General features: G+C 41.7%; 2 protein-coding genes and 2 long non-coding RNA genes across 6 annotated transcripts; 2 read left to right on the top strand and 2 right to left on the bottom strand.

Annotated features, from left to right (window-relative positions):
• Positions 1-13,846: 13,846 nt before the first annotated feature.
• postna (periostin, osteoblast specific factor a) lies at positions 13,847-36,649 on the bottom strand. Of its 2 annotated transcripts, none has more exons than XM_035535464.1 (23): positions 36,421-36,649; positions 35,790-35,888; positions 31,234-31,298; positions 29,237-29,394; positions 28,726-28,890; positions 28,289-28,435; positions 27,885-28,026; positions 26,021-26,233; positions 25,575-25,709; positions 24,821-24,969; positions 23,863-23,999; positions 23,337-23,467; positions 22,961-23,091; positions 20,808-20,910; positions 20,184-20,251; positions 19,987-20,032; positions 19,661-19,693; positions 18,272-18,430; positions 18,089-18,115; positions 15,484-15,537; positions 15,247-15,312; positions 15,098-15,139; positions 13,847-14,908 (listed from the first exon to the last, which is right to left on the bottom strand). In XM_035535464.1, the coding sequence occupies exons 1-23, from the start codon at positions 36,537-36,539 to the stop codon at positions 14,853-14,855; spliced, it is 2,445 nt and encodes an 814-aa protein (XP_035391357.1). In that variant the 5' UTR covers positions 36,540-36,649; the 3' UTR covers positions 13,847-14,852. The 2 variants fall into 2 exon arrangements, with proteins under 2 accessions (XP_035391357.1, XP_035391358.1); XM_035535465.1 differs by having other exon boundaries at positions 13,847-14,905; positions 36,421-36,648.
• A 2,714-nt stretch (positions 36,650-39,363) lies between these two features.
• Positions 39,364-52,354, bottom strand: trpc4a (transient receptor potential cation channel, subfamily C, member 4a). Its single transcript, XM_027000855.2, has 11 exons — positions 52,265-52,354; positions 50,118-50,515; positions 47,846-48,364; positions 44,487-44,823; positions 44,134-44,273; positions 43,651-43,973; positions 43,356-43,551; positions 42,961-43,155; positions 42,646-42,687; positions 41,639-41,728; positions 39,364-41,517 (listed from the first exon to the last, which is right to left on the bottom strand). Exons 2-11 carry the CDS (start codon positions 50,493-50,495, stop codon positions 40,879-40,881), a joined length of 2,859 nt encoding a protein of 952 aa, XP_026856656.2. The 5' UTR covers positions 50,496-50,515; positions 52,265-52,354; the 3' UTR covers positions 39,364-40,878.
• LOC113571744 lies at positions 51,584-61,338 on the top strand. The gene is made up of 3 exons (XR_003410022.2): positions 51,584-51,673; positions 51,985-52,069; positions 61,219-61,338. It is a non-coding gene; the product is annotated as an uncharacterized LOC113571744 (long non-coding RNA).
• LOC113571743 lies at positions 52,300-61,130 on the top strand. 2 transcript variants are annotated; one of them, XR_004777057.1, is made up of 5 exons: positions 52,300-52,498; positions 52,601-52,727; positions 60,179-60,246; positions 60,570-60,681; positions 61,073-61,130. It is a non-coding gene; the product is annotated as an uncharacterized LOC113571743 (long non-coding RNA). The 2 variants fall into 2 exon arrangements; XR_003410021.2 differs by having other exon boundaries at positions 52,303-52,727.
• Positions 61,339-72,089: the final 10,751 nt, after the last annotated feature.

The raw sequence follows: 72,089 nt of genomic DNA, 5'->3' as shown, positions 1-72,089 counted from the left end.
GTGAGCAGTCGGCAGGGGGTTGTGAAATAGGTGTGGTGTGTGTACGAATAAGTGGGTGTGTGCCTCTGGCAGGGTGCCCGACGCACCGTGATGATATCGTTTTCTGTCATCTTATAACACCAGCTTCCAGCAACTACTTTCTCTAAGCATATCTGAGTCAAATCCTCCAAAGCGTGGGTAAAAGTTTTTGTTGACATGTTGATATTTATTAAAATGACAGTATCTAAAAAAAAACCCAGAAAGAAATGTTCAAGTTCAAGTTCAAGTTTGGTTTATTTGTCACATACATAGTCATACACAGTATAACTCGCAGTGAAATGGTTTGAGAGTGCTCTGACCAAACTGAGGGGAAAAAAGCAGGGTGCATAGAGAAATATATATTTTATATATGTACAAAAATATATTAACAATATATGTACAATATATGTATATTATGATTATATACACAATGTACAATGTATATATGGATATGTATATATGTATGTACAAAATGTACAGTTCCATCTTACAATTGAACATATTTACAGTTACATGTTACATGGTGGTGGTGGTCCCCACAGTTATCAGTTGCCCTGATTCAGGGCCCGAATGGCCCTGTGGGAGAAGCTCCTCTTCAGTCTCTCTGTCTTGGTCTTCAGGGAGCGAAAGTTATTCCCTAACTTCAACAGAGAGAAGAGCCTATTGTTGGGATGGGTGGGGTCCTTCACAATCCTCCTGGCCTTGGTCTGGCACTGCTTGTAATAGATGGTCTGCAGGTCAGGAAGTTCCGTATGAGTGATACGCTCTGCTGAACGCACCACCCTTTGGATGTCCTGCTTGGTACTGTTCCCAAACCAGACTGTGATGTTCCCCGTGAGGATGCTCTCAATAGTGCAGATGTAGAAGTTCCGCAGTACCTTGGAGGGCAGTCTGAAGTCTCTTAGGCGTCTGAGGTGGTAAAGACGCTGACGAGCCTTTTTTGCCAGGGAGTTGGTATGGCGGGACCAGGACAGGTCCTGCGAGATGTGAACACCAAGGTACCTGAAACTATCTACTCTCTCCTCCGTGGTTCCACTGATCCTCACAGTGCCGCTCCTGCTTATTGCTGCAATCCACGATCAGCTCCTTTGTCTTACTGACGTTTAGGAGGAGATTATTTTCCTGGCACCAGTTTTCCAGGTGTTTAATCTCCTCCAGGTAGGCCCTCTCATTGTTGTCCGAGAACAGGCCCATGATGACGGTGTCGTCAGCAAACTTGACAATGATGGTGGAGCTGGAAGTGGCTGTGCAGTCGTAGGTGTACAGTGAGTAGAGCAGGGGGCTTAGGACACAACCCTGAGGCACTCCAGTGCTGAGGGTGAGGGTGGATGAGACACAGTTGCCCACCTGTACTAATTGTGGTCTGTCTGTTAGGAAGTTGGAGATCCAGTCGCACAGGGATGTATGCAGTCCTAGATCCTCCAACTTAGTAGTGAGTAGGGAGGGGATGATAGTCTTAAATGCTGAATTGTAGTCGACAAACAGCATTTTAACATAATTACCCCTACCTTTGTCCAGGTGGGTCAGTGTGGTGTGGAGCAGATGTGCAATTGTGGAGCGGTTGTGGCGGTATGCAAACTGCAGTGGGTCCATGGAAGCTGGCAGTTTCAAGCCTTTTGTTTTTCTTAATAAAGTGCTGCCTTATTTCTTCCCACTCGCGTCTTGCTCCTATGCCAAAACTTTCAAGAAAAACAAACAAACAAAACTTTTCATTAAAACCACTTAAAGAATGATAACAGTAAAAATATTGAAATCATTAAATAGTTAACATTATTACATTTATTTATCTATTTAAATATATACATTTAAAAGTATTTATTTTCAAATACTCTTTGGCAGATGTTTTGACCCTCTTGGACCTTGACAGCCATGCTGAAACGGTGAGCAGGATCACAGTCTGAGAAACATGCTAATGATACTGACTGTGTTAGAAAAACGCTTCAGGTGGAGAAGTTACTGCAGATGGAGGTGAGGTCATTCTTTCCAGCTACCCATGCAGGATGATTCTGAATAAATTGAAGTCACGCAGATTTGAAAATGTATCTAGAGACAACAGAGATCAACAATGCATTAAACAATGATTCATGACTTTCAAAATGACTGAAACAACAAAAATTAAATCATAAAGAGAGGACACAATGCCAAAAAGCCAATTCAGAAAGATGTTCACTTTCTCTCTACACACTAAAGCCATTGGAGTACATTCTCACTCTGATGATCCAGAATTCCTTTATTCTGTTCTCAGTCATATAGGGACATAACACTGACACTGGTGTTAAATCTTTGTGTGGCTCAAAAAAGAACATCCCTTTTATCCAAAAGGAACAGGAAAGCATATTTAATGTTGAGTTTCAAACTCTAGAGTTGGAATTTAGATCTGGATTTGTCTACCAAATGGGATAATATGCTGGGTGCCACATGCAACTAAAGGAGACAGGACTGAGCCAGGACCTGGTGTGGTTCTTGGTCTGGCAGAAAAAAGCTGGTGGGCCAGCAAGATTCAGGTTCTGCCATGATAACCTTTCATCACTCTGTCATTGCGGCACACTGTAAAGACAGACTGTTCGAAGTTCCTCTGACCCCACTGTATGAATTCAGGGATATAGGCCAGGGGAAAGTCTGAATTACTTTTTGAAATTGGGAAATGGATTGAACAGATAGAACAGCCCTTTTGCACAAAGGATTATACCATGCACATGGGTGGTGCTGACCTGCTCAACACCATGTGCATGATCAGTATGTCAAGAAATGTCGGTAACTAATTTACTGCTGCACAGTGGCTTGGTGGTTTGCATATTTGTCTCTCAGTGCTAGGGTCTCTGGTTCATGTCCTCATCTGGGTGGATCTTCCATGTTCTTCTATGTCCATGTGGGTTTCCTCCCACAGTCCAAAAACACACCTTTTAACAAACTGTGTTCAGGAAAATTTGTATGAAAAAATAACCTTGTAGATATTTGCGTTTGCATTTACATTTTGTAGCATTTAGATGACACTTACAATTATGTCTGAATACAACTTTGCAATTGAGGGTTAAGGGCCTTGTTCAGGGGCCCAACACTGGTAACTTGATACACTTCATCTATTTCAACAAACAAACTTAAAACTCCATAAGCCATACTCTGTCCTGACTATTGTGATTTACAAGCTATTTCCCCAGTGAGTATTCAAATCTAGTTTTTTTTTAAATGTACAGACATGTTGTACCCATTTAAATGGTTCGCAGGCAGTACATATAAAATCACTGGTAGAAATGTAGGTACAAATGGGTTAACATTGCATCAGTGTTAGTACTGTGACATCAAATGAATTAACTTATTCGTTATAATTTCTGAATATCCCGACTGTGGGATCAGGGCGTTTTCATAACCTAATACTTTTTTCCAATAAAGATTGCCTATTAGCAGCACAATCCAAGTCTTATCTATGTCTGGAAATCCCATATGTTCAGCATGCATTTATTTTTGTTACACTACTTCTCATTCAGATATGGGCGCTTGGACTTCAGGCTGTTGGCAGCAACTCACTGGTACATATGCCGTACATTACTGCATAACCTTTGAAGTATTATTGAAGATAATTTTACTAAGCTTTTGAAATGCTTTGTAGATTTCTCTGTTAGAAGAAAATGTGTTACACAGTGCTCAAGTGGAATATATTAAGCAGTCCAAGGCTTGGTTTTTATTTGGCACAGTAGGAGAGTAATTTAGTCCAAGACTCAGGTGAGAGGGAGACAGGGGAGATCAGAGGCAAAGGAGATCAGCGGTAGGGGAGATCAGTGGTAGGGGATATTGGAGACAGGGGAGATTAGAGGCAGGGGAGGCAGGAGGGGAGATCAGAGGTGCCTCCGCTCCTGCATGTCTGGCTGAACTGACAAGCAGCTGTATTTTTTTTATTCGGTTAATTTTTTGGCATTTAGTAATGACATGCTGAAACAGGGAGAAGCTTAAAGTATTCATAAATTTCCATAAGAACAAGAATTGCAGTAATACACTAGTGCATATGCCAAATATTACAGCATAATACAACTAATTTCTAAGTATTATTGAAGTATCAAAGCATTCTACAACAGATAAGTTCTTTAAACATTTGAAAAGCTTTTTTTTTTAGTTTGTCTTGGGGCATTCAGAATAAGATTGTTCTAATTCTAATGGATATAATTTCCAACCTAGTTGTAATGAAAACATGCAAATTTATCACAGCATTAAATTAGAACTTTATAGTAGGTGCTTGCAATGTCTTATGTTACTGCAAAGTTTAGCCTGCTGTCTAATTACATTACAGTGTCTGTATAAAGTAGCTTCCTGAAAATGCCTCACTCACTGCTATAAACTCATTGCTATAAACTGGCACCAAGTCATGCTTGTTTAGCCTTCATGATATCTCACCTAATTTTCATCTTGGTCATAACTGGTCAATGCTTCATTCTTTCTTCAATATTTTCCCAGTTTTTTTATTTTTTGCCATCACCCATTTCCAAACAGCTGTAATTGGACTGAGCACACACAAGACTCTAATACTGGTGTCTCTGTTTGGCACACTATGTAACCTGGGTTGGCTAATGCACCGAGCACCCACTGTCGTGCGGGTTTAGAGGCTGATATTTCTTTCTATAAGTGGAGCCCTTTCAGTAGAGCTGAACATGTGAGAGGGGAGAGGCTGAGAACTCCGCATCACAGACGCCTGAGCAGTGAATGAATCTATAGGAGGTATCAGGTCTAAACTCACTCGTTTTTTTCAGGTGTTGCTGTTGGTTGCCACAGCACTGGCCTTCTCTGTAGGTGATTGCATCCCTCTATTCCACAGAAAAACAGTGTGTGATGTTCATATAAAACATTTTGTATCTTATTTGACTATTTTTGCTGAGCTTGTTTAAAATTCATATCATTGCCCATAATCAATTTAGCATGAAAACTGTAGAATAATAGTTTATATTACATAATATAATAAATCATGAAAGGTTTTTCTGACTTTTTCATGAGTCCTGCATATGCTTATAATAGATGAGGGTGCAGAAATTTACACATAACTCATGGTTTAGAGAACATAGTTTATTACTTTAAAAAACAATCAGTGACGTTAGGAAACTCAATGAAATAGAACTCCTCTATATTCTCGGTGCTTCAGATGAATGTTATGACATAAACATCTGCTTTTTCTAATATAAACTGATTCCACCTTCTAGAATTTCAGAAGCACTTTGCTTGCACAGCTGATGAAGGACCTCTGTGCTGCAGTTGTGACTATCTACATATTTTACTCCATGGATCACAGATAGATAGATAGATAGATAGATAGATAGATAGATAGATAGATAGATAGATAGATAGATAGATAGATAGATAGATAGATAGATAGATAGATAGATAGATAGATAGATCCATCGATCGATCGATCCATCGATAGATCACTGGCTGACCTTGCAGAGTTAATCAGCACTTCATCTCAAAATGAATGAATTTTATTTGATCATGGTTATGAAAACATAAAAAGAGTAAAAAATCAGACTATAAAGAACATTGTTTTTTCTGATGTCAGTATGTGGAAAATGCCTACATCCACAAAGTTGTCCAAATGTAAAACAAAAGTAATATAATTTTTATAACTGAAAGAAAGCATGCCTACTTTCTAAAATTGGCATTCAGGTTTTATTACGATCGACATTCATGTCTAATAAGGAAGGTGTTGGCTGATTAATGATGTGAATAGAAAGCCAAGGTGGTCCATCAGAGCACTGGATTCTCTTAGAGTATTAGATTGGTTCTACCCTTCAGCCAAATCCAGCAAACAAGAAAATGCACATCATAACTCTGACTGAGTGATCACAGTAGGTGAGTGTACAGTAACTCACAGCTAGTGATGCTGAGACACCTCCTGTAGGATAAATGTGATCTGAAATACCATAATATTCACCCTGACTCCAGTCTACTGCAGCAGTAGAGTAATTCAACTCTAGTTGTGTACTGCTATAATAAAGGCAAGTGAATCCAGTGCATGCAGGATTATGGCTGCATAGTTTAACACATTCCACTCCTATGATGTTTTCTTCCACCTCCCATTCTCAAGAACTTCTCCAGAACCTCTCGAAAAAGACCTTTGGATGTTGTGCTTGATCATTTCTTAAGAAGTTGTGTTGGTCACAACTCCTTGTGTATTTTTTCTTTTCTTTTTTTTCTTTTCGTGTTTTATCTAAAACCAGCAATGAGAGCATAGTTATTTACTTGGCCTTGGAAGAGTTTCACCCTAGCTAAACTGGAGCCCAGTCATCTGCAAGAACATGATATTTTTTGGACACCTTAAGTAGTGTAGATTTTGGCTGCAGTGTAATAGACCTCTAGGCATGACAGCAGTGCTTAAACATGTGAGGTGCAGAAAAACTTCACAAACGGAGCCTGTAATAACTAATGTTACTATAGTCTGACTCCAGTTGATTTTGTACATTCTAAGCTTTCTGGATATCTTATAAAACATGTTTTAGGATTTAGGATAGTTTTATACAAGAACATGAACATTAAGTAGGGGTTTTACTAGAACATACATGTGTCCTATTTTGAGAAAGACATGTAATGTGTTTGAATGCCTTATGCTTTACAGTAATGAGATGTTAGCATAATATTCAATGTATGAAAATAATTCAATGTATGTCTTGTGAGCCATTTTTGTAAAGAATTTCTTTACTCTTGCATGTGTGTGTGTGTGTGTGTGTGTGTGTGTGTGTGTGTGTGTAAATTCCTAGATTGTGAAGTGTAAAAAAAGCCTTAGGTGTGCCTTTCCATTTCCTTGATGCTTTATCCATCCATCCATCCATCCATCCATCCATCCATCCATCCATCCATCCATCCATCCAACTATCCATTCTTTAATGCCTTCACATTTACTTGTTTTGACTTGGATCTTGCAGGCCAGCAGCAGTTGAGATGACACACAGCTACCTAAGCATCACTTCAATATCTTTACTTACATGTAACTGTTGTCATTGGGTCTGTCCCTGCCATATCCCTTTGCTATCTTTGGGTACCAGCCTGGGCTTGAACAAGACATAGGTAGGCATGTAGCCCTCAAAAACACCCCCCCACACACACACACACACATGCTCACACATGCACACACACACACACACACACACACACACACACTAACTGACTAGATTAGCTAGGAGGTAAAAGATGGCCAGCCATATACAAATCCAGTCTTATTTCACATTGTAAAGCTTTGCTTCGCTTCAGAACAACAGCTGAAGCTTTAACCTAACATCTGGACACTTTGATTGACTTCCGTTAAACAGTTGGCCTGGTCATCCTGGTTCTTAAAAACCAAGGATTACATTTTACTGTCCCATTTTCACAGCAGTATGGAATGTAGAGAAATTCGTAATCCAACGTTGCTGTAGGGAAACTAATTGCACACCTTCAGACCAACAAATGAAAGAAAAGGAGCAATAATTAATCAGAGGAGTGATTATTCTCTCCGAATGTTGTGACAGGGAGTGAGGTCATAGCAGCAATAGAAACATTATAATAGCTCATCCAACAGTCACTTCCCACAGCACGAAAACAACAAGGAAAACTAAGATACTGTTTTTAGCTATTTTCTTTCGGTTGCTTCTGATAGCAAGTTTTATGACATTGGATATCTGTCATGTATTTCTCTTAATGAATATGTTTTCTGTTATGTGTCTGCACTGGCTTGATATTTGGCCCCACAGTTGAAATGTTATGTGTATGTTTCTCCACCACTGTAGTGAGGTTCATTACTACTGAGGCTCTCCTCATGACATGAAAATGCAAAAGAAAACCTTTAAAGCATCCAGTTATGCAGGATCCAGCATATTTGGATCTCTCTTCCTGTACCTCTGTACCTCTCCAAATATGTGTTAATCTCTCTCTGTCTTTCTTCACAGACACAAGTGCAATGTTTGAAGTACAAAATACCCTGTTGTGATGCTGAAAAACAAATAATTCAAGTCATCTAAAATGATCACAGTAACACTGAGGAGTCTGGAGTCCCTTACAGGGAGAAATGCATGGAACAGTCATGATTAGTGCATCAGAAATATGAAAAAGGAACTTGAAGTGTTTTAGTCATGTGACTGGAAGCTCTGTGTTAAGCAGCATTCTGTGATGACTGGCACCACTGGTCCTGTGGTCCCTGCCTCTGGTGGACGTCCAGACAAAGTCTACCGCCAGCAGGTCTTCTGTCCACTGGGTAAACTCAAATGAAACAGCCCTCAGTTAAAGCTAGAGATCTGGAGAGTCTCAGCAGAACGTCGAGGGTTTTTCCGTCATCACACGGAATTTGTGCACACACTCTGGCTCATTTATCTTCTTCAGGGAGCCTGAGCTGCTCATTACAGTGCTAATGCAGACAGTGACAGCTGGGAAAAAAGTTTGTGTGCCATTTGTGTGGCTGAGAAGCAGGATTCATTCTGACTCGTGTCCAGAAGTCCTCAGAAATGCTAAGAGCTGGAAAAGCCAAGGGAAATTATATCCACGGGATGCATGCTGGGAAATCCCAGTGGAGCTTCTCATTTGTTTTCTAATTAATGATGTCATTTTTATCAGAGCAAATCAGTTTTCCAGGATTTCCTTCTACCTTGACAGCAGCATTAAAAATGTGTTGTCATTACATTTTCTTTGTGTTTTTGAATTGGATTTATTTTTGCTACCAGGGTTTAAATGATTGCCCCAAGGGACTCTGTTCAAGCAGAAAGGTTTTTCAGTATTAAACCTATTAATGAAACTGAAAGCCTTTTTATTATTTAAGTCAGTGTTTACACTAAGCTCCTGGACTGGTCTACATGGAAACCGTAGCACTCCACAAGAAATTGATCCCAGAATTCATGTGTTCTCTCTGTTCATTTATTTATTTACTAACTTAAACAGATTGCATTAACAAGACCACTAGTCTTACATTTATGCTGTTAAATTGTTGGATATAATCCTTTAATCAAATCAAGTTTTTTTTTGTCACACACAGAGTGACAATCATACACAGTACAACAAAGTAGTGAAATGCTTGTATGTCTGTTACCAGGTAAAAACAAAATATACAAAATATACAATAGAAAGAATAAGATCTACAAAGGGAAGTATATAAAAATATAAAAAGTAGAGATATATAAAAAAGAAAATTAAAAAATAAGTATATGTGTTGCATAAAGTGCAGATATGTGCAAATGAACAAGAGGTAGATGGAGGGAAGTTGGTAATATTATAAATACTGATAAATACAGTGCACATAGGGGCTGTATGGGTGTTGTATTTTTTTTTCTATTTAACTATTTTTTTTCTAAATAGTTTGTAACGTGGGTGAGGTGGATAGCGAACACACGTGCGAAGTACCAGCGCCTTGGACTTGAGAACGAGCAAAATCCAAAACAGGGGAAGACAGTGAAAATGATAAACAGGACAATGTAAATAAATGACTAGTTTAATAACAAACACCAGAAACATACAAAAAAAGGATACAAGGCCAATTCAGGGTGATTATAGATCAGGAAAAAAACCATACGAGAGTACTGAGAGAACAACGAGCGGACAGGAGAACAGAAACAACGAACACGAACTGCGAGGGCGATACAGACAAAGAAGGCAACATCAACTAAAACACCAATAGAAATCATGTAAGACTAAACAAGAAGTACATCTAAGCAACAAGAGAACGACAATAGTAAACGGAGAGAGTAACTTAACTTGGAACACAGAGAGCGAGTACAGCGTAACCAGAAGCGAGGCAGAACATCGATGATACATAGACCTAGAAATGGAAATGACCCACCAAACTGAGATGCAGTAACACGGTTTAAATACACAAAGCTAACAGCGCCATTACGAAGTCCCACAAGCCGGTGTGAGGGATTGAGCAACATGTGATCTATACATTCAGATAATGCTGGCGCTAGCTTGTCATCTCATGCAAATATTTACAGCTTTGTCTGCTACGTTTGGCTGGAAAGAAACGCCTTTTTGGATTGTTTACATTTATTTGTGTTGCTATGCCTCCAGTGCGTTTCGTCTGACACTCAGCGGACAAGCTCACTCCCCCATCACTGCCTCCATATAAGCACAGTCGTGTTCTCTCATATTGAGCATGGTGTAATATGTACGTTTATTTCTTTTTAGCTCCACATTTTACACTAAGGAGGGAGTGACTATGTATATCTACAGGTCTTGACAAAACCCTTCTTAATCCAGTGCTGTCCTGAAGGTAACCTTACACAAGGTTTGAGGGAATATATCTGCGTCTGTGTCCTATTCCTACCGTGATCCTCTCCATGGAACCCCCCATGGACTGGTGACTCATTTGTTCTTGAATCCGTTACAATAACCGTCCCCACATGGAAGTGCATGTTGGTATCCGTCTCACGCATGACCCTTGTCTGTCCTCTAAGACTCAGCCGGTGGAGCCTGCCTCACTACTGGGCCCACCCTCCATGCCTGCATTTCATGCTCACACTGCACGCCCGCAAGGTTCAGAGCAACATGTGCATATGTTACAAGGCTTTGTGCGTTTTGGAGATTCAGACTATCCAGACTCAATGGCCTTTGGGCACTGATGAAAGTCAGGCGACTGAAACATATGTAGTGTTGTTACTCTTATTGTGTGCGTTTTTCTCTTTAGCACAATGTTTGATCTGTAATAAATTCTTTCGATATCTCAGCTTTGCAAGAATATTAACTCTTTGTGGTCTGTGTGGCCCATTTTCTTTTTGTGTGCTGGTAATTGCATTTTTGTCATGTGCTTGACAGAAATTATTTTCTTTAAAGCCTTAGAAAAATTAGCTAAAAAGCACCACCACTTTCCACCCTTGAAATGTAAATAATATACATTTCTCTTTTCTTTTTTTTTTTTTACTTTTATCATAAACTATGTACTGCACATATTAGATTGGTTATAGTATTGCTAGTATTTCCTAAAAGCTTTATTACTGTCATTACTGTCCCTCCCGGGTTCCGTGTTTTCCTTGCATGTGTTTTTTTAGTTCCGTTCCATAGTTTTGTTTTCTCCGCCCCTCGTTTGATTTTCAACACCTGTCCATTGTTTAGTTGATTGTATTTAATCTCTGCCTTGGGGCCTTCGTTTTGGCTGTTCGTTTGAATGTGTTAAGCTTCATTGAGTTTATGTGTTTGGTTGTTTTGCTGTTTTTGCAAAGCCCGTAAGTTTGTACTCTGTGCCTTTGTGTTATTTTAGCCTCCGTGTTCCCTAGTCTTTGTTATAGCCTGCTTCCCGCTTGACTTCTTGTTCGTTTTACTTTGTTTTTCCTAGTTTCCGTGTATCCTAGTCCTTGTCTTGTTACTCATGTATCCCCGTGCTCTCCGTGTTGGCTCTTTGATCCTGGACTGCCTTAACGACTCTGATTTTGGATTTGCCCGTAGTAAATCTCGCTCCTCTCCGCACGTGTCCGCCTCCTTACCGCTCACCGTTACAATTACACACAGATGACTGATTGATGCTTATTTTCAACCTTTTCTCTATACTGATGACATTTTGTTGACATTGACCGAACCAAGTTCTGTAATCTATCAATTCAGTTCACTGTTTTTTTGCTCATAAAAGCGCGTTTAACATGCTCCGTGCCGCTTACTTACGTTTGCTGATCTGCATATTGCAACTAACTAATATCTCAGAACGTTAAGAAGAAACATCGATTTTTTTCATTTCTTTTGACTTTTCACAGTATGTAATAATCTTGGAGGATATTAATCATTTAATAAATCATTCTGTCTTTCATTCTGAACTCTGAGAACAGCTTAGTCAGTTTAGGGTTGAAATGAATGACCAATGCCCTTAACTTGAGCCCTTGGGACCAACAGCTCTGACAGGGGTTTACGTTATTCAACTTTGAAACGCTCAAGAGAAAGGGAAGAAAAGGACAGCCTGTTTGCTTGATTTAACATCAACAACTGCAGGTGGTAAGAACTGCAAAGCTCCGCTTCCTTTGCCCCGATTGCTTCATTTCCATTACTGCTAAACAAATATTCAAAGACATGTCGTAGCCTCCAGCTAACTCCTTCAGCACATCCGTTCTCCAAGCAAAGGTGTTTGCTTTTGATTGTGAATGTTCTCCTAAAAATGTAAGTAAAATCAATCACCATGCCGTCACAGGGACAGGAGTGACGGGACCTGTCTTGCAGCTATGAGTTTCACTTTTCAGTAAATCAGAGAAAGTCCTTTTGTTCAGTGTTACTGTGCACTAAAGAAGACTGGCCTATTTTAAGACTGCATGAAAGGAAAAGATCATATATGTAATTATCACTGTGAAATTCTATAAAATGGAAAGTGAATGGAAATCACGTGAATGTTTACTAATTTCAATTATTGTAATAACAATTGCATAACAATCAGTGATAATGTTACTGAGCCTCAACCTGTCTCAGCTGCCATGGCTACTCCCACCACCCCTTGAAGAGTCCTGCTGTAGCCCACCACACCTCCACCCCAGCCAACTACTTCTCCATCGCCCTTGATGGACTTTCTTTCGCGGGATGGGTTTCGGTCATGTGCACACCATCAGGACAAGGCTAGGCTTTCTACAAAACCGGACTAGATATTAATTGCTTATTTTTAAATTTTATTATTGTCTCTCTATTTTTCTGTTAAAATTGTTACTATTGTGGAGACCGTTGTCAACCAGAGGACGCTGGCCCCCCCCCTTTGAGTCCTGGTTCCTCTCAAGGTTTCTTCCTCATGCTCTAGGGAGTTTTTCCTTGCCATTATCGCCATTGACTTGGCTTGGACATGGACATTTGTAAAGCTGCTTTGTGACAACATATGTTGTAAAAAGCTCTATATAAATACATTTGATTGGATTTGATTTGAATAATGATACTAAATCTGTGTAATAATATGCATATAAAGACTACTGATAAATGATAAGTAAGATATTTCAATAGATCCATTGTATCATCAGATCCATTGTAGTGTCTGGTTAGATATTGCGCAACTAAAAACTCACTTCCTCACTTTCCTGGATGGAAAGCTCCCCCTTTTTGTAGCTGATTACAGCAGCTTTTTCTAATAACGAGTTTCTCAAGTAGAACCAGAGGAAGATAATCAGCTTCTCAGTTGGTTCTCCAACTGCATAGAAGCATAGGATCTCCTTAAGTAAGAGCCAAACATGCAGTAAGGCAGAGGTTTCTCTGGAAAAGTGAACATCTTAAAAGCCCTTAAAGCCGTGTGGGTCTGTACAGCTAGACGCTAGATTACCCAGTCCGTGCTTGTAATATTCTGCAATTAAATAAGTCCTACATGCTTTTAAGTGTTATCTCATTGAGTGTGAGGTTAAGTGCTCTTGAAGGGTTGATGCAGACAGCACTGAGAAGCAGAGCACATGCTAGAATGAAGCCCTTGCCAAAGGAAACCCACTAACACTAAGAAAGGATGATGCGATGCTTTGGCTCTCGGTTTGATTGGTTAAACTGGACATTCTTTTGGGTCTCTGAGGCAGAAACGTCTGTAGCTGATTACAGAACACAACAATTAAAAGCACCCAGATGTACCATATAATGCTAGCCCTGATCTCTTTCTCCACACTGCGGCTCTTACAAGTGTGTTTGAGATCTGTCTTGTAGCCCTTTAATCATGTCTTTATGGTATTGAATTGGGGGGTTGTCACATTGAAGGATTACTAGAAGACCCCCCACTTTAAAACTCAATGGAATAGAGCACAGCAGGTGTTAGCCTGTATGGACTAATTTCTCCACACCATCCAAATACATGCCATTGGCAAGAGGGAGCATTAAAGGTTTTTTCCTTGATAAACAATAGAAAAAAACATGGTCCCATATGTTCTGCCTGTGCGTGTCCACATACTGGTCACAAAAGCAGCACTTGCTTTGACTAGGCCATGCTGGGACGCTTTTAATCTTGCCATCACTCCATTTGACAGATAAAAAGTTCTGTGCAGGACAAACAAATTGGCAAAGAACAACAAGAACAAATGGCATGACAAACGCAGAAGTCAAAACTTGTATGTGAATAACTCATAATGAACAAAGACCTTGTGTACTATAATACACACAACGGATATGAATGAACAAAATGGAACTATAAATATCAAAGATTATGAAATAATGCTCTTATTTCAATTTATATTCATGCGGCTGTCAAATGAGAAGGATGTTACTGAGAATTAACAGTCGCAAAGATGACACTGAAATAATTCTATCGTTTTATGGAACATAGAAAAAAGAAATACGAGACTGAATTTACTTTGATCAAAGTGAAAGCGGCATAAGAAAGTATAGAATGGGTGTAACATCTTACAGCCATACATTTGAACGTGCTGTGGATGTTGACATTCAGATAAGAATAGAGCAAGCTCTGCTGATCCTCAAATGTTAAAAAATAATCATTCATATGCCTTAATGCAAAACACCACAAACGAACAGACATGCACAGGTGAGACCTCGAGCCTCTCATGACAGCTCGGTGGCAAATGTATAAAAATACTATTCCTTTATCCCTCAATACCACCACCATTTCAGTCCCCCAATGATGCATCTTGCATTGGTGTCAGTTCCCTTGATGTTGTAAACATGTCATGCAGCGTTTAATAACATTATTTACAATGTCTTCCCATCACATGCCAAGAGGAGTGACAGTAATGGCACGTGCTCTTCAGGTGCTCTGATCCCCATTCTTGCTTTTTTTTGACTGCAAGAACTTGAAGGTGTTTCCTGGGGTCATTTTCAGCCACACCTCAGAGAATAAGAGAACGGATCTAGGCTGAGCTCCAGCTCAGGACCTGTATGACCCTAGGTCCGCGCTCTTAGTCTGAGAGGTAGGCCTTAGAGCAGGAATCCGGACTGAATGGATGCCAAGCACCTGTTGGGGATCACTGGCTGGGCTTGTGACGTCTCAACACCCTCACTCGTCTCTTCATTCCTGCTGCTTAGAATAAGGCAGAGATATAGTCCACGAATGCGAGACTACACCACTCATATATCCAACTAAACTGGTTTAAAGCGCTGTTAACGTTAAGGAGCTGAAGTGTCTCTGTATAGTTTAACAGATGGTCTTTGATAGTTTAACCATTGGTTAATTTTGCTTTACCCCCCCCCCCCCCCCAACTGTTCTTACCTGGTGATCTCCTGACAGCTGCTCGTCTCTTAGCCCCACCCTCTGAAAAAAATTAAATTAAATTAAAAAAACAGAATTTAACATGAATTTTCTTGCAAAACCATCTACATATGTACCAGTGATGGATGGATAGATATGAAAGGTCTAACGTTTGATAAGCTTGCTGATCTTCTCCGATTCTGCATCGATGAGCATGATCTTTGAGAAATCTGGTCCTGTAGCACAGGTTTAGAATAAGCAAGGAGGAAACCTCACTGAACATAGCACATTGTTTTACATGATATGTGGCGTCTGGATGACTTCAATCTAGCCACTGCATATTGGTTGGATTCACTTTTATCTGATTCTATTCACATTCAATTGATTTGATTGAATTTCCTTCTCACCTTCTATGACCCGAGGCTCTGGTTTAATCACTCTGGTGGTGAATCCTGCCTCACCTAACAAAAACGGGACACAATAACCAGTCATTTATTGCCCAGAACACCCCCACATTACCTCAGTATGGGAGTCTTCACTCTGAAAAGCCCCGCTGGACTATGGGTGATGTTTCAGTTCAAATGCTTCAGTGAACCAAAGATGCTTACCTAAGTTCTATGTGATATAACTGGCTAAAAAACAAACAAACAAACAAAAAAACTTGGCTAAAGGCTAAATCAGATATCATTAAAACTAAATCCAGATGAACATAAAGGAGCAAAATGGTTTGTAGTTAATGAGAACCATAAGAACAAGTCATAAGCAAAGTAAAGACGGATTGTCACAAAACACAATAGGACATTATTTAAATGTGCTTAAATGCAAATGATTTGTCCCTGAGTGAAATGCAGGAAAGCACACACATCATCTGTCTAAAATACTTTCAGCACAAAAGTGGCAGTGCATTAAAAATGGTGTCGTTTCAAACACCCACTGACTTCAGTGCCCTCTGTGTTTCTGCTGCAAGCTCTGCAAATGATCTGAAAGTCTCAGAAAACAGATTCCGTTTTCTAACCTTTCTGGCACTTCAGTAATGGTGAAAAAATGTCACAGGCATGTAAAGGTTATGTGTAATGGGTTCATCCCTGGTAGATAGATTCATCTCTTCTTTTTAAAATACCTCTTTGCAAAGTGCCTGGAACATCACTAGGTGTTTCTGTTCTTTAATGTAATGTTTTTTTTAGAGACAGTGAATCCACCAGTATGCAAATCCATGTACCCATATTAAATATGTCCAAATAGCCAACTAACTGCCTTTTAAAATGTGTTGCAGATATCATCTCATTATTGGTGTGGTACTGTTACTCACCAAATAATGTAATTTGTTAAATGTATCAACAGCGTCAGTATTCGTTAGGCACCAGTACGTTGGATTTGGAAGATGTAAAATGCACATTCATTTGTTTAAGGTCTGAAAAGAAGGCTTAGGAATGCCAACTGAGTCAATGTATTTCTATTGCCTGGATTTAATTTCCCAGAAGGCTTAGGAATGCCAGCTGAGCCGAAGTATTTCTTTTGCCTGGATTTAATTTCCCAGACTTCATATTCAGTCATTAAAAGCAGCATCTTGAAGTTGACATGCGGCAAAGTAGAGGAGCGTGGTGTTTGTTGTGGAGGGGTGGGGGAAGGGAATCCTGAGAAGAAAAACACGTGCTCTATTCCATATCAAGTTCTGTCCCTTAATCGTGCCCAATCATTTTTCGTGCTCGGTCCCTTAATTGCATTCAATCTCTTATCGGACTCGGTCACTTAATCACGCTCGTTCCCTTATCATGCTCATTCCCTTAAATGTGCTTGATCCCTTAGTGTGCTCGGCCCCTTAGTGTGCTCGGCCCCGTAGTGTGCTCAGCCTTTTAGTGTGCTTGGCGCCTTAGCATGTTTGTCCCCTTAGCGTGCTCGGCCCCTTAGCGTACTCGGCTCCTTATCATGTTTGGCCTCTAAGCATACTTGGCCCCTTAGCGTGCTTGGCCCCTTAGCTTGCTCAGCTCCTTACCATGCTCGGCCCCTTAGTGTGCTTGGCCCCTCAGCGTGCTAGGCCCCTTAGCGTGCTCGGCTCCTTATCGTGTTCGGCCCCTTAGTATGCTCGGCCCCTCAGCGTTCTAGGCCCCTCAGTGTGCTTGGTTCTTTATCATGTTCGTCCCCTTAGTGTGCTCGGCCCCTTAGCGTGTTCGACCCCTCAGCATGCTCGGCTCCTTATCGTGTTCGGCCCCTTAGCGTGCTTGGCCCCTTAGCGTGCTTGGCCCCTTAGCTTGCTCAGTTCCTTACCGTGCTCGGCCCCTTAGTGTGCTTGGCCCCTCAGCGTGCTAGGCCCCTTGGCGTGCTCGGCCCCTTATCGTGTTCGGCCCCTTAGCATGCTCGGCCCCTCAGCGTTCTAGGCCCCTCAGTGTGCTTGGTTCTTTATCATGTTCGTCCCCTTAGTGTGCTCGGCCCCTTAGCGTGCTCGACCCCTCAGCATGCTCGGCTCCTTATCGTGTTCGGCCCCTTAGCGTGCTTGGCCCCTCAGCGTTCTAGGCCCCTCAGTGTGCTTGGTTCTTTATCATGTTCGTCCCCTTAGCGTGCTCGGCCCCTTAGCGTGCTCGACCCCTCAGCGTGCTCGGATCCTTATTGTGCTTGGCCCCTTAGCGTGCAACCTCTTCTACATCCAGACAGGTCATTTTCACAAATATCATGACATCAGAGTGCCAGGGCGGCAGCCTAGGATCTGTGTTTGCCTCTGCAACTCGCTGATGTATACAAGTGTGTATCATGATTTAGTGGTATGCCTGTATTTTTTCAGACTTGCACACTGTTCAAAATGAACAAAGGATTTGTAATGCATTTTTCATCCTTCCTGGGAAGAATACTGGATATCTGTTTCCATGTTTATTATGTGTAAATGACCTGAAATAGTCTATTACCTTTGCTGCCTTTGTTTATTTACAAAGTAATGTTGTAATTTAGTAATGTTATTGACAAGCAGATCGTTGTTATTTAACAGTGTGCTGAAGGAGACAAAAATTGGGAATCACAAACCTTCACCATCAAGGAAAGCCTGCCCACCTGAAGAGGTAAAAACAACAACAAAAAAAAAAACCCAATTAAGCTTTTAAACTTGAAAGTGTATTAAGGGATCAAAGATTCAAAATTTTGGAGTGAATAATGATGCCAAAACAGATATTTCAAGCTTGCAATGGGCCATCTTTTTGAGCAACTCACCCCCAATGACTGTCGGTTCCCCTTTGATTATTCTTGTTACCTTGGTGATTTTTGGTTTTCCCTCGATGACCACATGTTTCACTTTGGGGTTAGACTCGACCTTCATGACTGATGAGTCAACCCCAATTACTGTGATGTTGGTAATTGTGATCTCAGGAACTAGAAAAAAAAAAAGACAGACATTTTAAGAGATATTTAATATCACTTTATTAGTAATTCCATAAATGATATATATACAAAATAGGACGTGAAAAATCTTCATGGATTTTCTCTTTCTCTCTCATTATTCCCAATATTTCCTTTTTCTGAAAGGAGCTGAATATATATTTGCACTTCATAACTTTACTTCAAAAATGTTATTAATCTAATGAATATTTTTATCTATTCATTTAAATCTGATAGCTATTTTTATCCAAAGTTCTAATCTAATGACAACTGCAAGTGGTTTTTGGCTGTACTGCAGAGAAGATTCAAAGATCTTTTAGGAACCAAATATTCACACTAAATATTCTCAACTGGTGCGAAAATCAGACAAAAACAGGTCAAAGTGCACCTGCTTGGCTGATGACACCCAGTCTAATCCAATCCCACACGTGTGGGGTTATCACTGATTCAAACAGTACCAAATCTTATGTTGGCAATAAAGACAACTTGCAACCATCTTTTGTTACTGCAGTGCTTGCGGTTACAGTGCTTTCAACCAAATGCATACTGAAACATGGAATAAAAATTCAACATTTTAGCTTTTCATCTAAATAGTTTCTGAGCCTAGTCCCCTTCAGAGTTTACCTTTGCGAGTAAAGAATCTTTATTAATAGCCAGGCTTCTGACAAGGCCTTACTTTTTTTTTTTCTTCTTTTTTTAACTCAACACACATTTGGCATAGTCACCGCAACTCAATATTAATCACTGTGCCACTTGACCCTGCTGAACTCACATAAGAGTTCAATACCACAGCAGGAAGGCTTAGTGCTGCATTCAGGAGGGCAGGTCCCCTCTCGCTGCCGCCAAGCTGCTATGCTGCACTCCTGCCAGCCAGGACTCTCTCTCCTGCCCGACCAGGCATTCTCTGTTTACCTCTTTCACTGCGACCGATCAACCCAACCCTCCCACGCAGACAAAGCTCATATGCCTGACACTCACAGAAGCCGTAGGAACTGTGCAAATACATGTACGTGAGAAAACAGCCATCAAAAGAAAGGCGCAACTGGGCCACCGGGTTTAGAATCAACACAAATCGTAAAGAAACGCTTGAGAAGGTTTCGTGCAGGTGACGCCGGGGTCAAATGGGAGTGGGTTGAGCAGTATTTCATTTTACAACAGTATATGACTGCTCTGTACATGGGAATATGTGCTCTCCACTTACAAGAATAAAATGCAGTGTTTTACCTGATTCAACAACATGAGTGGTGATTATTTTATCTGCAAAAAAAAAGTGAGAAAAAAGGTGTTATGGTTAATACCAAAGTGTGGAAAATGACTGCAAATCAACATTTGTGCAGGATGCTAGAATGTGTTGTGAGTCATTCATTCTTCATGGATGGCTTGGCCAGGGCATGTTGTTCTTATAGGTTATGAAGCATGAATGAGATGCAAGCCCCTTTTTGCAGCAATAAACTGTCCTGACCTTCATGACAGGGGTATTAAAATGAGCACGAGAGAGACACTGTGCATGCAGTGGACAGGCCTTGCTGGGACAGAGCAGGGAGACTCACTAATGAAGGTGAAGGGGACCTCTTTGTAGTTGAATCCAGAGACAAACTGAGAGAGCAAACAAAGGGGTAGAGCAACTGAACAGAAAACATGACCGAAATATGAAACGAGTGCTTGGCTGTAATGCGGCGTTTACCTCACGACTGCGATAATTGCGTGGAGTGCTGTAGTGGGTTCCATGTACACTGGTTGAACGTACCTTGATCTGCATGTACTTGATAAACTTCTGTAGCAGATATAGCAGGTCCTCACGTCCCACAGGCAGATCTGTCAGCGGGAGAAAAGCTCTTTGTTTTTCAAGAATTTCATTAGCGTTTTCTTTCATGCTTGCAGTTGGCAGATCCAGATACGGCTCCGGCCACTATGAATCGAGCAGGGCGAGGACATGAGCAACAAATGCGTGTGCAGCCCGACAGCTGCAGCTTCAAAACATAGTGCACAAAAAATCAAAACACAGGCTTGAAATAATTCACTTTGGCCATAGGACCTCTTGGAAGAAGAAGGCTCATGTGGGGTCTTCTTTTTAATGTCTACTGGCTGATTCTGTGCATGAGTCACATGTGCAGCTATGTGGTGATGACCACCTATATTGTCTGAGATGCTTCGCATATAATGTACTCAGATATAAGGTACACAATGATCCTCTTTGAGGTGAGCAGGCAGAGGCAGAAGTGACCATCTATCCATGCAATGGTAGTACATTCACGCACCACCAGGGTAAAACATTCATTTATATTTACATTTATGACATTTTGCAGGTGTACTTATCCAGAGTGTCTTATAAAAGTGCTTTAATTGTCTTCTGAAAGTATCTTTAACTCACCTCCAGGGTAGAGCAGGGTCTTTATTACATGAATAACCCCGTTAGATGCCATGAGGTCTTTATTGGGAACATTCACAGAGTTAACAAGGATGGAGTTGTTGACCTAGATTAAGAAAAAAATATATTGACAATTGCAATAATAGCCATGTTGATAATAACCTTTCAAGAGAACATTCATTAAAAATTGATTTTACCAAAAAAGGAGCCATTATATCTGATGGGGAAGTTCTTCATTAGAATTTAGATACAATGACATTAAAAACTTAAAAAGAACATCAAGGAAGAACACTCTCCATTATGTGTTATGTGTAAAATGGAAAGTATTAGTTTAGTCACTTGTATTGTTAAGATGTTTCTTTGTGTACAGCATGTTTGGGAAACTTGGCCCTAATGAATTAGTGCTAAAAAAACACTGGCTGACTGGTTATAATTCAAATGTCAGTGTATTCCTTCCTTGCTGAGGCCAGATTCCCTCTAAGCAATATGGAAAATATTCTTTTTCTGCTATCAGTCTGTAGAGGTATGGCTCAGATCCCCCAGTTACAAAGAGGAAATTCCAGAGGGATTAAATAAGCCATTGTTCCTGGTTTTGACATGTGAAGGGCAGAGGACCTCTGGGAGCTGAGCCATACAAGAACTTTGAACGACGAGTGCTAATCTGCAGGAAGCAAGATTCTTATCACTGTGGACTGATTCCATATGAACATGCACACACCCATGCTGCACGTCCAGGTGCATGCACGCACACACACACACACACACACACACACACAGGCGCCCCCCCCCCCACACACACACACACTCACACACACACACACACACACACACACTCACCCACACACACACACACACACACACACACACACACACACACACACACACACACTCTCCCACACACACACACTCTCCCACAGTCTCCCCCCCACACACACACAGGCTTTGAAGTTAGAGATAAGTAATACCATTATTGGGGAGATTAAATTATTGTGTGCTGGAGAATGTGGGGGGAGATAAAAATAATGAGCAGAGCATTCAAAGAAAAGGAGATCCCTTATGTTGTGCTACAGAAGGCACTGCTTACTTTTCATAATGAGAGTCTGGAATTGGCATAATACAAAGAGTGGAAGTTCTTTTGTTGTTGTTGTCATGGCCAGCTGTAGGAGGAGGCAGAGGAAACAGCACAGGAAGTGTGGCATAGAGCCGCTGATAAGGGGATGCCTGGCCCGTTTCACCTCAAACTTACTCCACTTAGTCACTCTTCAGAAAATGAAATTATGTGAACTAATCAACATCTGTGACTGTCAAATGTGAAACTGAGCATCTGTAATTGGCTAATTTCTGGTGAACGAAAATGCCATGAGAGTTAACGATCTAATTACAGATGGGAATTTGGAAAAATGCTTCTATAGTGTAATGACCTAATATGGGATTTTGCTAGGGAGTGTGCCTGTTTATACAATATAAACACTCCAAACCCATCAACTTTGGTTTAAAAGTAGCAGTTAAAGCATGTGAAATAATAATGTACAATGTTCAGTGTGTGTGTGTGTGTGTTTGTGTGTGTGTGTGTGTTCTCTTTTGTACATCATAGGAAATTATAGGAAATAATGTATGAAATCATAGGACATTAGGACATTAGGACATTAGCACATTAGGACATTAGGACATTAGGATATTAGGACATTAGGACATTAGGACATTAGGACATTAAGACATTAGGACATTAGGACATTAGGACATTAGGATATTAGGACATTAGCACATTAGGACATTAGGACATTAGGATATTAGGACATTAGCACATTAGGACATTAGGACATTAGGATATTAGGATATTAGGACATTAGCACATTAGGACATTAGGACATTAGGACATTAGGATATTAGGACATTAGCACATTAGGATGGGAAAACTTTCTTAGTTGCCATGAAGTGCTTGTGGGTTTTCACATGAAATAAAAAAGTGTTCACTGAAAGGCATAAATGTTATTCACATTAATTTTATGGTTAATTTTATGTTTAGCCCTAATCCTATATAATTTTATAGGTGTGTGTGTGTGTGTGTGTGTGTGTGTGTGTGTGTGTGTGTGTGTGTGTGTGTGTGTGTGTGTGTGTGACAATGTGAAGCCTGATTAAAATATGAATTCACATACAGACAGCATCTGAAGATTGCTGCCTTGCATGGTCTCCAGTAGGTTGGTCACACTGCCCTCCAGTCCACCGCTGATAAAGATGCCATTACTGAAATGGTAGAGCAGGATGATCCTCAGAGCATTGATGTCACCTAAACATAAAGGACAAGAGCTGAATCATGAAACATTTGGATAAACAAACAAACAGACAAACAGACAAGGGGGGGGGGGGTGCATTTGTGTGGTGGGTGCACCAACAATTCTAAGCAATCTCTGCTGCCAATGGACATTCTCATTAGATATCAGATTGCTTCAGCTTGGGATCTGGGGGGGGGGCATAACAGAAGAGACTATGAGAAGGAATGAAGAGGGAAACTGTGAAAGGAAGTAGGTTTACTTGTGAGAGTCTTCATGTCCTGCTCAGTGACTCCATCAAAGGCATCATCCATCGGGGCAAAGATTGTGTATGCGCCCTCCTGCTTCAACAACTCTGTTAGCCCTGCGATCTCCATCAGAGACAGGAACACGCTGGAACATTCCGGCAAAACCGGCACTTTAAGTTATTTTTTTTATCAACATTGAGTTTTCTTACTTTCTTAAGGCAAAAAGATTAGGCAAAATTACTATAGAACCAATGCATACTTTTCAGATTTAACATGTGAAATTGACGGGGATCACACATCTGCTACCATTGTTCAAATTCCATAAAAATCACGTAGAAGGAATATCAAAACAGCACTTTGAAATTGTCCAAGGTAAAAAACAAAGAACAGCAGATGTTTCGAGTCATTTCTCATTCAGCTTTTGTGCATTGTGCTGAACTGTATGCCATATCGCATGGCCCCGGGTTTGCAGTATAAACACTGAGGTTATGAGTGATCGTTTGGTGAACACAGAGCAGCAATAACTGGTGATAAACTCACGTGAAGCTGCCGTTCTTCTGCAGCAGCTCATACATGCTGTTGCTGGGCGTGCTGATCAGTGACTTCATCAGATGAAGGGCTCCATTGCTTCCCTCTTTACTACCTCTGACCATGCAGGCATTCTCAATACACACAGTCTGATACACACCCACACACACACACACACACACACACACACACACACACACACACACACACACACACACACGCACACACACATACACACACACACACGCACACACACACACACATACACACACACACACACACACACACACACCACACACACACACACACACACACACACACACACGCGCACACACACACACATACAGACACATACACACCCACACACACACACACACATACAGACACATACACACCCACACACACACACACACACACACACACACACACACACATACACACACACACACACACACATACAGACACATACACACCCACACACACACACACACACACACACATGCACACACACACACACACACACACACACACACACATACACACACACACACACATACACACACATACACACCCACACACACACACACACACACACACACACGCACGTGTTTGGGAGTACAATAATGGAGCACACGTTTAGTGCTTCGTACATGGCTAACGAGGTGATAGCTGAGGTATAGCAGGTTATGAAGCACTGAGAGGTGTGTTGGATGAATTTCAGAAGCCTGGGAGGGAGTGATAATCACAGAGGAAGGAAAAGACAGCTGGACACAATCAATTCATGCAGAGACCAGAGTTCATATAAACAAGATTAAACCCAAGTACCAATAAATCAATCAGTGAAGCATTTAAAAGCATTTGTTTGCAGCTTTAATTAAACTGTTTTCCTGCCACTTTATCTTTTGTATAAACACACATTCACATGCACCGACACAAACACACATGTAGACACACACTCAAACTTACTTACCGTTCGGTAGACAAAGACCCTAAGGAATTTACCCCCCAGGGTTTCCAGCAACTGGCCATTGTAAAGGTCACTCAGGGTGACCTTGAGTTTCAGGATGTGATTTTTTAGAATGATCTTCAGCAGATGCTGGTCCATTGACATCACCTTATCTACACATCAAACAAAGGTGACTACCTCAGAACATTGACCTGAGGGCAATCAAAAGACTAGGCATTCCTTATTATGGCTATGTGATCTGTTTAAGTAACTATAAAACCCAGTCTTCATAACTGAAAGCAATGGAAACAAATGAATAAAGCCAACCCTTATTTTTATTTTAAATTGCATTGTGTTATGCATATCTTTTCATTAAACATGCAGCTCCGTCACTACGGCATGGTGTTAAACACGCAGAACTGTCACTATGGTGTGGTGTTAAACGTGCAGAACTGTCACTATGGTGTGGTGTTAAACACGCAGAACTGTCACTATGGTGTGGTGTTAAACGTGCAGAACTGTCACTATGGCGTGGTGTTAAACGTGCAGAACTGTCACTATGGTGTGGTGTTAAACGTGCAGAACTGTCACTATGGCGTGGTGTTAAACGTGCAGAACTGTCACTATGGCGTGGTGTTAAACGTGCAGAACTGTCACTATGGCGTGGTGTTAAACGTGCAGAACTGTCACTATGGCGTGGTGTTAAACGTGCAGAACTGTCACTACGGCGTGGTGTTAAATGTGCAGAACTGTCACTATGGTGTGGTGTTAAACGCACCAGTGAAGACAGTGTTGAGGGGGGCAAGAAGTGTGTATTGAGCACCAGGGCCCATGGCTGCCGCCAGGCCCAGCTTAGTCACCTGATGACCAAAGGTGCTCTGAGACTCACCGACCAGCTCTGTAACCTGCTTAACTTCAGGAAAGAGAGAGAGAGAAAGACATGTTAAGACCATATAAAGATTCAGCTATCAAACCCTCCTTAAGTAAAAGCCTGAATATCTAAGTGTTGGATTAAATCTTTGTTTAGAAGACAAAAAAAAATGTTAGGTGGTGGTAGTCTGCTTCAAAATTCAGCAGAAACATTCCTGTTTGAACACATTTGAAACATTCCTGTTTGTACACATTTGGGTAGTTTTACACGTGTCCAAATGCATGCTGTGTAAGATGGTGTGTGGGCAGTATACGCTTTAGGGTAGAACATAGAAAAACAAGTACATTGCTCACCTGAGTCAGGCATAAGCACTTGGTCGATGAGGTGGATAACTCCATTGCTTGTGACAATATCCTTCTTCAGCACCATCTTAATGCCGTTGACAGTGAGACTGTCACCATCACAGCCAATCTCAATAGAGCTGCCCTCCAATGTCTCGTACCGTGAGCCAGCCAAGATGGCTTCTGAGCACTGCACTGAACTTAGGAGATGGTACTTCAGAAAGGCTGAGATTAGTAAGAGGGACAATTAGAGTGAGAGAGAGAGACAGAGAGAGAAAGAAAGGTTGTTATTGTTGTTGTTGTTTTGCAAAGTTAAAAATGTAAACATTTTCAGTGCTTAGCAATATTATATTTTATACAGTCATGCCAATAAATCCATCTTGACTTGACGAGCAAGGGAGAGAGAATACCAGCTCCAAGCATGTGCTCTATCCGTTCACTTTCCTTAAGGCTTTGGGTCATATTTCATTTACACAGTTTGTCTGTGTCCACTTGGACCATCCCCATAGATTTACAGGTAAACACACTGTGCCTGATGTAATGCTCCTTACACCCACCAGTCTTTCCTGTGTAGAGGCCATCTGGAGACACAAGTGGACATTCTCAGAAACCACCGTAATCAACACATTATCACTTTCCCATGGGCTCTGTCAGCTCTGTTAATTCTCAATATCTGTTTATGCACTCCCTCTGTGTGTGTGTGTGTGTGTGTGTGTGTGTATGTATGTGTGAGAGTGTGTGTGTGTGTGTGTTTGTGTGTATGTGTGTGTGTGTGTGTGTATGTATGTGTGAGAGTGTGTGTGTGTTTGTGTGTGTGTGTGTGTGTGTGTGTGTGTGTGTGTGTGTGTGTGTGTGTGTGTATGTATATGCATGTGTGGGAGTGTGTGTGTGTGTGTATGTGTGTGTGTCAGTACGTATCTGAGTGAGGCCGCAATGATATGGTCATCTGGTGATCTATTTCTCTATACGGTTTTACCCTGCTATCTCTTATCTTAGCTGGACTGAACAAACCCGGTAAAGTAAATAGATCTGGCTGCTCAGCCAACCCTCCTGCCTATAAAGGTTTGTGAACCCAAAACACTGGAGCAGTAAAGAGGTTTGGCATGTGGCCTGGAGCAGCTGCCCGAGTGCCTGAGTTCCTCTGTTCACCCCTAATGAGCAGATCCCTGATGCAAAATGCTTTTTCCAGCATGCCACTTTCCTGCTGTGACTCAGACAGGGGCTACAAAGGAAGCTATGACCTTTAAATATGAACATCTCTGGTCTGAGCCAAAGAAACCTCAACCATAAAGTTAAAAAAAGCCTTGATTAACACCGAACTGAAATTAGTTCAACACAATCTATCATCTAAAAAGCCAAAGCTTCTACTGTTTCAGGTCTGGAAAGGTATTTCATGTTCAATTAAGATGCTTTTTGGTAGATGAACTATCAAACTTAAAACCCGCAGATGACAAAAACGTATCAGGATCTGATACAGCATTGTTCAAGCATTTCCTTTCAGGAACAGAGTATGGGACCGGACTGCCTTGTCTCTGGACACTCCGTTGACTGTGGTCAGTTCTGCTGTTTGCACAGTGTCTGAGAACCCTAGCACAGCTTCCAGTGTTCTCTGGTCATGCCATTTACTTAGAAATAGGAGAAACGAACTTAGAGGGGTTAAGCCAAGGACGGCCAAAGAGTGTCTCAGCTTGCTATACATACCTCAACAGTGATAAAGATTCTGAATCCAGCAGTGTTGCTTTATGCTACAGGCAACCTTAATTTAAGGGTGTTACCATACAAGGAGTGCACAGACTGATGTATTATTGATCACTCCCATTTGCTAACATCTGCGGGGATATTTGCCATCATTCTATGCCTTTGGCTAAGCTCTTACCCTGGACGAGAGTCTTGTCTTGTAGGATTCGTTTAAGCCCCTCCTTGTGCTTCTCAAAGGCCTTGTTGGTTGGAGCAAAAAGAGTGTATTGGCCTGGCTGGCCCAGTTTTCCTAATAAGCTTGACTCCTTTTTGACAGCACGCTGGATAGAGAGCAAAGAGATTGGGATTGGATTGGATATTGGAGATTGGATATTATCCTTTTAAAAAATTCATCATGATCACAATATCAGACATTTCGAAGTATACTTTTCAAATTACAAAGGATCCTCAAAGGACATTTTTCTCCACATACTGACATCATTCACCACTTTATTTCCTGTTAACATGACCTGAAGTCTCTTATCCGAGTGAATGTTGCCCAGCGTTGGACGCAGTCACTCCGTAATGGTTCACGACACGTACGTTCAGTGAGCTGAGCTCCTCATTGGTCCCAATCACATCCCTGATGGTGTTCTTCACTGGGGCGATGACACGGTCAATGACATGCACCACCCCGTTGGTGGCCACCTGGTTGCCATGGATGATCCTGGCACAGTTGACTGTAATGATCTGCAGTGTACAGAGCAGCAGACACAGTCAGCAAAAACACAGTGGCAGTGTGCAGTATTTTCCAAAGTCTTCCTTTCACTCACTTTGATCTAGGAATGAGATTTTCATTTTCTCCAGGTTACATATACAGAGATACTGTATCCTGGTGCAATTCCAGGGAGGAAATGCAATAATTCTACTGGGATACTTCAGCAGGTCGTGTTTGCTTTACGAGACTCAAATATGCCAAGGATGGGCCAAACAGACATACATTGCCATCTGAATTTCATGAAGTTTATTTCAATACATACTCCATTAGAGTAGTGGTTGATGTACAGGCCCAGTTTGCTGTGCATGGACTCCAGGGTCATATCATTCTTTAGGTCTTTAGTGAGGAAACGCTTGCTGACCATGTGGCAATGCAAGGCATCATACAGGAGGGTGTTTTCATTGTTCAGGAGTTCAGTTCTTTTAGTCTGTAGAAACACACAAAATTATGCAATAATGTCCTGTGAATATGAGTGTATTAATAATGTAAATAATGTTCTAAAGTATATTTTGTTAGGAGCTTTTAAAGTTATGTTTTGATTTTCAGAACTTCAGAACTTGCTTTTAAAGTCACAATTCCTTTGCCATTTCAACACACACTATGCTCTTAAACAATACCAGCAGATGTGGTCTGTGATGTAAACAGATTACATACAGAGTGTAGCCTCAAACACTAGTGAGCTGGTGGTATGCCAGTAATGCGTATGACACTGCACATTGAAGTCCATATTCCACAGGAACACAGGAAAACTTTCTGAATTCAGTAGGACGTACAGCATCCAGCTGTTCCCAAGCCTCATCACTGGGAGCAAACATGGTGTAGGAGCCGGCACCCTGGGTCTGCTCCGTCAGCTTGGACATGTCGACATACTGCTTTGTGATGTCAGCTTTCACCACTCCCAGAGTGCCATAGATGGTGTCAATGGGAACCGCTGCAAGGCAAGGCAGAAGTTGTACTGTACACACGAACAAAGGAGATGACAATACATTCCCATGCTCATTTCAGCTCTATGATAGTAATACACAGCTTTACTTGTGCAGCCAATAAAGCTCACATTTCTTCAGCCTCACTAAAAAAAAAAGAAAAAAAAAAAAGCTTTAATTGAGTTTAACAGTGCTCTGTGCATTTGTTGAGTTTAACAGTGCTCTGTGCATTTGTTGAGTTTAACAGTGCTCTGTGCATTTGTTGAGTTTAACAGTGCTCTGTGCATTTGTGGTGTTTCAGTAATGAGTTCAAATAGTAATTCAAATTTATTTAATCTAGTACAATGTTACTCAATCCAGTATGATCAAATAGTATAAAGAGGAAAGAGAACATTAAGAAACATTAGCAAAGAGGAAGTAAATTGATAATTCTTCTTAATTAATTATTAATTATTAGTAATAGAGCAGGGAGCAGTTATCATTATTGTATACCACCCTGAAATCACTGGGGCGTCACCAGATGTTCACAACTTATCAGTTGATAAGATATGCATTGCTGGGGCTCCATGACAGCAAATTAAACTGACCATCTGTTATTTTGCTCTTTTTAATAGATGATAGATTAGTCTTGTTTTGCAGTCTTGTCTGGGAAAAATATACATCTTTACCTGAGAACAGAATATTCATATTCAATCAGGGAAGTTGGCTTCTTATTATTCAACTGTGTTCTGTGTGAAAATCTGTTCCGGTAACACCAGTCTACACTTGCCATATTCAATTATCTGGTCATAAGCCTGGCACTTAATTGAATAATCTTCTTTTTTTTTGGGGGGGGGGGGGGGGGGGCATTATTTCTCTTTTGGTACTTGTCTATTATAACTCTGATATTGTGTATTGTCATTGTTTCATTATTTCATTCTCATCAAAATTAATTTTTTTAAAAGCAACATTTAGCTGCTAACATTTTAAATATTATGTTTTTCAGTTCAGTGTAAAAACATTCTATTTATATTGTGCAGATATATAGGTTCTTTCACTAAGAAAACCTTATTTTGTAAATTTAAACTGACAGTTGCTCCTACAGTGAGGATTTGATCTGGGATCTCAAATCTCTGTCCAAGTTAAATTGCAGCATAATAGTGTGTAACAGTGAATATAATAGTGAGTCTGGACTATGTCTTTTTGACATAGTAAATGCTTTTTTTTTTTTACTTTATATTTTAATTTTATTTCAGAATTGTTAATTCATTGGTTTTATCCACATGCTAAATCTTCACCATCCCTGTTTCTGCCATGGCTACAAGCAAGCTGAATGCCTTAGAAGAAAAGAAAAACTCTAAGTGCTATTGCTATGTTTCAAAGTGGTTACTTTTCTCTCTTAATCTAGTGCTCTGCATTAACTATCCTTTTTTAAAAGCTCCTGTTCTAATTTAAAGTTTTTCCTGCTCTTGTGACAGCCAGAATTTGTTTTCTCCATCTAGTAAGCTGGAATAGCTTACATCCCCATTTGAACAGATGGCTAATGAATAACTTTACATTTGATCACAGCTTGACCTCAGTTAAGATAAACCTCTGAGCCACTGGCCCAGTGTGACCTATTCATTCTACAAAAGCCAATAACACTTTGCAAATTCACCACCCACCCCATTCAAACAAGCAGGGCTGTTAAAACACAAACAGGAGATACCCGGGGGTTGTCTTTACAGAATAATTGCAGTTTAAAGATACCTAAATGAACAGCTGACAATGTTCCTGAATCTCTTTAATGAGTTGGCATGAAAATATCACTCCATAATGGAGTTTCAGCTGCCATCAACAGAGTTTGGTCATTACCAGCCAGTACCAACCTGCAGGACAGCCACGCATTCCTTCCAGCTGCATGTAACCAGGGCAACACTCATATAAAACCAGCCTACAAAAAATGAACCGCAAAGAGTCAGTAAGATTTAGCTTGCCTATGTCCTTACATAGCATCATACATCCAGACTACTGCAATGCACCACCAACACTGATCACACAGCAACAATAATGCTGACTCTTTAAGTATTTTAGGTCCTGAGCTTTAGCTGACCTGCCCAATATTTATTTATCCTTGTGAACAGAGAGAAACATTACAGTTTGTAATGTTTAAACTACATCCTGCAGTTTAGATCATCTTGTTGGCTGACATTTAACAAGAATTGCAGACCATTTTAAACAAATCCATTGACTAATGTGAAAAAGCTTTGATTTATATGTGCACTGCACAGATGTTTCATGTGAATGGTGTTATTAGAAAACATAAAATAGTAAATTGTTTGATCAAGTGTTATTTTCTTTTCTCTTTTTTGGCAACTTAACCTTGGGAGTTTCTCTAAATAAGATCATCATAATTTATTTACTCCAGAATAATGATTCAGATATCATCATATATTAAGACACTTTTCAAACAATACACAATGGCATTAAGCTACAGTTTAAAATGTGGTATAAATATATACAGCATGTATGATCAAAAACAAAAAGAGAATCAGATACTATATATATATATATATATATATATATATATATATATATATATATATATATATACACCGATAGTGTAAGTTTCTAGCCAATGGTAAACCTTCCAATATGCAAAATTTCAGTTTGAGTAAAAACATTCTTGGGCGATAAAATAATTCTCACGGGATTCACCTAAGAGGACCTTCTTTCTAAACACCATTTATTCTCAATACATTTCCAGCATGGTCAGATGGCACAAGATCAAGGGAGAGAGAGAGAGAGAGAGAGAGAGAGAGAGAGAGAGAGAGCGAAAGCAATAAAATATTCAGAAATGGTCAGAAGATTTTAGGAATGTCATTTCCACTACCCGTGCACTTCACAGATGTTTTCAGTCCTCAACACACCTGCTTCATGTCAACATGGCCGACTTATAAGCCACTCATGACCTGAACTCTCTGGCAATGCTGTACTGAGGCAGCAGTGAGCTGTGCTGATGAAAGGTTGCTTTTACATCCATATTCTGACCTTGACTGTTTTAATACTAACCAACCCCACCACCATCACAAAAGAAACACTCACAGCAGCATTTGTTATAAAGGAATAGCTGTGTATTCCCATTTCCACCTGGATGACTACATTTACCTGACGGTTTTTTCCAATGCAACTTACAATGACTGAATACAACTTGAGCAACTGAGGATTAAGGGCCTTGCTCAGGAGCCCAACAGTGGCAACTTGGCAGTGGTGGGGCTCAAACCAGCAACCTTCTAATTACAAGCTTAACTACTCAGCTTCCACTGCCCTAGTGGTAATTGTTTAATCAATTAAATCTAATTGTTTGAGCTCCAGATTTTGTTTTACAGACAGGTGTTAGCATGCGTGTCTGTGGCCTTTGGGGTAAGTACTATGGAGCCTTTCACTCCAGCTTCTCAGCATGCATTAGTTTAATGGCAAGTGTTCAAAGCTTAACAGCTGTTCAGAAAGCTTCTATAGAAGTCCCGGGAGGCCCCAGCAGAGCCGAAACCCGCTGCAAGCCAAGGCAAATGCAGAAGAAAGTGCGTCCTGGGGGCATTCCAGTGGTTCTCATGACAACTGATCTAACATGACAATTTGACTTAATGATTCGCACACTTGAGAATTTTCTAAATAAGTGTCGTCCATTGGTATACTGAAGAGTGCCTCATACCTAACCATTCACCACAGATGCCATTGATGTCACGAGCCTCCTGCATGGCATAATGGGTGGTGCAACTTCAGTAGAGGAAATGGCTGAACGGAGACATGATGTTTGGCATGGTTCCCTAGCAGAATTGTTTTGCAGATGGCAACATGTGCTATCAATATGACCAGGCAGTGGGAATGTCCCGTGTTACATGCATACACAAACATACATGAATGTGAAAGCAAATGGAAAAGTGGCATCTTTATGCAAGCTTAAAGATGGCTCTGGAGAATGGTTGTTGTCAGGCATATCTGGTATAAATTATGTAGGCAAACAAGAAGAGGCCTGATTAGAAATACCAAACACAGTTTGAGTTCTCTACAATGCTTTAGTGGAAAAAAAAAAACTGGGTGCAGATCTTATTCTTGGGATTTGGCTTCTTGCTATATGTTGTCAAAGCAAACAACAAATGACACAAATGCAAAACAAATGTGAATGCACAGGAAGGTGACCAATGAGAAAAAGGAAATTATATATCATTTGCATCTGGGACCTTTTGCCACTGTGGCATTCATACTCCTGACCAAAAAAAGCATACAGGATTTGACGTGGATGTGTGTGTGTTTGTGAACCACACACACAGCAGTTCTCAACCTCATGAGAGTGATGTTATGGGTTGGACACAGTTCTCAGCAGCTGGCCTCCTACCCACATTAATCAAGCTGGTTTAGTGGCTGGTCCCCACCTCCTGGAAGCAGTGGTCAGGTCTGTGGTTTAGCAAGTCATCAGTTCATCCTAACAGTTTGATGTGAGACATGCAGACACCTGATATGCAAATCTCCACTACACATCTCTCTGTGTGTCTCTCTCTCTGTGTGTCTCTCTCTTGCTCAGTGTCTGCCATTCTTGTTTTGTACTTAATTCGTCTATTTCACATCTATCTTTTGCTCAGTTTCACCTCTACACAACACATTCCCAGAATTGCAGACATCCTGGCTGTTCCACTTTCCTCCCCTGCACGTCTGAGCGATGGGAGAGAGAGAGAGAGAGAGAGAGAGAGAGAGAGAGAGAGAGAGAGAGAGAGAGAGAGAGAGAGAGAGAGAGAGAGAGAGAGAGAGAGAGAGACAGAGAGAGAGAGAGAGAGAGAGAGAGAGAGAGAGACAGAGAGAGAGAGAGAGAGACAGAGAGAGAGAGAGAGAGACAGAGAGAGAGAGACAGAGAGAGAGAGAGAGAGAGAGACAGAGAGAGAGACAGAGAGAGAGACAGAGAGAGAGAGAGAGAGAGAGAGACAGAGAGAGAGACAGAGAGAGAGACAGAGAGAGAGATAGAGAGAGAGAGAGAGAGAGAAAGGTGAAGGGTGACACAACCTTTCATGCACGCATCCTGTACGTAAGTGAGCTAACGGAGCGGAGCAGATTGGGACATGGGGCCAGGAGCGGTGGACCACGGTAGAGCACCGCAGCACAACTCTCGTGTGGCCTGCTTTTTGCGTCGCCACAGCAACCTCCCCGTAGGAACTTATGCACAACAACTTCCACATGTTCTGCACTCTGCTAGTAAGGCGGGTCCCAAGACAATCCCGCCATTATGGAGGCAGGCTCTGTGCCAGCCAGAACATTTAGGCTACGAGGTGAAGAGAACAAACTGGAATGTTGCTCAACAGTTGATTTATTTTTAGGACTCAATTAACTTTTTTGATTCTTTTTTGACACATGCACCCACGCACAAAACCAGGCATGTCCTGATGCAGCAGCATAGGTCAAATACGATTAACAAAGTCTGACATCATCCTGAGTGTGACACTATAAATATATCAGCTCACGGTCCTACTAACATTACTTAGGGGATAAGGAGAGCCAGCGTGTAGACAGATGATTGCAGTCCCTTATTAACAATGCTCAAGGGAAATGAGAACATCATTACTTCTAGCCATTTATCACATTGAAAGTGAGAATGTGTGTGTGTGTGTGTGTGTGTGTGTGTGTGTGTGTGTGTTTATGTTTGCTTAATTCATGCTTCATGATAAGGCCTGCTGAAACATACACGCTAAAATTGCTTCAAGCTGTGGTTAGTTTGGACATGACAGAGGCTCCATGTTTGAACAAGAGCCGACGTGATGTAAGGAGTGAAAGACGTGGCCTCTGCGCCCTCTGGACAGTAACAGACTCCTGCACGAGTCATCCTAAGCCTGAAAGCACTCCCTCCTGTCCCTCCTGGATCTCCGGAGCGTAAATGAAGTCTTCAAACTTTTGCAGACATAAAGAAGAGGCAAATACTACAAGCAAAGAGAGGGTCCAGTAAACATAGAATACTTGGAGAAGGCCAGGGACCAGTAAACGTGCTATACTAGGAGCAGGCCAGGGACCAGTAAACATGGTATACTGGGACCAGGCCAGGGACCAGTTAATATGGTAACATGTAACCGAACCCTCATAAGTGAGCCTTCTGCCTTGTGGCATATTGTTGCTCTAGGTCTTCACTTAACGTTTAGAGATCATGGCCAACTTGATGCACACACAAATACAAGCATGCACGTACACTCTGACATATTAAAAAAAAAATTCCCATTTATCATCAAGCACTCTGTCACTCCAAGTGAGTGTTCATATACATCTCCACACTGAGCCCTACCTCCTATCCATGATCTACACACACATACACACTCACTTACACACAAACTGGCATACTGGGCCACACAGTACTCCCGAACTTCAGAGATGCCCAGCCCAAAGCAGGCCAGCGGGATGAGACACTTACGCCTTTTTGCCACAGATGGATCCCATGTACCAGTTCCTGCATGTGCTGAAGTATTTCTTCTTGGTGCCTATGATCTCCTGAATGGCACACATGTTGATCCTGCCCAGAGGGTGCAAGGAACAGTTGAAGAAGAAAAGAACGAAGAAGAACAAGGATGTATTTAGGGACTTAACCCAACACTGATAAATGCTCACAAACACAAGGAGTAAATCTGGCTTTAAAGACATTCCAATTAGGAGTGTAACAGACCCGCTTGGCAAACTGCCTTGCAGAGAAAATGCAATAAAATACAAAAATACAATAAAAAGTCACCAGTTCAATCAGTGACTACCCCAGTTATCTTCGTGTGCATTTTATTGTTCCATTGTTCTATTCCATTGTTAGATTTTTTAAGCATTCAATGACAAGTTGCATAATAGTTTATAGATGTCAACAAAACAACTCAGAAAATCACATCAGGGTCCATCACTTACAAACACACTGTCAATTAAGTAAAAATTGGATAAAGATACAAAACCACCTTTCTATGAAACTGTAAATATGGCAGTTCTCAATTTTGTTCCTCACCCATTTCTAAATCACACCTTTTTTGTTCCTACATGGAAAAACAACCAAACAAACGTCCCCTTACCCCTGCTTCTTGGCCCGGATGCGGCTGTGAGACACGATTTTGTCGTAGGCAGACGCGTCCACCTGGCTCAGGTGGGACAGGGCCAGCAGAAGCAGAGAGGCTGCAAACAAGATCTTCATCCTTCCTGGCGAGGTGCAAAGCCCCCTTGTGAATGAGGAAATGGGACGCAGGTTTCAGGGAGCCAGTTTTATACCCCCCCACTCCCACCTCCTCTCTCCAGTCTTCTCCTAATCCCTCACACATACAGTACAGTAATGAGAACACAAACCTCCTGCTCTCCATCTAACCACTCCCTCCCTGGGAGCCCTGCGCGCCTAAGTCAGCACCGAATCGGCCAAGCATGCGAATGGGGAGCTATTCACAAATCCGGTGACAAATGTTTTTACTTGTTATAACAGTGAAGCGAAATGTACGTGATTGAAATGTACATTTCAATCACGTACATTTTTACCAGCTCGGTGTTTGACTTAACAGGTATGGTGCTGAATTCGCTTTTTATATGTAGCTTATGAACGTACGTGTAAGTCTGACTTTAAAAAGAATGGCACCGTCCACACAGACATCCACAGTCACTAACCTCAGAGATCCCGGCTCTCAGAGGCAGAGCTGGAAGCCTCGGTCCTCACACCCATTCCTCTCATACTGTAGAAACATGCAGAAGATGTACCCTTACTGTAACGACACCTCGGCAGCCCCTGAAGTCTCCTGATCTCTGGACTTTGGACCAGCTCTAGTACAGCACATGCATGTGTGTGTGTGTGTGTGTGTGTGTACTTTACAGTGAGCAGCAAGATTGGGCCACCAGGATTTCTTTTGAAAAGTGAAAGGCAGATGGAAGCATTTTAAGTCTCCTGGAATGGGAGAACTACACAAACATGAGAGAATAGGAGAGGGGAGTACACACCTCACGCCCAGGATGCTTGGACAAGCGTGGTAATGTTGCTCTTAACCCCGTGTGTATCACTACCTCTAGTGGCGGAGAAGTAGCAGTACACTGTCATTAACCGAGGGAAATTACAGCTCTAAGATACAGCCACACTCAACGCCTCACTGAGTCTGCAGTGAAGAGCCACTCTTCCAAGTCTTATCCCTATCATAATGAAGAAAAATGCAGCTCTCGTGTGAACCTAAGGCTAATTTCTATGCAAAATGAGAGAGAATGAAATGACATTTCCCCCTGGTGTTTAATTTGTAGTCATTGTATCATTCTTTATCTTGATTAGAAGGCATGCCATACATAGAAGACCATATGGGCTACATGTAAGCTTTGGACTAAGTTTATGTTATTTTGCAGAGTTTTCATCCTGCTCAACAAATCAAAAGAAAAACAGCTGATGACAGAGATTTGCACAGTTAAGATTCAACAGTCCTGTGGCTTGCTTTGAGCAACATCTGGTAAACAGCTAAACATTTACACAAGATAAGAAGTTGTGAACCAGATATCCTGTATACTCATTCATTCCTCACCAACTCATTTGTCCCTTTGCTTAATATTCCTGTTACACATGCATGCAAGTGTGTGTCAGCTGGTGCATGCGCGCACACACACACACACACACACACACACACACACACACACACACACACACACACACACACACACACACACACATTTACAGTTTCTAAGGGAGTGTGCATACAGCTGAAGGATACAGTAGAGAGTATGGCCTCCAATTATGCCCACTAAACCTCCTGTTTTGCTTCTCCCTCCTATATGCTGGCCCTGTTTCGCTTGAAGCTGTAAATGTGTGTGTGTGTTTGTGTGTGTGTGTGTGTGTGTATTCAGTACACTGCATTTAAATTAAAATATGCCAAATGAAAGATCATCTGAATTATATTTTTATCTTTTTTTTTTTTTTTAGAGTAATCCCATCCATTTAAGTTTGAGGACATGTATCAGTGATCTCACACATGACCTATATATATATATATATATATATATATATATATATATATATATATATATATATATATACAGAGAGAGAGAGAGAGTTCAAAGGGACACTTCTATAAAAGAAAGTGCCTCAGTTCCTACATCTGCTGGGAAGTAGGAAGCACCACAGAAGTGAGAGGTTAAAAAGTAAATGAACTGAAGCGAGCAGCATCGTGTCTGAGGATGATTAGAGCTTCTTGCCACCTCAGGCTCTGGATTTGGGCTGAAATATAGTAATGCTTTATTAAGTATTGCATAATGTAGAAATAATTCCATGGATTCAGTTGCCTTTTGGATTGTTCTAAGAAATGTCAGTGAAACATTTGAGGTTAGTTTTGAAACTTGTACTATAAAAAACTTATGCAGTATCTGCAGTTTTCACTGAAAATATCCTCATGGTTGCTAAAATTTCCTAGCTTTTGGTTTTAAGTACCTCATTGGCCAAAGAAATCCACCAAAATGAAAGAGTCTTTTCTATAGGTGCTCTTACAATCACCAGTTTCTGATATGTGATAATATCTTGCGTATTGTAGACACACACCCAAGACACACACAAGACAAACACGCACACACACACACACACGAATATGATTTGCTATGGAAATCGTGACTAAACGTACATACATAAACAGCAATTAATCATTATGACAATTTGTTCAGAAATTGTGTAAGACTCCAGCAGTCTGTGCAGATACCAGTCTCTAATGTTTCAACACCACATATACAAGATTTAAGGGGTACATTTGGTTTTAGCAAATCTGATAACTTCAACAACTTTTTCGATATTGATGATCTATGTTATTCGTAATACACCAAAGTGTGACACAGTCACCATCCTTATAATGCACCTTCACTGCATAGCAGTGAAAGTTATTGTCTTATTGACATATTTGGGAACAAAATCCACAAACAGATCATCATGTTGAAGAGCACACAGGAGATCATCCCGGGACACCCAGCATTCCACAGTACACCCATCACACCAGCATTACAAGAAAGATAATCACATAAGCCTTCAGAGTGGTTTATTTCATTATCTCACATTAGCATATTGTACTGGACCTTTAAATGAACATAGGACGACCTCATTGTTGAATGCTCCCTGCATGCGTAAACCTACTACACAGGGTAGCTGCCTCTCCTAATCCCAGTCTGGAAAGCTGCAAGGATGGAAATGTGTAGTATTTGGTCAGTTGTTGCTGCTTAACAAATGTTACAACTGTAAATAAATGAACTGTGCAGAATATGACATAACTGATTAATTACCATTTTTCAATACAATACTGATATAAGAGTAACATGATATGGCATACAGTATATATGCTGCACAAGTACTGTTCATTATAATAAATTTGAATCTATATCCAATATTCTAATGATAAATATGAAATCATTTCTTAATTAAGGTTAGTACCCACTGTGTTGTGCTTACATCCCAGTGTAACTGAGGGCAGGCGGCAGAGCACATCTGTTCATGACTCAGACCCATGAATTCATACAGCTCTTCGAAACCAGAAGCTGTATATTTGTGAGTCCACTGGAAAGCTGTGTCATGCCTAACTGTAAGGTATAAGTTGAGAAGCTTTAAATATTTGCATAGTAAGAGTAACCCCAGTGTGAGAGGAGGCATGATGGTATGAAGTCGGCCTCCACTTGTACATCAGAGTGAGGCAGAGTGCAATTTCTTTGACAAAAGGGGGCTCAGCTATTGCTCTGTCATAGGTGAGTATATGTGAGGAGGCTTCAGGATGACGGGACAACCTCACTTAATCATCCTGAAACTCACCAGGGCACTTTATTTCCCCCATGCCCTCAGCCTGGCATGCCTGCCTCTGCAACCACTCATGCCTATGTGTATTTGGCAATGTCCTCTGGGAGCATGTGGAGGAACAGTCGTGTTCAGAAGAAGACAAGTCCTCAAAACATCTCCATAAAAAAAATGTTTTTAAAAAGCAGGTAGCTGGTCTTTATCCTTCTTTTTTTTCTTTTTTCCAAGTCCACACTGCTTTAAATTACAGCGCACTGTATTTTGTATATTTTGTTGTTGTCATCAACTGAACCAGCTTGGAGATCCCAGCAACAAAACCACAGTTGAAACAAGTGACATTTTGAGGGCTTCCTAGCAGACTGGTGATGGACAGAAGTTACCAGCGATGAAGGTGAGTCCTCTCCTCACTGTGTGACCCACACTGGGCTCTACTGCACTCCCAAAGTAACAGTCATGCCTGATCTTCCTGCATAGAACAGTCTCCTGCAGTAGGACAGACAAAGCGATATGAGTGCCCTGCAACTCACGGGCTAGTGAGCTGTATCTGGATATGAGCGAGAAAAGAGGATTTTCTGGTTTTATTCTTCTTGCTCTTGGTCGACACATTTAAATAGGCTGTAAAATCCCTTTCAAATGCTTCATTCTCACTGGTTCTTCATTCTCTCTGCCACTGCTCGTCTAGGCTAGTTCCCGAAGAAGCAACAGCTGTTTTGGCCTAAGTGGTGTCTGACTGTCACTCCGTAGCCATCATACGCTACTACAATCTGCTTATGATCTCCTCGTCACTTTCACTGCTCTTGTCTTTTGTGTCTTCGTCACATGTACATGGCGCGTGTGCCAACGGTTTGCTTTCTTCCACCTCCTCCTTCAGCTCTTCGATTTCGTTCTCATCACCACCGAGCACGCAGGTTTTATTGCCCCTGCCTAGAGCCAACACACCAGAGGGCTTTTCGCTCTCACTCTCTTCCCCCGGACCTTCGGGCTCCCCATCCTCCTCACACACTGAGTAGATCCTGCCAGTGTTGCCAGTGTTGGATGTCCCTCTGTGGCGGACTTGGTTGTACAGTCCAGAGAAGTCTCTTGCGGTCCTATTGCTAGATTTCATTTCTGAAGCCACGGGGACAGACCCGTTAGCCAGGCAGTGCTCCGGGCCCTTGGCGTTTGTTTTAGAGTTTGTCTTCAGATTTTGCTGGAGCATAGAGGCGGTGACACTGAGAAGTTTAAGTTTGCCCTTCAGCTGACCTCCAGGGGGAGCGGATGAACACTTGAGAGGGCGGTCAGTGTAGGCAAGGCTCGACGTTCCTGCGTTTGCTTTAGAACCTTGTAGTCCTGGTTTGATCCCTTTCATCATCCCAAGAACTTCGTACCGAAAACTGGAAATGTCCTGCTTTAGCTCCTGAAGAACAAATATGTAAATAAGGTGTCAAATATGTAACTAAGGATAATATTAGGCATATGGACAACAGCATACGATTGTGGATTTACCACGTCGTTATCAGAGAAAAAGAGCCAGTCACCTTGAAGTTCTCTTCTGTTAGGCCCTCCTCTGTCTTGGCGTCTCTGATCATCGCAGCCACGTAGCGCTTGACCAGATTTCGCAGCACTTCCTACAGTAACAGCAAGGAAATTAGAGAATAAACGCCTGGAAGGCTCCCAACACCATACACACTATACACAGAGAATACACAAGCTGGCCTGAGATGCCCTGTTATGTCTATGATGCCTGTGATGCCTGTCATGTCTGTAATGTTTGTGATGTCTGTGATGCCTGTCATGTCTGTGATGTCTGTGATGCCTATCATGTCTGTGATATTTGTGATGCCTGTCATGTCTGTGATATTTGTGATACCTGTCATGTCTGTGATGTTTGTGATGCCTGTCATGCCTGTGATGTTTGTGATGCCTGTCATGTCTGTGATTCTTGTGATGTCTGATGCTTGTGATACCTGTCATGTCTGTGATGTTTGTGATGTCTGTGATGCCTGTCATGTCTGTGATGCTTGTGATGTCTGTGATGTTTGTGATGTCTGTGATGCCTGTCATGTCTGCGATGTTTGTGATGCCTGTCATGTCTGTGATGTTTGTGATGCCTGTCATTTCTGTGATATTTGTGATGTTTGTAATGCCTGTCATGTCCGTCATGTCTGTGATGTTTGTGATGCTTGTCATGTCTGTGATATTTGTGATGTCTGTGATGCCTGTCCTGTCTGTGATGTTTGTGATGTCTGTGATACCTGTCATGTCTGTGATGTTTGTGATGCCTGTGTTGCCTGTCATGTCTGTGATGTTTGTGATGTTTGTGATGTCTGTGATGCCTCTGATGTCCGTGATGTCTGTGATGCTGCATTAAAAGAGTCTGTTGTGCTACGTTTAGCAAAAGAAGTTGTGAAAGGACATATGGTGATTTATGACACAGGAGATCAGAAGGTGAAGCATTACGAGTAGTAATTCTTCTGAGGGTTTGATATACTGCACAGTGGAAGACGCGTATAAAGGCTGATTGCTTCTTAAGAGACGTAATTACCTGATACTGGTGACTGATGCGCACATTCTCTGCTGCTCTCCTCTGTGGGAGGAGGAAAATTACTTGACTATTGACTTAACAACAAATTCACAGCCTCTAGTTTGTTGTGGTCTAGGGCAGTGAGGCTCCCAGCACAGATATCAGCATAGGAGATTTAAAGGAACAGGCAGAGTAAGACACTATATATTGGTGTGTCCCACTGTAAAGGACTCCTGCGTTATCTCAGATTATATGATGTGGTCAAGGTATCTTGTGATTCATAAAACACGAGGCATAAATGCTGGAAATGACAACAGATATCAGATAAGGGCTTACACTAAGTGACCCAAAAGTCTCAGTTCTCTTTGATCTCGTACTCTTGAAGATGTGCGCCTTGATCCATCTGATCAGGTACCACGCCGACTTTGGGCTGGGAATCAGATTGAACGGAGGAGGCAAAGTCCCTCCCTCCTCGAAGTAGCTCATCCACAGCTTGGTTCGTGCAAACTTCCACTCAATGTCAGCGTGATCCTGCAAGGTGGCAGCGGGGAGAAATATTCTTAGAATAAAACCAAGCAAGTCAGATGACACGCAAAAAATAAACCAGCAGTCGGCAGGCACATAGGAGAAGCATTAAGGATGCATTTTTTTCAGCATGTGAAAGGCAAAAACGTCTTTGTGAGAAGCCTAAAAGATATGAGTCCAGGTAAAAAGACAACAGCAACACTCACTGCAATGTGCTGATAGGAGTTGTTCATCATGGCGATCAACATGTTGAGAAGCACTACTAGGGAAATAATGTTGTACGTCCCAAACATGGTGGCTCCCACAAACTCAGTGAACTGGTGGTCTGGGTCTACATTGGTCACGTGCAGACTGATGAGCCCGAAGATGGACCAAAACAAGGACTGCAGCGTTTCGAATAACCTGAAAAGACAAGAGGTTGTGATGTGTGTGGTTCCCCCCAACCAGAGTCCAACCCAAACTGGACCCTCGTCCGGTTTAGAAATCTGCACGTTCACTCACGTGGAGAAGGCGTTGTTCTGATGCAGGCAGCGGATGCCCTTACAGTTGCCTGTCTTTTCGGAAGCATCTGTCTCGTAGTAGAAGTAGAGCTGGTTGAGGCCGTTGGCGAAGGCCAGCAGGACCAGGCAGTAGATGAAGAGGAACTTTAGGATGTCCAAGAGCATACGGCCCAGTGAGATCTGCAGCGGGCCCAGGTGTGAGTTGGCTGTGAACAGCGAGATGAGGCGCAGCGAGCTGAAGATGTTGGCAATGGCGAACAGAGCCTCTGCCACCAGGGTGGGGTGCCACATCTCCCACTCGTTCCGTGGTTTATCGCCACTGTACTGGTGAGAGAAATGTCACAAGATGCAGATTTGTGATTATTCTGAGCACAAAAGAAGTCTAATCAGCAGGAAATTGGCTTTTCTCAACTCTTTACAAATAGATGGCAAAAAGCGTTTGTGATTCGCTTTGTTTTCACAGTAGGCTATTGCTGTAGCATACCTTTGTGTAAGCTACAATCTTCAGAGAGATAGTGGCTAGGTACAGAGAGTTCATGACAAAATCCATGAGGTTCCACCAGTCGTGGATGTAGTCCTGAAAGCCTCCATCCCACATCTGTTTGATCTCCGCCCAGATGAAGCCTGCAAACAGTAAAAAAAAATTTTAAAATCCTCAAATGCTCCCTCAGTTTGCAGCTCAAAGACATTACATGCAACTCATGTTCCTAACACCTCATCTGTGCTCATTGCCACTCGTACTACCAGATTTGCCCTCCAAACCGCTCTACTCCAGCGAGTCCGCTTTCTGTTTGGTTCCCTGGGCCGGCTTTGGCCGGCACTCCTGGCTGGAGTTACCTAGAACCCAAGGGAGGATCATCCATTCCACGGTGGTGGGTGGCGGACCCTGCCGGTGCGAGTCGGTGGTGACGATATGCTGAGAGGCCAGGAGGAGGAGAAAGAGGAAGGTCAGGTAGGAGGCCGTGTGGCAGATGAACTTGATGAAGGGCTTGCGGATGAAGAGGCCGTAGTGGCTCTTGGGGGCGATCAGGTAGAAGAGGGAGAAGAGGGGGAAGAGGAGACCAATAAAGATGCACGTGATGAGCTTGCCGGCCCAGTGGCGCCGCCTCCAGCCTGGGAACTCGTCGTACCAGCGTGAAGCCAGGAGCTGTTGACAGTTCGGCTGCGCTACAAACTAACCGATCATAGACAAGGACAAAATGAAAGAGTTTAATAAGAGAAATCATTTTCACTTAATAAACATGTTAAGTTAAATTAATAGGCCTGAGCAGGTGTATTAACACAATGGAAAATGAAAGCAACCACTTGTTTTTAAAGATATAGGACACTTTTTCATGTCTACGCGGTGCCTTTAACATCAGGTAAATAATCTAGGAGACTGATCCCTCTTTCACTCTTATTCCCTTGCCATGGATACAGTAAAACAATATCAGTGTTTTTCTTCTATCATCTTCTGATAAAAAATGTTACTAATTTAAGTTAGTTGTAAAAGCAGACTGACTATCCAAGGAAATCCAAGTCACAAAGAAAACAAACGACAAAGAGGCCTTTTAACAGTACAGTGCAAAAAACACACAAGGCTTCCTGACTCCAGCTTCAGATTGCATAAGAACCCCCCCCCCCCCCCCCCAAGTTGCTGTATCAGAGTGTTCCACATTTATCACAGTCATCTGCACAGCACATGTGGAAGTTCCACTTTGTCCCGAGACACCGTTAGGTTCACACACTCAACAAACGATGTCGAATTTATCGCTGTGTATGAAATGGCTATATAGGTGTAATCAGGGGAGTGACGTTCCCTGCGAGAGCCAGGGGACATTTCCAACCATCTCCCAGTTAAGGTACCTTAATCTTTGCTCAGCTGATGTCATTAAGTAAATGTGTCCATGGAGAAGGAAAGAGGAAGATCTGCATGCAAAAAGAAAAGGCAAAGACCCAAAAAGAACCCACAGTGCAGCATTGACTGCCAAATACACACACTGTGCATTCTCTGACACGTGCCTCCCATCACAGGCAGCAAAAGGCTCCACACACAAAATACAATGGAATAGTGGCTTAGAATCCTGAATGATGATGTAACCAAAGGACTATACTAAAGCAAAATTGTTCACACCTTTAAACATTTTTTTAAAATGAATTTTCTGCTCCCTGATTTACTGGATAATTTGAGGAAATCTGTACTTCACATGTACAGATGTGCACATGCACACACCCATATACATAAACCGCATAGTAAAACTGAGGACACTGTTGTACTCACTAAGCAAGCTCCAGAACACTATCCTGCATCTACAGTAATAAGTCAAGTGGACAAACAGACAATAAATCTTTCTGCCACCTGCACCCAGAATCTAAATAAACACACACACACACACACACACATACACACACACACACACACACACACACACACACACACACACACACACACACACACACACACACACAATGTGTTTTTGATGGAGCTGGCTGTGGGGCTCTATCAAGTGTTCGCTAGGACGGCCTTGATTCCCAGGAATGATCCATATAGATAAACAAACATACCATCCACTTAGTGCTGTGGTCACCTCTGTAAGGCCATGTGGATAAACAGAGCAATGAAATCGTGCACCATGTAGTTATGACACATCCACTCTTTACAGGAACATAAAGACAATCAAAATGATTCCGGATGAAAGGCACATCCAATACTATCTATTGCTGTGTATAAACTGTGCTGGAGGATGACATCATGCATAAAGTATCCCTTCACAAATCCAGACGTATCACAAAAAGAAAAAAAAAAACATTGACCTTTCTTTTCAATTTATTTTAGTTTAGTTACATAAATTTAACCAACTGCACTGCCAGTGAAAACTTTGTTGTCAGTGAGAATGTTTGGGGATTATCAAATATGTGCCATTACAAATCAAGCTGCATATGTAAACATAAATAAACAGTGGATGCTACCATCATGAGGAACTACCCAGCCAAGCCTAAAAGCAACTGTGGAAATGCCTCTCATAAGTGCTGAATGTCAATGGGGCTCACAGTGGCTTATCAAGTCTTATCAAAGAAGTTAGACTTGCTGGTCGACCCTATCACCCCATCCTGCAGAATGACAGAGCTGTTCCAGAATCAGAACTGAATTTTTGTTACCATGGGAACAAAGATTAATGAAGTTGCCTATTGAAGACCCCCTGAAATAACCAGAAATATTTACTTATCCATTCCGGTGCCGAGTGGAATCTGGCAGCCCCTTGGAGCGCTACACTGGCGTGGAGACACGTTAAGACAGGGTTTATCATCCGCAGGGCCACAATTTCTCCGTGTGTGTGTGTGTGTGTGTGTGTGTGTTGGTGAAAGGTGGCAAGACAGAGGGGTGATTTGATGCTCATTGGCCAAACTCATTCAGGAAGATTTGATTTCACACGCACGAAGATGCCAATAAATTAAACTCCTGCATGGAGAAATCCATTTGCACTGCTGGAGGAAAAGACACCTGCAGCTCAAGTCCATCCAGTTCACATTATACAGATTTGAACTGAATTTTTTTTTTTTTAAATCACTGTGAGCTCTACACCGTAATATTGTTGATTTTTCTGTGTATAAATCCTGCTTTGAATTGTGTTTGATGTAACATACAGTTTGTACAGGTATAAGTGGCTGATCCGGTATTATGAAGGGTTGTTATTTTGAACAGGTAGATATGATAAGTTAAGCAAGTGCCATAGCTGTATATTCAAGACATATATGAATGTTCTGAAACATACGTTTCTGTTATGACTACCAAAAGATGGTAATTAAACTGGAAAATCTGATGAATATTGCACAAATGCATCTCCATTGCATCTGATGCACAGAAGGGGGAGACATAGATCTACATGTAATTAAGTATTGAATTTGGTGTTTTTCAGTCAGATCATTAGACAGACTGCGTGCATCATTCCTATATGAGCCTCACAATGGTTAGAAAATAAATTATGAAATTTATTATAAGTCTGAAATGCCATAAAACAAGGCAGTACCATCTGAAAATCAAGAACTGAAGTAATTTGGCTGCTTGGACAGAAAAACGTATGCAGAAGGTAATTTTGCCCAAGACTAATGACCACAAGCCTGGAAGCGCAGCTTAAAATGCAGCACATCTACGTGCACCCTCTGTCTGTCAGGTTCACCCCCGAACTGTTGCCCCAAACTGCGACAGCCAGGCTCACCTCTTTCTGGTGGTACTTAATAGCCAGCCTGAGCCTGGCAAGGTCACTGTTCCCCTCGTCCTCCAGCGGAATGTTGTCGTCCCTGTAGTTGAGGATGGTCTCCAGCTCACGGGAGCTGCGTGTCTGGTCCAGAAGGTCCTTGGCAAACTGCTTGCACTGCTGCGACAGCTCCTCGTACTCCGCCTTGAACTCATTCTCCACCTTGCTGAGCTCCTGCAGCTCCCAGCTGAGGCGGAAGGCGGTGAGGAAGGGGTCCTCACTGGACAGCGCCACCAGCGACGGGCTGGCCAGCGCCCGGTAGATGTTGAGGCGGGAGCGCGAGTGCCTGAGGCTGTCTACGTCCGAGCCGGACACGCACTCCACGCAGTTACAGCGCACCTCATGCGGCTGAGGCATGGATACGCCCTTCTGCACCAACAGTTTGATGATTTCGTAGTTGTTGGTGTGGGCCGCAAGGATGATAGGTGTGATGTCAGGGGTGAAGTCGGAAAACTGCTTGTCCAGCAGGATGGGTGGAACCTGCAAGAAGAAATAGAAAAATACCCTTTCAGGGGAAGAAAGAATATTGGCTCTATTTATTACAGGTGTGAGCCCATGTCAACAGTACATCGCGTGTCAGAGGTATTTTGCCATTTACCCAGCCAAGCATCTTTATTTAGACAACAAGTCTACCTAAATGTGTCAATCTAGCCTTTGCCAAATTTAGTACAGGGATTGGAAATCCGGAAGCCAAATACATAAACAGATAGACGTTTCTGTCTTTTGCTCCACCAGATTCGGACATGCTCTCTGCTGCCTGACTATAAATGCACTAATACATGCTAAAGTTTTGTTGATATGCCCTTCCGGATTTTTCGAGAGGTGAAATATGTAGTTCCACTCAACTATAAATAAATCAAGCAAACAATACATTCTCCTCCAACCACTGAGAGATGGAGTACATGCATTTTCCTGCTAACAGCTATTTAATATGACAAATGTATTCTACTTTGCAGTGACATCTGCTGGCAGAATTATCAATTTAGCAAACATTCCCCAACCCCTTGCACATAATTTATTAAATGAGCTATCTGAAAAAGTTTCAAAATCATATTTTCCGCATATTTCACAGTGTTTTTTGTGTGTGCTGTGCAAGCTGCCGTAGTAAGATACAGTGCAACATTCACTCTCTTAGGTTTCCATACAACAAGACATCACAACAGCAGAAATGTGAATTATGAAAGAGTAGAACTGGATAAATGTCATCCCAGAAGTCTGGGAGAAAAAAAAAATCATACCATCTGAAAATTCACCTCTCTCTGATTTTAGAATAGAGGAAACCTAGAGGACCTATAAGCAGCTTTTCTGCTGGATGGAAAAGAGGTACTGTTGCAGGGACTGAAGCCTTCAACCTGTACAGAGTCTTTCTGATGCTCTAAAGACAACAGTTTAAGTCTTAGAAGTCACTGTGGCTTTTACTATAGGAGTCATTTGGGGGTTAAGGTGGAACATTGTGTGCCTGTGTTCACATGTGCTTGAGACAGAGACAATGGGTCTTTCACTTCTGTAAGTCGCTCTGCATAAGAGCGTCTGCCGGATGCCATAATTGGAAATGGAAATGAAAAGAAGGAACTGTAAGTCCCACAAGTGTTACAGGCAAGTTCACCTTTCCTCCTCTGGGAGCAGGTGACTGTAGAAATGCAAGAACAGAAGCTGCACCTTGTACCTTTTCTATGCATGCACCCCATTAACTTGCACAATAACAAGATCTTAAATCAAGACTTCATAATAGAGTGTGCATAACAGTTCATCCCACACACGGTTTTTTCGCATATTCTGGAGTACATAGGAATAAATGAAACATTCTGCAGTGGAGGTGGGACTGAGACTTAAGATAAGGCTGCTCTGCAGGAGACAACAGAGCCACAACTCAGCCCGCAACCCACTCTGGAGCTCACAGAACCAATGCTTCAGTTAATTGTTGAGTAACACTTTACTGCTCATAGCCGCTGTGACAGTACAACTATGACATTAGACACAACTCAGTATGACATACTGAGTAACAATGCCAAACAATTTGATATTTTTTGCTAACTCTGCTTACTTACCCTGTGTGCATTATACTCCATTTTCCATGATGTAAAGACAGAGTATCAGTGCACTGTTATGCATTGTTACTCTGGTAACTTACACTGGTAATTAATAGTGTAATTACACTGTAAGGAATGGTAAAGTGTCCCCCGTTGTGCTTTGAGGGGACCGTCTCTGGGTCCCGGAGGCGGTTCTGTCCTACCTGCATGCCCCCGCTGGGTTTTTTATGGTTCAGCAGCAGCTCCACAGCACCCACCACCTCCTTGCGGATGGCGTGGAGGAGCGCGTCTCCCACGTAGACGTTGAAGCGGAGGAGGAGCTCGATGATCTCCAGGTTCTCGTTCTCGATGGCGATGAGCAGGGCCGTACGGCCCAGTGGGTCGATGCAGTTGATGTTGATCTTGAAGTAGATCTCGGCCTCCTCCAAGGCCTGCTTCACACTGGCATAGTCGCCCTTCTCGACTGCGCACAGGTAGGCCTTCTCCTGGGGCGAGAGCTCGGACTCGGCCCGTACGATCCGCAGAGGGATGCGGTCCCGGTATGAGGAGCTGTCTGTTCGGCGGTAGTACAGCTGGGACATCGCTGCTAGGCCATCTTACACTGGGTGGAGCGGGGGGCGGGTCAGTGGGTCGCACGCGACAACAGCACGCATGCACAACTAATACGCTAAGGACAGAGGTCAGGAGGAGAAAGGTGGAAGGGTGTCTAAACGGGTTTTGCTTAATGGACATGTCTGACTCTACTACAGAAGAAATGGCTTTTGGTGTTATCACTGCTGTTAATGCTACACCCTACATTCTGTAAGGGCTACTCTCACAATTCACTATTCACAAATAACTATTCCTGAAAATTATTTTTTATTCATGCAAGTGGTTTTGTTAAGTGCCCAATGTGAAAAGGTGTGGGATTTGGGTAGAGGCAGAGTTATTCTGATAATAGGCTAATAGAATAATAATAATGTTAATTCATTATAGTGATAATTAGCAGTATAATGAATTAACAGTGTAATAGATAAATACAGTTTTTAACCTGAATATGTGCTCTAACATACTAGAACATACTGTCTTAAAACAGGAGATTATTATTCTAGACTACAGTAACATGATGGAGGCTTCAAATGTTTGTGCAGTTTACATTTTTAGAACCTATATTTATAGAACCTGAAGATTCATGGCTAAGGTATAAACAAATAATCCATGCCAAAGCAAGGCCACTTTTTTTGTGAAAAAATCTTCCAGTGTACCACACAGAACCTGAGGCAAAATGCCAATGAAATGTGAGCATTGTATCTACTATAAGTTAAAGTGCCTACACATGATCTCCCCAATATCAACTGCCAAAACAATGCAAGTTTAAACTTTTAGTGAATGAAAACTTAGCCAGTCCTTAGGTATTGATTTATAAAACACGTTGTTTATTTAACATGTTTAACATGTTTATTTAAACGACCTACTAAAAGGGTTTCCATAATGATTAACCACTCTCAAAGGAACAAGTACCCCCAAATCAATCAAAGCAGACCGAACCAGTATTACTAATATGCCTTGTCATCTCAGGAAGTGTACGAACCTTAGGAAATTCCCAAACGCCTTTAGGGCGATGCAGAGAAAAAAAAAAAAGGCAGTGCATGGTTTAGCACATCGAAGTGCGCTCTGAAGCCGTAGGCATACGACGCCCGTGCCATTTGGAATGTGGGCCCGTGCCTCTCAGGGTGTTGACTGACACCCCATTTCCACAAGCTACACGGCACTGCTGCCGGTAATAACAACTGTTTTCCAAAATAAGGGATATGCCGCCTGTATGTTTGTGGCATGATGCCTACAACCAATCTTGGTATAATGCTGTTCTGTTTCTGTTATGTGCTGCTAGAAACTGGCAACATTCAGGATATTACGACTTTGGTCTTGTATGTCTTCTTGAGACTAAGTGAGAAAAATAACCTTAACGGTTATGCATGGTTTTATATAGTTTTTCCCTGGTGCCTACTCTTTGTACTGATTTATCAGCATTAGTCGTGAGTGACAAATATATGACTCATTTTTGTTTCTTTTTCTTTTTCGTTTCTCTAGCTGAAGCAACATATCTGTGTGTCTCTGGCGGCTCCGATGAGACAATCCGTTACGCACTGCGATGTACCGAATGGAAGATTTGAAGGTTTGTGATATTTTCGGCGGTAGTATGGCTCCGTAGTTCACGTGAACCGATTTGCGTTTTAACGCAAAATGCGCAAAGAAATGTTCATGGTTCAGTACTTCACTGGCTGACAAATGACTGCTTCATTTTGTGTAACGCTTCAACAGTAACGCACTGGCACATGTGAACGCACTGAACTCGCGCAGCGAAGCTCACCTTTAGGTTTCGGGTGTTCTGCATATCGCAGAGTAGCTCGTGACTTCAATGCGATTTCCTTTGAAGCGCACAACAGGTGCTCGTAAGTGCGACGAAAACCTACGTGTCTGCTAAAGGGAAGAAAGCGAGAAAACGGTGTACTCCAGCCGCCACCACGGGAAACAGCGCGGTCATGCAACAGTAATCAAAGTACACTATCAAAACATTTTCAGCTTCAGTGCTCCTCCAGTATCCGTAAGTGCAATGAAGTTATCTGTTCGTATGTTCCAGTGGCTGGGGAAAGAGGACACGAAGCTAAACAGTTTTTTTTTTGTGCAAACTGTCCTTAAATATCAGCTCGGGTGTCCCCTTCTCCTTGCGGGTCTCTGCGTGTAACTCCAGTTCAGCGCGCGCGTTCTCATTTTGCAAGGGATTGAAGAGCTCCACTCGCTGAAAAGACTTGGAGTGTGGCAGACAGCAAACGGTTTGGATGTTTATTCGCTCGCTAGCTGCATCTCTCTCTCTCTCTCTCTCTCTCTCTCTCTCTCTCTCTCTCTCTCTCTCTCTCTCTCTGTGTGTGTGTGTGTCTCTGTTTTTCCCTCCCTAACGTCTTCTTCTCTCTTGCCTTCTTGACGCGACACTAGATATCAGCATCAACACTAGCGCCCGAGTATAAAAGCATTCTGCTCTCGCCTGAACCCTATAAACAGGTGGTAACAGGTGACCAGCAAGTGGAGGGTTCAAGCCGCTTCGTTAAGGGACACCCCTAAGTTCACTTTACGATAGCGTCGCCATAAGGAGTGCGCTCACAGTGTACAGTCTTGTCCAAAGCGGCCTTTGATCAAACGCATAAAGCATAAATTGTGCTCCCCGTTGCCGCACTCGGCGGTAACGACGGCGAGCCCGTGACCTGGTTTTGTCTTATTCGCAACGGAGACTCCCACAAAAACTATTTTATCTCCCCGGAGCACCAGGGTCTAAAACATAGCGGGGCTGGAGAATCGAAGCACTTGCGCCAGAACTGCATGTCAGTGTGCGCTTAGAGCTCTCCTAGCAGGCTAGTATAGTTGTGATGTTTCAGACTCACTGTTGCATAACCCATCGTAACAGAAATGCGGCGCATGTGTCATTGTATAGACTAACGATTCAACGTGAGGAAAATATTATTTTTCTACAGGAGCGGCTATGAGACGGTAAACGGTGTGTCGTATGCGCTACTGAACTAGGATGCCGGGGGCCTCCGGCGCCACAGAATAGAACCCTTGAGAGCCGGATAATCCTCACATCCACGTGGTACTAAGAACAACATGCATTATTCATTGCAAAGCCATTTATAGCATCGCTAACAATGATCAGATGTAACATAGTCAATACAAATAAAGGTCAGAAATCTGACTAAACAGTGTCAAGGGAGCAGCAAGTATTGTGAATTCTCCATAGACTTGGGAGCTCTGTGAGCATTCAGTAAGTGCAATAACTTCTTTGCCAAGTGCATAGTGAAGTAGCCAAACAAGTGACACAGGCAATCCTATTAAAGGGCTGTGGATGTTGTTTAGGTTGAGCCATTATAGTCTTTGTCTGACATGAAGCAGCATCCTCAGATTATCCCCCCTGTGTCGAGGAGGAATTTTACTGAATAAGTACAACTTTACTGACTCCATTTGAGATCTCGCAGACTCAGTGTGCTGGAGGTGCCTGCCGTAGGGTGATCAGGACAGAGGGGAAGCAAACTCCAGCAGCTGTTTATGTTTACATCTGAACCCCATGTGGCTGCAGGGAACCCTCAGCAAGAACCACAGATGTGCTGGTGCCACACGCAAACAAAAAAACAAAGAACGAAGAAGAATACATGCATAAACACACACACACACACACACACACACACACACACACACACACACACACACACACGACTGTACACATACATGCACATGCACACAATATCAGAAAAATGATATATGATAAGTGTAAGCCAGTTGAAACATTGCCCAATGCTTTTGTCCAAGTAGTGACACTAAATTATTATAAAATGGACCAATCTCATAGAATGTCACTATTGATTTGTTGGATGGGACGCAATGAATCACATTTTTCCGTCTTCCTCTTCCCTGGCAAGGGGGAGATTTGTGCATGCGTAAAGTGAAATAAGCGCAGCGGAGAGGTTCCCTAAGGCCACCACGTCTACTGCCGCTGTTTAAATCCCCATTACGATCAGCCACACAGAGACCCAGGCAATTAAAATTGATCGGCTCTTATCAGTATGAAACGCAGACGGCCTGCTACTGCACACTGCAGTGGAAAGCATTCAGGGCACAAATTAATATTTGTAAAAGGAAACCAATAGGAGAGACCAGCGGCTGAAGTAGTGGAATTCAGTGTCTCAGTGTTGTTATCAAAGAACTGTGTGTGCCATTGAGACCAGTGGTATATCTAATGCAACACAGTTCTTTTCTTTCAGCTCTCTGCTCTAGCTCCTTGTACTCGACATATAACAGTGACTGTATGTAGCTAAAAAAGTAGACCAAAAAAAAGGAAGCCCACATGAGATCAGCACTGTCAAAGAAACGTCTAGACACAAGGAGAAGGAGAAAAGAAAGATCAGCACAGAAAAGGAGTGACAGCTCACAGGGCCTCAGTCATTACCCCACTCTTACTACTAGTGGGTTTTCATTGATACACATGGGGAGGGAAGGTGATCCCGTCTGATCCAATCCCACAGAAGAGCTTCTGCAGCACAGTCTATGATAGGTGTCAGAACACACAGTGCATCACAGCTTGCTGTGTATGACCGATCAGTGGCCATACTGACCCATATCCACTGCCAAAAGCCTGGGAGCCTGAGAACTGGACCATGAAGTCTCATCTTCTGAATCACATTTTCTTTTACATCGCGGGTGGGTGTGTGAGTGCCGCTTACCAGGATGCACTATGGGAAGAAGGCCAGCCGGCAGTGTGACGCTCTGGGCAGTGTTCTGCTGGGAATCCTTGGGTCCATGTGAATGTTACATTGACACATAGCTGCTACCTAAACAATATTGCAGATCAAATACACCCCTTCATGGTAACAGTATTCCCTAATGGCAGTGGCCTCTTCAATCAGGATAATGTCACACTGCAGAAATTGTTCTGAAATGGTTTGAGGAAGATGACAAAGAGTACCAGATATTGACTTGGCCTCCAAATTTCCCAGATCTCAATCCAGTCAAGCATGTGTGGGATGTGCTAGAAAAACAAGTCCCATCCATGCAGGTCCCACCCATAACTTGCAGGATCTGCTGCTAATGTCTAAGATATTAGAAGGACTTATATACAAAACAGTCATACTTAATATGAAAAAAAGACTGAAAATGCCCCATTCGCTAATCTGTATTAATATACGAAATGCAAAATTATTTGGAGGATTACAGTAGTACTAGTTCACTACATCTCTGTCAAGTTTTTAATAATGGCTGCTGGCTTATTTCACATCTTTCCTCTGGATGACGCTGGTGGTGCCTTGGTTTAATCCTGCTTTTGTCATTGCTATAGCAGAATCCCTGGGTTCGGGGCAGCATGGCTCCATTTTTTCCCTTCAGCTCCCCTCAGAGTTTCTGCTTCATGCTGTTTCAGGCGGCCACTCCTTGCTCATTACTGCTTTCGTAGTAGACCTGCATGCATGCTGAGCCGCTTTGTGACACACATTGGATTTAACAGAACTATGTTGAATAACAAGTTTTCATTTATATGATTTTTCTTAATTGTTATGATAGATGAGCATGTTTTCCTTATAAGTGTTGAGGTTCAGTTCTATGGCAAACATTCAGTGTTTGGATGAAAACCCATAATCAGAAATAGCCACTTTCCTGATGTTTGTTAGCTGTAATCTTAGATAAATAGACCTATGCCTTTTCACTAAACAGCCCCCACAGAGCTAACTCATGTCACTGATGTACAAACTAAACATGTTCTCACTCATTTCCTGAATTTCCATTTTCTTAGGTCATACTGGATGGGTTTATTCGAGGGACGATGAATGTACATTAGGTCTAGATTTGATTAGCGCAAGAGTCAGATTTCTTTCTGGCAGAGTCCTGCCTCTTTCTCTACACTCTCACCAGGCTTCATTTATAAACCAGTGTAGCGTTGGTAATGTTTTGTCATTAGCATTTGGAGAAAGCAATACATTGCAAGCTAACATCACTATTTTCTTTCACAGTGTGCAAGCCTTGTGCCAACATCTTTATAAAATTGCCTTCTAACTAATTAAAAGATATAGAAATTAGTTATATAGGTATGTAGTTATATAAACATCAGTTTACAGATATCAATAGTCATGTGCATGCCCAACTCCATATAATAGTTGCTATATAATTACAAACTAATTACCAAACTGATTTGTTTGAGCAAATCTTTATGATTGGTGATGTAAGTGAAGGTGGAGGTTAATGTGAGAAATTTTAATTTTTGCTTGCAATGTAATGCAATGACTGTGCTGCTTGCAGGAAAAACACATGGATAAGAATACAATAAAACCAAGAGTGAACTTCGTCAAATAGCCTCAGAAACAGCAAACTATTTTGTTCTACTAGTGTAGTGCTTTTGACAACAGACTTTAGTGTCTGTTGCAAAGAAAAGAATTCTGAGGAAACATGGGAAAGAGATCTCAGTGAAGTTTTGGGCTCAAAACACAGTAATAAAATTATTTATAGAAGTAGGACCATTTTAGATCTTTACGGAAGCGATTAATAGGTGTTGAAGGTTCAAATGGTCTAAAAGAGCATTATTGATTATTTTATATAGTATAGAGCATATTAAAATATGAATTTACTGCAGATGATGATAATGCTGGATGCGGGTTCATGGAGAGGTCAAGGCCATGCAGGAGTTTATGAGGCTTCAGTGCGCTACTGCAGTTTTCCTCTTCTCTTTGCATATAATTTTTCTTTATTTCCTTTACATAATAGTCAATGTATATTAATGATTAATGGTTAATGATTAATGATGCTCATCAATAGTATGGCTTTATCAATATAGTATGTTTTTTTTTTAATATACCGAAGATACATAGTAGTTCTTTATTTCACCTTTAATTTAACCCGGCAAGTCAGCATACTCTTATTTACAATGGTAGCCTGGCAATTAGCAAAAGGCACTCGAGGAATAAGAAATACAAAGAGGGATAAAGTAATCAATGGCAAAGCAACATTTGGAGAAAGCAAAAATGATAATAATAAAAAAAGACCAAAATTTAACACCAAACAGTGCTCACCAAAATTGAACACAAATGCGATAGACATGATGGGCCTGAAATAAGTTAAGAAAAGCATATAGAGGTATCAATAAAAATGTGTTTTGTATAATTCTTAAACTTAGAAAATTAGATAAAAGATTCTGGTTTTAATGTTTTTTTGTAGCGTGTTACTTGCAGTTACCATTACTTGCAGTGTCAGACTGAAATGTATTTGTTTTAGGGATGCTCAGTTGGATGAAGATCTGGTGTTGTGTTTTGCAGATACCCACTGTGTCAGGGTTGGTAAATAGGGTGGTGTCCGTCCTAGAAGAGTCTTATATATTGATGTAAACAAGTGGATATTGTGATGAGTGTGTAAAGAGGGTCAGTTGAGCAGAGAGGAGAGTAGTTCTTTTTTTCGTATTTGTTCAAACTCTCCTGTTCTAAAAACTGGGTTCAAACAGTCGATTTCCACTTCATGCTGCCAGCTCCACCTGTCAGGCATGCCAGCTATGACAGTGGCAAACCATCTGTAAGAGTGTAGCAGGCACTGACTCAGGCTGTCAGCTGAGCAACCAGGGGCTGGAATTCAGAACCGGCGGAATGGAGGAAACGAGAGAACGTCTGAGAAAATGTGGAACAGGGAAAGGGAGAAGAAAAAATAACCTGCCTGAGATGTCTAGCAACGCCTTCCGTTGCCTAGACTACGGGTCCCTGGAGACGGCGAGACGAGCACCCTGTGAATAATTGTGTAAATCACCGACTAGAGGGGTGGAATCAGCATGTCAGGTGTCACCCACCTGTGTAACTTCTTACCCGAGAGGTTCCCTTTCCCTTGTGATCCAAGACCAGTTTCCGTTACCCAAATCCAAATCTCAGCCATCTTAGGCAAGATGGTTAACAGATCTCCGTTCAGCGTGGGGGCATGCTTTGTGTCATTGCTATGGTTAGTGTGCCAAATGCCACCCACAGGAAGTGGTAGCTCATGCTTTCCAGCTCCAAGAAACCCCCAAATGTTGCCAATCCCGGGGGCTGCACCTCACCTCTGAGCTCCAGACTTGCTCAAGGCAGACCATACGTGCCAGAGTGAAACGTGAGTGTCGTAATTAGCAAGCAAGCCGTAGCAGGTGACAGAGAGAATGCAGCAGCACAGTGTGAGGGGCATGCGCTTCTCGCCGATTGCTGGATACACCCTGTGAGGACCGACTTTTGGCCAAGGTTTCATTTTTGGAAGGGGATGAAAAGAAAGGTTTCAGGTTGCCCAGGTCTTTGATGGTTTTAAAGATTAGCATCAGCAAGTTTGCCGATGAGAGCTTTCCAACAAGCTTGGCAGTATCAGTGTTTTGGCACCTGCTGTAATAGTATTTACTGATGGAGGATTTCATAGTTAACTGTACAGTTTGAGATGATTTTTGCATATACACAAAAAACAGGAGATACTCAGTTTAATCTACGCTTCTCAGAAGGATTTTTTATTGCTTTTTGAAATCCTCTTTATTATATATTATTTCTAAGTTTTGCAATAGTATTCCCAGCAGATCTTTATCTGCGAACATTGAGCAGAGGCTCACAACTCTGTCGTGGTCAGTCTTCACGTATATACATAAGTTTGCTAGTATTGCGTCACAGGCTATTCAGCCAAAGCCCAGCCAACACTGCCAGACCAAAAAAAAGATCCTTCCTGTCTCCATCATGCACCTTACCACAGTTCCTACAGTCGGAGCTTTCTCGCAGTGAATAACCGCCTTTAGCAATCGATCCAGCACTAGAGTAACAAGGTAAGGTGGCTGATGCAATTCAAAAGACACTGGAACATGTCGATGTCGCGCACAGGGCTGGTATGAAAGGATCAATATCCACATCCAACAGAGGCACCAGTGTCCTCTGCCTTAAGATGATCTCAGGGTGGTTTACCTGTATTTATTCCTCAGAAAATGCACATAATATTAGAATTCTAAGATTCTGCTCCTATTATCTGTTCTCATCAAATTAAAATTATCAACAATAACATTAAGTGGTAAGGCAAGTAAATGTTCAGATAAATTTACTGTCTGTTGAGTGCAACATAGACAACACTGAGGGAAAAAGAAACAATGCATAAAGAAAAAACAGAGACCCAAGAGGCAATTTAATTTCAATCAATCCATTAGCAGAAAATAATTAATATATTTTATCCATGTATACCCTCCCCCCAAATAAATCAGTTTAGATAAATTAGCAGCAATGATCTTCTGCCCAAGTAATTTGTTAAGCAAGGCTAGCCATTAATTCAGTATATAGACTATACCAGTAGTTCATGAGTAAATGATTCAGTAGTTTGTCAGTATAGACAGTGAGTGGTTAGCAGATTGCACCAGGGCCCTGCCAAGCACAGCACATTAAAAGGAGTGAAGCATCCCACTAATCTCATATTAGCCAGACACATCCAGGATTCACTCACTACAAGCCATACGTGTAGCATTTGTAATATTGATAAAACAGATAATAATCCAAAAGTGCTTTTCACCTGATGCCCAACCCCAAAATAACTTCCTGATCTTTTTGGGGGTGTGCCTCATGAAAAAAAAAAATCACAAGCAAACGATGGAATCAAGAGAATGACGAGTGGAACAGACTGAGCATGCAAAACACAGCACAGGCGGGCGGTTCCTCTGTCGCAGACGAGTGGCGTGTGAAGTGTCTGAAAAGAGCTGATGTCGTGTCCATTTTCTCTTCTAAACCCTCAGAGAGCGAGTGGGTGGTGAACAGCAGACACTACATACTCCTGTGTGGTCTGGAGATGCCCATAAGAGACGTGAGACTACAGCAAACACGGCCCACTTCAAGTGCTTCTCAGGGAGAGCCCTGCAACAATAACCAAAGTCATTCTGGGGCTTTACGTGACTGGGGCTGGTGTTGCCATGGACATGTTTGCCATAGAAACAAAGGATTGTGCAGATTTACATTTATGAATACATTTCTAATGATCTTAATAAGCATTATTGCCTATAAGCTGACAAATGAAATACTCAAGCGCAATTTGAAAATGTAAAAATAACAGCTCCTAATAACATGTAAGCCAAGAAAACCTCAGCTCAGCCACTGTCGAGTGGAGCTGAAATATTGTGTTTTATTTAGGGGTCAGGAGTGAGCTCCCATCTTGTCTCCAATTGATTGGGCCCCCTTGATAAGTCCAAGACGGAGACTAAATCAACAAATCAGAAGGATTGGTTCCAACTCAGGGACTGAGGTAATTGGGCTACTCGTGCCTATAGGCAAAGTGGAATTCGAAATGGGCAAAAATCAAACAACTCATTTCAGACCTGGCGGTAATAAGAGAAGAGGATGTCTTTTTAGGCTTGCAGTGTATCACAAGCTATTTCCACCAATTTGTGCCTCAGGAAAAAAAAAGAAAGAAAGAAAGCAGAGAAAAACATTATTTTGAGACGTGTCTGTCCAAATCCTAAACCACTGTGCGTTATTATTCAGCAAAGGTTTTCATTTCAGCAAAGCCAGAATCACAGTTTCTATTTAAATGTTCTTTTCTTCATCTGTTTATTTCTTTTAGTAAGCTTGCAGCATGATTAATAACCTTTGCAAATAAAGGATAGGATAACGCTATCCTGGTTTTTTGTTCTCAGGGCTGCCCGTCACGGTTAGCCGGTCATCCAGAGAGGACACAGCCACCTTAAACAGGGAGCGTCCTACACCCCTACCTCGTTCCCAGTCACCGGAGTTTTAATCAAGTACACCTGTTCATACTTATCTTTGTTATTTAAACCTACAGGTCTCTGGAGAAGGCGCTGCACATTAGCAGTCTAAGCCAGACGGAATGCTCATCCCGTGCATCGCTTCCCAAGATCCTCAGATTTAGGATACTTGTTTTGTTGTGGATTTGTTTAAGATCATGGAGAATAAAGAGCTCTTTAGCTCGACCTTATCTCTCACTTCCTCTGTGCCGTCGCTAGCGTCACACTGCCTAACAATGTAATGCTTCCAGCTACTGTGTTATCACATTTCATCAAAAAATCAAGTTCCTGGTTATAAAATCTAATAAGCTCAACTGAAAAGCAGTCACACAGAGAAGTGTTTCTGGAACAGTTTAAAGATTTTTGTCTCGCAGCAACCAAATAGCTCTGACTGGGAAGTTCTTAGTTAGGAACTACTACAAAGTGGCTGCGTAAAGTCTACCCACACACACAGCAAATATGTTTAAACATATATTTTTAAATGCATTTCACATTTTTAACATGTATGTGTACATAAAGAAGTTTCCTCTTTGCCACTTCTGCAAATAAGCTATTTGAACTAAGTGCAGATATTTCTTTAGTGATCATTACTTGATAGCTTTACTTTATTTTATGGCTTTAATGGTAAAGGTTGTCAGTTAACTGTGATCAACATGACTACATATTCTGATGGGCACTATAGTATAGTAAAGGTCTTCTTAAATACTGAGATACTGACCATATTAGTTTAAAGTCATAGATTGAAATAATACCTATACTACCTGTTTTATCTACTCTGTCAATCCACTTTAGTAGGCTAATTGTCATTATTATGCATAATTATGCAAATATTGTAATATTGTAGTAATGAAGTCATTAGTAATTATATATATATATATTTATAAAGAGAAAGCAAGAGAGAGAGACAGAGAGACTGAGAGAGAGAGATTCAATATTGTAGTAAAGTACTCAGTTTCCGGATAGTGGTCCTTCATCAATTGTGCAAGCAAAGTGCTTTTAATGGCCACTGTATCAGAGACACCTGCCCTTTCATGACTGGAGTACAGCATTAAATCAGGTGAACAAGGTTTCTGTGGATCAGTTTCAGTGTTAATCCACATTAGAATGGGAACATCAAACAATCTAAGTAGACTAGCGCTCTGAGAAGACTAGCCAGGGCCAGTATATCAAAAACTGCCAAACGTGGGATTTTCTCATAAAGCAGTGTCAAAAGTATACCAAGAATGGTGTGATCACGAAAAAGCCTCCTTCAAAAGGGGATCCTGTGGATGTAAGCATCTCATGGACAAGATGGGCGAGAGGAGGATGCCAAGAATCAGTCTGACGAACAGGCAGTGCGCAGTCAAGCAAATCGCAGCTGAATACAACACTGGTGCTCCAACCAACATGTTCAAATGAACAACTCGTCATTAGCACAGATGGTCTTTAAAAGCATACGAGTTCAGACCACCAGTTCAAATATCGTTGCTGTCTCAGAAAAACAGAAAGGCAAGATTCCAGTGGGCAAAAAAGGTAAAAATGGGATCAATTAGCAGGGAAAAACATCACCTGGTCAGATGAATCCAGGTTTCCGTTGCACCATGCTGATGTGAGGATCAGAATTTGGCAAAGGCAGCATGAACTGATGAGTCCTTCCTGTCAGGGGTCAACAGTTCAGGCTGGTGGAAGTGGAGTGATGGTGTGGGGACTGTTTTCTTGACACACCTTGGGTCCTCTTACCAACAGGACACTGTAGTAGTGTTGGACAAACAGCAGTGGAGGGCCGTAGTGATAGACGTGGTGATCCCGAGTGATAGCAACATCAGGAAAAAGGAACACAAGAAGCTTGACAAACACCAAGTCTGAAGGAAGAGATGGAAAAGATTGGAGTACTAGGGGCTGTTACCCCCAAACTGGTAGAAACTGGCTCCAACAGATATCAGGAACAACATCCAAGATCTCGGTCCAGAAGAGTGCAGTCCTGGGAACAGCTAAGATACTACACAGGACTCTCAAGTCCCAGGCCTCTGGTCGAGGACCCAAGCTTGAAGAAAAAAGACCATGCGTGGGGAATTTTTATATATAATGTCTACATCAATTGTGATCAAATGAAACAGGATTTGATAAATAAATAATAAGATAAATAACATCAGATGTACAACGTCTGCTTTGAAAATCTGTCTTCGTGTTCTTGGCTGAAATGAGCCAGTCAGACTAACCACATCCATTGATTTTGCTCTGAAAACCTGGAGGAGATGGATCAGAGGCACCACCCATCCCTAGTCCCACCCCTAGCTTCTCCCTGTGATGTCTTTGAGGTTAATGGAGTCGATGGGCTGGATAATGCTGGGCAGAGGGGATGTGGTGGAGAAACACTACTTGTGTCAGCCACAGCAGCAGAATGTGTTGTGTCCATGCGGATGTCTAATGGAGCCCAAAGGGCAAACGGTGCTTCACGGGGATTGATGTAATGACTATGACCTCCCTACACCCTCTCCTACAACTCTGGCTGGACAACAGGAGAAGACTGGGCTTGTGAATTGCAGGAGTGTAGGAGTCAAGTGACCAAATAGAGTGTGGTCACTCAACAGACACAGACAGAAAGAGAGACAGACAGACAGAAAGAGAAAGAGAGAGGGAGAGAGGGAGAGAGAGATAGGCATGATGGATTTTTGCTTATGAGAGATTAGCCTGAGTATTGACTGGAGGTAAACTCAAAAGACCCTGCGTTTACCATGGTTTGAGGAGGAGAAATATATGATGCTGACTAAAGGATCAAGGAAATGGAAACAAATGTTATTTTTGTCTGTCCAGTGGTGTGATGTCAAAGAAAACTGCATCTTCTTATGTGTGGTCTTTGATCCTCTGTAGAGAGCCTTCTCACCTTTACTAATGTTGTGTCTGGAATATTTAAAAGCCCATTACTGCGTGTGGTTAACCTGCCCTAAAAATAATCAATAGCAACAAACACAGCTGAACACAGTGAGTATCTGTAAGGGGCATACACAACCTAATTATGTATTCTAAATTATTTTTAAATTCACTATTTTTATTTTTTATGAACTAAATCCAGAAAGTGATTGCAGATGTAAGTGGCTACGTACTATACAAAAAAATAAATGAGTACAGTTATTCCAAATGTATCCCTCATGCTCTAAAGCGTTAAAAAAATGAAGGGCATGAACAATGTGGTGGAAGAAACAAATCTCTTCCGGTAGTGAAACGTGCTTCAGCGGGTGCCATCTGTGACATCTTCTACGTGCTCTGATGTAGCGACTGCTGAAAGTGAAGAGAAAGATTCACTGGACAGCGGATTGATGCTTCAGGAAAGTCACACGGTGCATAAAGAACCTGATTTCATCCCTCCAGAAAAATGCTATTTGTGTTTTTCATGATTTGATACGAAGAGCGGACCGCACTATTTCACCTGGGGCAGTCCATTAGAAATAGGTGGTGGTGATAAGTGGCTAGGAGCTTCTCAGCTTCTCAGCTCATTCTGAGCCCTCCAGCTGTCTCGGTCTCCCGTTTGACAGTACTGCAGATGGGCATATCATTCAAAATTAAACACTAACCTCTGTCACAACAGGCTTTGTCATAGAGCATTCACAACAGTTTATGTACAATTGTTTTAAATACTGTCCTAAACTAATTAAAGACCTAATAATGGCATATCATAGTTGTTTCTGCTAACTATAATTCAAACACTAGGTCCAAAGATTAAGGGAGTCATTCTGCTTGCGGACATGATGGAAAGTTCATAATCGGAATCTTAGCTGTTCCCGGGATGGCACGCTTCTGGACAGAGATGTCTGTTGTTGCTTCTGGGGCCTGCTGGAGCCCATCAGAGGGCTCCAACCCCTCGTGCTCCGATGAACACACAGGAGCCGCTGTTGCTTTCACTGTCCACAACTTCTCCACCTCGTCCCCCACCCTTGGTGTTTCTCAGGCTTTTCATGGTCCTTGGTCCTGCTGTTGCTGTCGTTCAGGATTCCTACAGCTATCACCGTCCTCTGCTGTTTATTCATCACTGCGATGGTTAGCCATTACCATTTTGTCCGTCTGTATCTGTAAGTCCCACGGGAGCATAGCTCTGTCATTTTCCTCCACCTTCAGAATTGTATCCCACTTTGACCTTGGAACTTGCAGCCCGTGTTTATATATATATATATACGTGTGTGTGTGTGTGTGTGTGTAACAGGTTTAGGAGGTTTTCAAAGTTAAATTAAAATCTACCTTAGAAATGAAGATAATCATGCTATGAAATTGCATGTTAAGTCTAATCAACCTAATCTCTCTCTGCAAAGGAGCAGTGAGCTATTTATACACCTATGCCCACGCATGCAAATTTGGCCAAAGCAATGATCTGACAATCAAGAAAGTAGGAACCAAAATACTGCTAAAATTGAAATGGGCAATATTACTGAAAAGCAGTTAAAAGCCAGTGAGCATGAGAGGATGTGTATGAACTTGAGAAAAGCAAGCTTCTGTCACCGCTCGTCTCACTGCTTGTCACAGAACTGGAAGCAATTTTCTTTGAGCATTTATGAGAACAAGAAATATTCACTAACAATGCAATTAATCCATCCTTCCTGTTTCTCCAATGCAATTAATCCATCCTTCCTGTTTCTCCAATGGACATTACAGCCTGAGTGTAAATCTCTCTCTCTCTCTCATGTCATGAATTAGGGGAACGAGTAAATGGATACACCTTTTTTCAATCTCTAATGCTGTAAGCTGTAATGCTGTAAGCTGTAATGTTATAAGCTGCAACTGTATCCCACTGACACAGCCGCATTCGAAACCACAAAGGAAACATTTCCACATGTATGGTCTTGGATCCTCTTCAATGACCCCTACTGCTTTTTGTCTTTATCTGTTTAGCAATGTTATATCTGTAATTTGATATGTAGAAGAACATTGCTAAGTGTGGTTCACCAAACTAAAAACAATCAATAATAAGACACTGCTGAACACACTGAGTATCACAGTCTCTGTATGTGGCATTTACTTTCATGATTTTGCAAATGTAATGGGGAAATATATGGCAAAATATTTTGAATCCCATCCACTATATAGTATTTTCCTTATTATTCTCTCTCTCTCTCTCTCTCTCTCTCTCTCTCTCTCTCTCTCTCTCTCGCTCTCTCTCTCTCACACACACACATACACACACACACAGACACACATGCACACACACGTACACACAGACACACAGACACACACACACACACACAGACACACACACACACACACCTTTCCTGTGGTGTTTCTGAATTAAGTTTTTGTCATATCTTCAGGCTCTCCCAGCTGAACACACAAGCATCCAGTGAGAAGGTCATTTTCACAACTCTCTCTCTCTCTCTCTCTCTCTCTCTCTCTCTCTTTCTCTCTCTCTCTCCACTGCAGACGTGATGAAAATTGTGGCTGGGATTTTTTTTTTCTAGCGTTGACCCGAGGCGAGGGAGCAGGTGGAAATATAGATGGGCACATGGAGCAGGCTGTCACCACCCTGGAGCATCGGATCAATAAAGCTACGAGTGCACCTGATTACGGTCACTAAGCACAACCCTTCTTCCCCAGCACGTCCCCACACGGCAGCAGCTAATCGGTGACTGTGTGTGCTCTGTGGGTGCCCTACGTTCCAAATTAGTGCCAGTCGCTGACCGTTCACTCCTCTGATGCGCTGGGGTATCCACGGTGACACGCAAGGCCAACGTGGCGTAGTGACAGCCTTGCCATTCCCATAACTCAGGTTAATGTTTATCTAATAGGTCTTGTTCCAGATCTGAACATGTTCCTTCCAACAGCAACACGACCGTTCTGCCCTTCTGACCTATTAGCATTAACTGTGGATAGGTTAGACAGCTTAGGCAGGTCCAACCAGCATTACGAATGTTAGTGTAATTACCAATTAAGAATTTTATCATAAATTAAGTAATTTTTTATATTGGCAGCATTAAAACTTTATCAAAATGATTTCCCTCCAGGCTATATGTGTAGTATATAAAGTTTTACATCTAACCTTACTTCTAAGAGTCCTTGTCTCTTATACATTGTATGGGATGTGGTTTAACAAAACCAGTGTAACTTGTTTACACATTCATTTACAGGTTAGTTTATGTAAATGTTCCAGAAACTGGTCCATCATGTATATATTATATGGATGTACTGTATACATACTTATGTGATCAGCAGCAATGTCCAAACTGCCCAGTAGGCAGAAAATAAGAGGCATAGACTATATAGAAATTTAAATGAAGTTGAAATAAAGACACTTGTGAAATTTGTCCTTTTGGGCAGGACAGAAAAACAGTGCAGTTGTCAAAGTTTGTCAAAGTTCTACATCTAGAATGGAAAAGGAAGCTACTGTGAACGTGCTGGAGTCATAGTTACCCAGTGAAGTCAGCGTACAGTGCTTTCTGTGTACTGTTTTGTATGGCTTACACTTGAAAGCAATTTCGCATCAAAGACCCATCACCTTTGCACACACACATACGGCATAACCTGTCAGCAGAGACGGATAATGTCGTAAGGAACATGCTCAAACAGTTCTGCCCAGTAAGAATCTTCTGCACAATTAAAGAATAATGCACAAAATCCTGGGGAAATGAACAAATATGCCTAAATAATTCATGGCAAATGGTTTGTTGTATTAAGACGCATTTAAGTTAAATTTGGCAAACTTTTTTAATTTTCCATTTTTACTTTGTGGTTTAAAACCTAAATGCTGCAGTGGATTGACACCTAAATGCTGACCTAACGTGTCCATTGTCATTTTAAAGAACACGTCGAGATTCCGTTGGAGCCCATGTAGGTAGACAGAAAACATAGTCCCTTGGTTGAAGCAGAAATTCCACTCTGTTAATTTTCAAAAATGTTTAAACTAAAATGATCTTCTGAAGAATAGACACAAAATGAAGTATTCTGACATTTAATCATTTGCTAGAAGGCAGACGTACCACCAGGTGCACAGTGACTGCTGTAATCAAACATCCTCAGAAATGGGGGCTAAACTGTCATGTGGGCAAACAAGCAGGATTAACTAGGAAGGATAATTTGTTGCAAACAGAAATAAATTATCCCTGACCTTTATACAGTTTGTGTTGTTTATGGCCAAGATGTCTTCCACATCAACGTCAGGGTCATTTCTCAGTAATGAGAAAATCAATTGCTTATCTTATATTGACACATCCAGACTAATGCTGAAACTAAAGTGTTACTTGATATTTCTTTATTGCATTAAATTTTTGGTGTTTGTTTGGGTGAAAGTGTGCAGTAGGTGTATGTCCATAATCAATAATCAATAAATGTTGCATACTCAAAGTGATAATGGACAGGGATAAAGAAAAACAGAACAAAACACTGTATGATTCACCCATCCATTTGGTAATAGTTTAAGATTCCTACCACAGCAATGGTCTTTACCTGGCACCTCTCTCTTGCTCTCTCTCTCTCTCTCTCTCTCTCTCTCTCTCTCTCTCTCTCGCTCTCGCTCTCGTTCTCGCTCTCTCTCTCTGGTGCTCACTCTAACCTTTCTTGATTGCTTGTCACATTCTCTGGCTTTGTGGGGTTCAACTTGCCCTCTGCTTCTGCTGAAAGCTCTTAACAGACACGCAGCAGGACTTCTTTTAACAGTCTTTAGTTATAGAAGAAATCAACAAGATTCCTGTACTAGCTCTGAATAGGGACTTCTGCATTAGCTCTGTACAGATTTCTGAATTAGCTCTTTACAGAGACTTCTGAATTATTTCTATACAGAGACTTCTGAACTATCTCTATACAAAGACGTTTACATTACCTTTACACAGAGACTTCTGAATAAACTCTATACAGAAACTAATGAATTATCTAAATACGGAGGCCATACGGAACCCAGATGTATGGCCCAAAGACATTACTGAACAGATTATGTTAGTTATGTCATTGATTAAGCATTTTAGCTCCATCTGTTGATTAAGAAGAGACTTTGTGTACATTAATGACTGCATCCTTTTTCTAGCTAATTAAAATCTCATTTTTCATAAAGAAGTGTTATGTTAATTAGGATTTTCAGTTGAAAGTTTCCACTATAACACTGGCATGGCCCAATAATTCCTCTACAAGTTAACATCTACAAGGTAATCAAGTTAACATCTACAAGTTAGTCAACACTCTGCCCATTCCAGCCAAAGCAGATGAGATGTAGAGAGGACAATCACACTGTCCCTGCGTCCAGCCTTGGTAAGAGAAACACTTAAATAGTTTGCATGTAAATTTAAATCAGTTATAGTTGAAATGTTAATGAATACTGTAAAAATATAACAGAAATTGGAGGCAGGATCTGTCTTCTAGTTCTATGAATAATCTGCCTGATATGCCGAGATGATTCCTAAACTGCTCTGACATGAGGCTACCTGGTGGTCATTTGGTTCAGAATCACTATTGTGCAGGTCCTTAGGGAACAGGCTCTTATGTCAAGGAACCCATACTCTATCCTCTGCCCCCATACTCTCATAGCCCAGACAGTCCACCTCGTAGCCTATCTTCAAAGTCATAAAGCTCTTACAGGCCTGCTTTATGGCCCCTCTGTGATTAAACACTTAAAGTGGACTCTGGTTCATTTTATGGCAGACACCCTCAATCCATTTGGCCATCAGAAACACCCAGTAACCTAGTCTAGTCCTATTGATTCTAGGCTCCACCGTGAACAGCGTGTTATTGATAGGTCTGCTGACATTACAAAAAGGCGTGGGGGTCGGGTGGGGGGTTGACATGAGGAGGGATTGGATAAAATTCATGGTGCCAAAAATGATCTTCTCAGTAGCTTCATCATTGGTGTCTAAGGAAGTCTACACCAAGAGAACTATCCTATTGATCGGGCTCAACACTCATATTTAATTTTATTTAACTTGCGGTCTAAGCATCTGGAATGCTCAGCATTGTTTGCTCAAAAGCGAAGTTGTTCATTTTCTTTTGATTTGCGTGTAAAATGCATGTTGCACACATGGCCACCAAATTGATCGGTGGACCGAGGTGATGGCTTCTGGGGCTCGAGCCCTGCATTTTTCCTCTTGGGCATGTTTCATTTCATTCTGTCCTTCACCTCAGGGAGTAAGGTTGGTATCTTAGCAGCTTAGTAGTTAACTATGGGCATAAGAACAGCCACCATCCACAGTGCGTGTGGCAACTTTGACAGAATCAGTATTGACCAGTGAACTGCAGAAAGATGCTGTTTCAGGTTTGTGACGTGACTAAACTTAATGGATTGCCACAGCTAGGGCTAGACATCGTTATTTGCGGTTAGTTCGTTAGCTAACGTTGGCAGACTTAACTGTGTTTGGTACAGATGTACAGTAGTACAGTAATTCCCACTGTTCAGATAGTTCATAATGTCACATCTGTGTGTTGCAAGTGTGTCCACTGAGTGGTTTCCAATGTATTGTTGTTTACTGTGTGTGTGTGTGTGTGTGTGTGTGTGTGTGTGTGCGCGCACGTGTGTGTGTGTGTGTGTGTGTGTGTGTGTGTGTGTGTGTGTGTGTGAATGAGTGAAAGAGAGAGAGAGAGGGAGAAAATACTGTTGTGTTTAAATTTCAGTGTGGCACTGTATTTCATGGATATCTATGCAACAACTAAGTTCGTCCCTGTTAAGAAAAGGCCAGTAAAAGTCCCGAATCCTCACCAACTGCCACTGCCAGACTTTCTACGGCATAACAAATTGTACGATTGTTTACAATCGTTGCGTTCAGCCTGTATGTTAGTGCTGTTTGTTTTCTAATGTTAACAGGCTGAGATAAAGAGGGTCTAATATCAAGTATTGAAGTAGTGCAGCCTTAAATTAAACAGATCCCCAAGGCTGTGAACACACCTTGTGTTTTTCTCACTGTGCTGTATGACATCTGCTAATGGGCCAAGCAACAGCATGTCTGACACACTGGGTGACAGCAGGCCTACAGGAAGGGTGAAATCAGGTTGTGTTGGAGGGAAAGGTCACATTAATGAGAAACAGGAAACACATGACACGGGTTGCATAAAGGCTAAACTTTATTACGGGGCTTGATGGGTAAAGGCTGAAAATATGTGACAGGTCACAAGTGCTGAGAGCTCAGGTGTATGGGACTTCCTGGCCCCAAAGAAGCTGAAAATATAAAGATAATGTCTTTGTTCTGATGAAAGGTGAAATCTGATTGTATTTATCAGTGAAATCAGTTATGTCTCACAAAGTCTGACTGTATTTATCAGTGAAATCAGTTATGTCTCACAAAGTACATGCATGAAGAACATATATATATATATATATATATATATATATATATATATGAATGTATGTGTATATATAATTTTTTTCCTGTCGTTTTTTCGGTGACACTACTTAGAAAACCAATGTTTACTGTCCAACCTGCACTTAGGAATGTCGAAGATTCAAACCCCTAACGTTGGTAAGCGGCTGAATTCTAAAAGTGATTCGACTACATCTCTGTGCTCTCGGAGATCAGCTGCCCACTCGCTAAAGAAGCCCAATGCGCTAATTAGCAAATCTGTGATTGCGCTTCAGTCCTCTGACTTCTTGTCACCACAACGTTACCCAGACGGCTAAATATAAAGGACGACGATGCGGTAAAAAGCGAAAACTTTCACGGGTTGGTCATTCAGATATGAATATGGGTTCACTATACGAAGATGCACCGGAGATGAAAATGCAGTTTAGGAATGCGATTATTTGTAACAAATTAAGTATTTCCTAAATTAGTGACATGCACTAAAAGACTAATTTCTAATGTTTATTAATAACATCATGGGCTTGTGGATTTATACCAACCACTGAGCTAAATTTCACTGTGTTTATATATATTAATTATTGGGAAATAATTTATTAATTTGGTTAAAATAAATATAGTATTCTTAAATTGAACAAACAAGGGTAACAAGGGTATTAATGCCAGGATGCTTCTTC

Source organism: Electrophorus electricus, chromosome 17, assembly GCF_013358815.1.
Source record: "Electrophorus electricus isolate fEleEle1 chromosome 17, fEleEle1.pri, whole genome shotgun sequence".
NCBI classification, from domain to species: Eukaryota; Metazoa; Chordata; class Actinopteri; order Gymnotiformes; family Gymnotidae; genus Electrophorus; species Electrophorus electricus.
Note: the sequence above shows the minus strand (reverse complement) of the source record. Positions and strands in the feature narration are given on the sequence as shown.

What these genes read in the sequence shown, in the direction of transcription:
- trpc4a (XM_027000855.2), bottom strand. Translation starts at nt 50,495, where the DNA reads ATGTCCCAGCTGTACTACCGCCGAACAGACAGCTCCTCATACCGGGAC. An exon ending in GATCCTCCCTTGGGTTCTAG is followed by an intron (nt 44,274 to 44,486) that starts GTAACTCCAGCC and finishes TACTGTTTGCAG; the next exon opens with GCTTCATCTGGGCGGAGATC. An exon ending in AGATTGTAGCTTACACAAAG is followed by an intron (nt 43,974 to 44,133) that starts GTATGCTACAGC and finishes TTCTCTCACCAG; the next exon opens with TACAGTGGCGATAAACCACG.
- postna (XM_035535464.1), bottom strand. Translation starts at nt 36,539, where the DNA reads ATGAAGATCTTGTTTGCAGCCTCTCTGCTTCTGCTGGCCCTGTCCCAC. An exon ending in GACCCTGCTCTACCCTGGAG is followed by an intron (nt 20,252 to 20,807) that starts GTGAGTTAAAGA and finishes TCCCGCTGACAG; the next exon opens with ATCTGCCTGTGGGACGTGAG. An exon ending in CACTCATGTTGTTGAATCAG is followed by an intron (nt 18,431 to 19,660) that starts GTAAAACACTGC and finishes TTTTTTTTCTAG; the next exon opens with TTCCTGAGATCACAATTACC.